The sequence below is a fragment of the Prionailurus bengalensis genome, chromosome C1 (genome assembly GCF_016509475.1).
Source record: "Prionailurus bengalensis isolate Pbe53 chromosome C1, Fcat_Pben_1.1_paternal_pri, whole genome shotgun sequence".
Taxonomy (NCBI): domain Eukaryota; kingdom Metazoa; phylum Chordata; class Mammalia; order Carnivora; family Felidae; genus Prionailurus; species Prionailurus bengalensis.
This window is the reverse complement of record NC_057345.1, coordinates 18,763,372-18,833,422: the sequence shown is the minus strand read 5'-3', so window position 1 is coordinate 18,833,422 and position 70,051 is coordinate 18,763,372. Positions and strand designations below refer to the sequence as shown.

The following is a 70,051-nucleotide window of genomic DNA, read 5'->3' as shown; positions in this document are numbered from 1 at the left end:
TGTGTTCCCATGTAAGGCCAGATCCTCCACTTGTTCACCAGACCTATCCTCACTCCTTCTCAATGATGTCCCCACAACTGTCCAGTCTCTCTCCCACATCATCCATTTTCTCCTTTCTACTAGATTATTTCCATCAGTATATGAATACACTATAATATGGCCCCTCTTAAAACAAATGAACAAACAAACAAACAAAAGCTTGATTCAACCACCTTCCCTAGCCACCACCCCAATTCTTTTTTTCTCTTTACAGTAAAACTCCTCTAAATTCATACCCCCTGTAATTAAAAAGAGAAAATATAAGGTGTTGGCAAGGATGTAGAGAAATTGGAACCCTCATACAATACTGGTGGGAATGTAAAATGGAGCAGCCATTGTAGAAAACAGTCTGACAATCCCACAAAAAGGTAAACATAGCATTCTCAAGTGACCCAGCAATTCCACTCCTAGGTATTTACCCAAGAGAACTGTAGACATATGTTCATACAAAAATTTGTACATGGATGCTCATAGCAGCTTTATTCAAAATAGCCCCAAAGTAGAAACAACCCAATGTCCATCAACTGATGAATGGATAAACAAAATGTGAAAAAAATATAATAAAAACCCTCCACAAAATGTGGTATATCCCTACAATGGAATATTAGTCAGCCATAATAGGGAATGGAGTATGGACACATGCTACAACATGCTAAACTGAAAGAAGCCAGACACAAAAGACCACACGTCACGTGATTCCTTTTATATGAAATGTCCATAATAGGTAAATCCATACAAACAGAAAGTAAATTAGTGGTTGCAGGGGACTGGGGAAGGAGGGGGATGAGGTACAATTACCAATGGGTAGGGGATTTCTTTTGGGGGTGACAAAAAGTTTCTTGAATTAGTGGTGATGATTGCACAACATTGTAGATATACTAAAAGCCACTGGATTGTATACTTTAAAAGGATGAGTGTTCTGGTAAGTACATTGCATTTCAATTTCAAGAGTTGTCTAATTTATCTAAAGCTATCTTGACACCTCTTTTCCCACATTTTTATTGAGCCTACTGGTTTTCATTACCACTATGCCATAGAAATTACTATCGTCAGTGTCCTCTATGCCCTGTTGTTTCCTGTAGTGTGTGTGTGTGTGTGTGTGTGTGTGTGTGTGTGTGTGTGTGTGTGTTTAAAGTAGGCTCCACACCCAGCGTGGAGCCCAATGCAGGGCTCGAACTCATGACCCCGAGATCAAGACCTGAGTCAACATCAAGAGTTGGACACCTAACCTACTGAGCCATGCAGGCGCCCCTCATGTAGTTTTAATCAAGATCTTTTCAGAATGTCAAGGAAAAATAAAGAGTTTAACATTCCTCTAGTAAATTAATTTGTCATGACAGAGGATTCTGGAAGTTGTAGAAAGGAAGCTAAATGTGTTCATTAAAGACAGTATTTTATCGTTGTATTCTATAGTGCATAATAAGATGTGGGATTATGCTTTTTGTAGTATAGCTGACTGTTTTAGGTATTTGTTTAAGGAGAGCATATGTAACTAAAAGCCTTTTGATTTTTATTCCTCAAATCCTGCAAGAATTTCTTCTTTCCAATCCAATTAAGTACAGCTATTTACCTATTTACTCTCCAGTTTTATCTTCTCAAAACTCCCCACCACAAACTCTGTGCTCTAGCCAAGGTCACTTACTTTGTCCCCAAATAATGGACATTTCCATTTCTGAGATTTTGCTAAGACCTTTGTTCTTCTCTAGAATAGTCCCTTTCTTTCCCTCTGCATATCCTTCAAGACTTACTTGAGATTCTGTTTCATTTGTGTATTCAGTAAACACTGAGCGCCTACTATATGCAGTGCACTGTCTGGAATGCTGGAGTTCAATAAAAACAAGCCTGTCCTTATGTAATTTATGTTCTAGCAGGAAAATGATACAAAATGAATTAAAACTAATTATTACAACTGTGATAAATCCTAATAATAACGAGGCACAGGAAAATAGGATAACCTCTAATGGGGAAAATGAACTTGGTCTGAGGTGTCAGAATGGCTTTCTCTCCTACGTTGTTGTGACAACTTCTTGGGAAATTATATGGCAATATATTAAATCACATAGACCCTTTAACCCCAAAATTCATTCTTTTTGCTTATTCGAGTATAATTAACATACAGTGTGATATTCGTTTCAGGTATACAATATAATGACCCAGCAATTCTATACACTGAAGAGTCAGCAATTCCACTTTTGGGATTTTATCATATAACGGTAAAAGTGCCAGTACTTAAAGTGGCATGTGACTTTGGTTTAAAATCCTACCCAGCCAAGCTGCCCATGAGGTCAATTTCCCAAGCCAGGCTTGTGGACAGAAGAAAGGAAATTAAGGTAATCTAATGTGCCAAAAAGTACTATTGAAGTGGGTGCACTGATCATGAGATGCATGGAATATTCCAGAGAAATCGGCTTTAGGTCCAATTGCATAATACAATGGATCCAGCACGTGAGACCTTACTATAAGATCCTGATGGATGTCTCCCAGTAAAAACTTACCCATTAATGTGCTTTGATGAAATGGTTGTTGAAGACGGGGACAATGGCTGGGGTGACTACCCCAAGAACATGTGTTTTATTGGCCAGACTGCTTGATATGTGTCATCCTTTGTCTCTGGAAGGCAAAGCGCTGTAAAAGATCCTGTTCCACTGGTAAAGCATCATGGCTTCACTGCATTGTACCTTGAAGTAAAGGTCAGTTGTTGTTGGGTTGAAGACAGAATAGTTCATCTTTACACAGGGCCAGACAAGTGCTGAGTCTCCTGAGACAGTAGCTGGGATTGGTTGTTGAGCCAAGGTCGCAAAAATCGAGCATGGTCACGTAAAGGCTGTGAAAGGACTTGGGGGAGCAGGCATACAGTAGACTGCGTGATATGTAACCTTTGAAAAGGAAGTCTTTTACAGCATGGATAGTGTAGCCTTGTGCAGTACTTTGCCTCTTTCCATTCTGGACCAGTTGACATTCTCTAGTTAATTTGCCTCCCATGATGTGCCATTATTGAAGTCAAATTCCTTGTGAAGGTCATGTAACATAATCCACATATGGTTAATTATGGTTCCTCTGACATTCAGGGCAGAATGGCTGAGACAGCTTGTCTGATTAAGTAGCAGCACCCTGGTGAGCAAGGTGTGCACTGAAGAGTTACATTGCCGTGTGGAATGGAGTCATTCTCAAACGAGTGATATCGGCGGCCATTAGGCATGGACACAAATGTTACATTCTTAGCTAGGCAGAGGCACCCATCAGTCCTTATACTGTAATAACACCACCAGTAATTGCACCTTTGTGGGTTATCGGGAATGATATTGGCAGATACACATCTGGATCTGTGTGCTGTTCACTTGCTTTCCTGGCTTCTTCAAAGCCAAATGACAGTACAGAATCCCTAACACCTCTCTATGGCGGCTGCCATGGGGACAGAGGCAGAAGCTTCCGTGGTGATGTCACAGATAACATCCTCGTGTGGTAAGTCTTCGTGGCAGGAAACAGATATAAGCTGGATATATCGAGGGGTGCCTCTTAAACAGCATTATAAGTGTGATATTTCCAGGCCAGAGCTACCAACCTGAGACATGTCATCAGGAGGAGCTGTAGGAGTAACAGCTCAGCCATAGCGCGGCTCAGTAATTGTAGGCAGTGGAGGCATGAGCCCACATGGGTGATGGCTGAACCAATGGCAGGAGTTCCTTGGGACATACTAGAAGACAGGAATGTCACATCAGACTGGAGTTTATTGATCTTCATGTTACTTACCTTGAATACTGCACTGGTGACTTTTCGCAACCATTCTACAGCAGCTCTAGCAACAGAGATGTCTGATGTCAACTCGTCTGTGATGTAAGGTCAATGGATAGGTCTTCTTCTGTGTCACAATCACTCTGCACTTTTTCCTCTTTGCAGCTCACTCTTTAGATGAGCCTCCTTGGTTGAAAGCTCCTCTGATCCTCTCGGTCGGAGAGAGCTGAGTTTACACCTGAGCTACGATGTCATGTATCTCGGAAGTGACTCCTCAGATAGGGCTGGGGTCTTCATTGCAATCAGCTGCTCCAGGCTGTATCCTGAACATAGCTCTCTTGACCTTAAAAGCATGGAGTAGGAGCATTCAGAGGAGCTCTGCTACCACCGCTGTTTTCAGAATCCAACATTGGTTCCAAGGCGTAGTGTTCAGTGGTGGAGAAACTGGATACCACATGGCGGTCCGTGAATAAGCAAGAGGGGATAGAATATTAATTTCTGGTATTTCCAGACTCTGGAATATTATACAGCTGATAAATAGAAAAAAATTAGACCTATATGATTTATCTTAAAGACTATTGGTTATAAAAGCAAGTTTTAAATAAATTTGTTTAGAATGAGCCCAGACTCCTAAAAATCCACAAGGGTGCTTGCTGTTAACATTGGTTACCTCTAATTTATGGGCCAAATAATGGGGACCTCTTTTGGAGGATTCCATATCTCCAAGGAATGGATTATTAGCTTTTATTTTGTATATCTTTGGATTTTCTCATTTGTTACAAAATTAGCCGTCATGAAAATTCATGAAAGGGGCACCTGGGTGGCTCACTTGGTCAAGCGTCCGACTGTGGCTCAGGTCATGATCTCACGTTGTGACTTCAAGCCCCGTGTCGTGTCTGTGCTGCCAGCTGAGAGCCTGGAGCCTGCTTCAGATTCTGTGTCTCCTCCTCTCTCTGCCCCTCCCAGCTGGTGCTCTCTCTCTCTCAAAAGTAAATACACATTAAAAAAAAATTTTTTTTAAATAATGAAAAAAATTTAATTTTAGTAGGAGAAAGAGCCACTAAATTTTTCTTAACCTACCTAACTGCATCTAATACAATAAACATTCTATAAATATTTGTGGAAGGAGACAGGAGGGGAGGAGGAACAGGTTTAAATGTTTGGTAGAGATTAAAAAAAAAAAAAAAGGTAGCCAGGAAACCAGTAATGGCATGGTAAAGCATTGCAGAACCTCTAAATGAATAGTGGGAGGGAGGAAAAAGAAGAAATTTGATCAGGCTGGCAAAATAAAATGGGAAAAAGTGAGAAAAAAAAAGCAAAGTAAAATAAATAAGATACACTACTGAAGTGATAAGGTCATATTGCAGCTACTCTAATAAGTGTAAATGAGTGGAATTTACCTATCAAGTGAAAAAAATCTTTCATATTGGGTGTAAAAATTTGGTTAGGGGTTATGTACATGAAACAAAATGAACCTGTAAAAAAGGGATCCTATTCACAATCTGCAAATACCATTAAAATATTCCAGAATACACCTAGCAAGACAAGAGCAAGATGTGGATGAAAAAAGCTATAAAATTTCAGTGGAAGTATTAGTTTTCTATTGCTTCAGTAACAAATAACCACAGGCTCAGTGGCTTAGATCAAACCAAGTTTATTATCTTACAGTTCTGGAGGCGAGAAGTCTCACCGGGCAAAAGTCAAGATGTCAGCAGGGCTATGTTCCTTTTGGAGACCAGGGGAAAATCTCCAACACCCTGCTCATTCAGGTGTTGGCAGAATTCAATTCCATGAGGTTGTGGGACTGAGACCTCTGTTACCTTGGTGACAGTCAGCTAGGAGCCGACCTTAGCTCCTAGAGGCTTCTCAGGACCTTGCAGATAGCCCTCAACATTTCAGATGCAGCAAAAGGGTGTGGCATCCTCAGGCTTTGAATCTTTCCTGTGATTGGATTGGGCTGACTTCACCCAGCCCTGTATGTAATTCAGGATAATGTCATCACCAGGTCCTTAGTTTTAATCACATCTGCAAAAATCCTTTTGTAAGGTAACCAATTCACAAGTTCTGGGAAACAGGGTGTGGACATCTCTGGGGGCTATTCATCTGCCTACCACAGGGAAGGACCTAAAAATTTTTAAACAAATGTATTAAAGTGTCACATTCTTGGATGGCAAGATGTGCTATTGTCAAGAGATGTCATTTCTGCCTGCATTAGCCTACAAAGTCTCTGCAAGATTCTTTACTGATAACCAAAACTGGATTTTGAATCACGTGAGGGGATAGATGATCAGAAAAGACTATATTGCTTAGAAAAATAAACACTGACATTCTTTGCAGACTTTAACTCAGGTAGACTACACATGTCCTAGATACAAATATACCAGTATTATGCTCAAGGGCAAGGTAATGCTTTCCATTGTGTTTCCAATATTCTTACTGTTAACATCTAGGATTTTTCTGGTCCCCTTATTTTGGGCACACATTTGACTGATATTTTGAATCGTTTACAGAGACTCCTACACCCCTGTCCTTTTCAATAACCAAAAGCTTAAGATGCCATCATCTTATATGTAAGGTTTCACATTATTTCCCCGAACACATCCTTTTTACACTTGTCAAATCTGAAACTCATTTAATTTTTCCATCCACTCACACAGCTTCATGACAACTTTCAGCAAAAGTTCCTGGCAGATGGGCACTGTGTCTTCTCAGTTTACTTGTGATGCCATTTAGAAAAATGTTTCTAAACATTTCCTTAAGAATGATTTCCATCGTGATGCTGCCTTGGAGATGTTTATGATACTGTGGACAGTGCCAAGGCAGATCGCGTGGGTGGGTGCAGATTCTGTAATAAGGTTTTTATTCCCTCCATTTCTTTGCCTGTTTGGGAATGTGGGGTGAAGATGAACAAGGGAAAAGTGAATTTGTATCTCCCTCCAAAGAAAGTAACTTTTGTAAAACTGCCACTCTTTTAACTTGCAAAGAAACTCATAGAATGACTCTATTTACAGATGTGATTAGTTTATTCAATGAAAAGTTATTTTAAGGCAATTGTCATGCTTTATTAACCTTAAGTATGTTTGGATGTATCCTGGAAATAAATGTCACAGTTGTTTAATCCCCAACACCAAGCCTCGGAACTGACTTCTCGGACGTCATTCAGACTTCTCAGGTTTTAGGTCAACTGTGGGTGTCTCCCATTGTCTGTCTCCATCTTTCTTAAACTCTAGTAGGGAAAACGTGGGCGCGAGCAACCTTTTCTAAGTTAATACTGCATTGACAGAGATCACGCGACGTCCGCTGAAGGGCGCTGTCCCGAAGCCTGGCGGAACCCCACGCGGTCGCCCTCTCCAGCCTCTGGACACAGGTCAGGAAGGAGTCGCGAAGGGTCCAGGAAGGTTCAGCCCGAGTCTACAACTTCCCAGGGGGTGGAGGCAATGACCCTGACCCTGCCTGCACCGGCCCGGCATGAGGCCCGAGACAGTTGCCCCGCCGCGAGAAGATCCCTCATCTTACTGCTTTCAATGAAGAGAACATAAGCCTCCTCACCGCGCAGCATAGGCTCCCGAGTACCCGGATGCAGCAGTTCCGCCTCCCGGGCCACGGTAACGCATGCGCGTCTAAGACTTTGCGCTAGTGGGCGGGGCGCGGGAAGAGAGGCGGAAGGGCGGCGGTTGGGCCAGAGGGGAACCACACCCACCGCGCCAACGTCCTTGCGCATGCTCAGCGCGTAGGCTTCTGGTACTTCTGTTGCGTCTGCCGACACCCACCTTAGTTCGCGTCCGGAGGTCGGAGGTGGAGGTCTTGGGTTCGGCTTTCGAGCGTGCTTTGGAAAAACCTCTTTTCGTGTTCAGCTTCGAAAGGAAGGCTTCCGCTGGTCCTTTCTTTTCGTCTTCGGTGAGGCGTCGACTTCCTGGGGTGGTAAGTTTCCTGGTGGCGGGGGTCGGTCTCGGATGCCTGGGGCGCGGGGGCGCAGAGTGGGGGCCGCTGGTGGGGCGGGCAAGCCAGACTTTGGGGTCACCACCGCCTGTAGTCGGAGTTTTTTGCTTTGCGGCCCGGCCGCCCGCGCGACTGACTTCCGTTCCCCACCTCTCCCCCCCAGTTTCCAGGAGCCGAGTTGCCGGGCGGGGAAACTTGTAGTCTTGGGTCGTCACGTCCCACTACGTGAACGCCATGTGGCCCGGCTCGCAGCAGGACGAGTCCCCCTCGACGTCCCGGTCGGGGCAGTCCAGCCGCCTGTCTTCGGCGTCCAGGAGCCGATCTTCTTCCCGAAGCTCTCAGTCCGGCTCCAGCGTCTCGAGCCGGGCGTCGTCGCGGAGTCGGCCCCGGCCGAGGAGCAGGTCCCGGTCCCGGAGGCGCCACCAGAGGAAGTACAGGCGCTACTCGCGCTCCTACTCGCGCAGCCGGTCGCGCTCTCGCGGCCGCCGCTACCGGGACAGGCGCTACGGAGCGCCCGGGAGGTCCCGCCGCTCGCCGTCGCGGCCCCGCTCCCGCAGCCGGTCCCGCTCGCGGGGACGCTCGTATTACCGACGGGCCTACGCGCTGACGCCGGGGCGGCGCTACTACGGCTTCGGCCGCACCTTGTACCCGGAGGATCGCCGCAGTCGGAGGGGCTGGTCCAGGTCCAGGTCCAGGTCGCGGAGCCCCACCCCTTTTCGCCTGAGCGAGAAAGGTGAGTCATCTGCCGGGAACTTGGCCTTCGCACGCGTCTATGTGGCTGGCCACCGCTCGCGCCCGGAGCCGCGGTGGCTGTGTACTTTGGATACTTTTATTGCTTTCGGTGGCTGTAATCCTAGTTGCTTTGGGAGGAAAGAGTGAGGTTAGCAGCTTAGTGGTTAAAACCGCTCTATTTGGCACCCAGTTTTCAATTTTTAATGTTTATTTTTGAGAGGGACCGAGCGTGAGCGGTGGAGGGGTCGGGAGAGAGACAGACAGACACACAGAATCCGAAGCAGGCTCCAGGCTCCGAGCTGTCAGCACAGAGCCCGCCGCGGGGCTCGAACTCAGGATCCAGCGAGATCCTGATCTGGACCTGAGCCACCTAGCCCGCCCCAGGCTCCCGGTTTTGAAGTGAACGCTCTTTGCTCCTTGAGATTAGAAGTCAGCAGTGGTGTCCAGTGGGTCGGGGTGGAGGAAATCCTTTTTCCTAGGGGCTGGCCCTTAGTGAGGCCTTTTAAATGTTAAGGGTGACTCAGTAGTTTATCCGTTTTAAGCTTTTGTTACCTATTGAGCGGAAGAAGAGTTCAAAACTTTTTTTTTTTTTAAACAAAACCGGATTTTGTCCCAGTATTTTAAAACAAATGATTTGTTTTGCTGTTAGATAGGATCACAGAAAAAGACACAGAAACAAAAACTTACAGATAGGAGTCTGAAAATGGATTTAAGCAATGTATCTGTCTGTATTGACTCATTAGCTGTCACAATTGTGGTATCTGTAAAATGTACAAAGGAACTTGTTCAGGATACACAGTTGAAGAGAAAGCAAAAACAACCATGAAATAAAGGCCTTTAGTAGTTGAAATTATTTAGGACTTTTTTGCTTTTCTCAGCAAAAAATGAGGTAGAGAATTTTGTTTTAGTGCTCAGAGCTGCATTTTATGCTCTAAAATAAAAGATTTAAACCTCTTTCTATTCATCTAAATAAAACACAACTTTATTTTGCGATTCGAAGTTCTTCAGGGAAATGTACTACAGATTAATGAATGTCTTGTTTTGTTTTTGTAGATCGAATGGAGCTGTTAGAAATAGCAAAAGCCAATGCAGCAAAAGCTTTAGGAACAGTCAACTTTGACTTACCGGCCAGTCTCAGAACTGTCCTTGCACCTAAAGAAACAAACCGCAGAACAGCCGTACCAAACAATGGTGCAAAGTCTGAGGTGAGTATTCTAGGCTTAGCCAAACAAGATCTTCAGAAAGCTGCTGCTAGAAAGATCTAATGAGCCGTTTTTTACTTTTTACTTGACAAAGCCTAAATACAATTTGTTAGCATAATAGCAGCTCTAGACAGGGTTTCTCCCCCATGAAAATGGGAGATTAGTGAACTTTATTTTCATGTGACACAGCAGTAATTACTTTTATAGTTGCAGGCGGTATTTTTGGCAGTTTTTATGCAGCTATCGAATTTTTCTATCCAGGTTTTGCAGAGAATTTTATCTGTAGCTTTCTTTCATTTGCAGCGCTGTGTTCCCGCAAATTCTATATTCAACATACAGTATAGTTTATCTGCTTTATTTCTGTCTTATAGAAATCATGAATGTGGTCTCCAGACATTGATGAAGAAAATCTGTTGGTAATTGATACATGGGCAAAAGCATCAGAGGTTTAACTAATTTGAAGTTTATGTTCACAGACTGAAAGTTTAGTTTTTTGTTGGTAGATCCATTATGCATGCTAGAATTTGGGACAGGTAACTGTTTTGATAAGATACCGAAGACAATTTTTTAAAAGTAAACACTTTGTCATGGTGGGGCATCTGTCCCTTTCATAATGTATGCAATATATTCCAGATGGTTTGAGAGATTACAGAAGAAGAGGCCTGCTTCACTTGCAGATAAGTTTATTATAATTCTCCAGAAATGTGCAGGATGTGCATTGGCAAATTGCACTGTGGTCTTAAGTTAATGATATGAGATCCAAAGTAGAAAACTCATAGCCTTTGCGGTTTAAGGTAGTTAGGAGTTTGATAGAATCATTTAACACAGGAGAGATGTTCTCTAGGTGAACCTATCATTCAGACCCAGATGTGGGTTTGCTTAAGTGTTTAGTAGTGAACAAGATGTTAGGTGAGTTGCTTTTTCAAATGATTAGGTAACCAACGGCAAATGCCTTGGTTCTTTGAAACTAGGTATTTTCTGGTATGACTTTACTTGCAGAGTTAACTTGAATTTGCACTAGGGGAAATATAATCCTGCTTTATGGGGAAGAGTATCTTAAGCTGATTATTAATTGATTTTGTTATGGGGAAAGCTGGAGTACTATGTCGTTTCTACTGTTAACTGTATGATTAGATCCAGCTCCATTTGTGTCTCTATAACTAAATTTATATACAGTTGGGCTGCATTTTATGTGGTATCATAAACCAAGGGTATGGTTTTTTAAAAATAACACTTTCTCTTACATGTCAAGCTGTCGGAAAAGCTAACAGAAGATGGAACTAAAAATCTCAATGAAAAGTATTGCCAGCAAAAGAGCATAGCTTTTAGCTCTAATGTAAGTATATCTAAGCATTGACCCCTCAAAAATTGGATTCAGAATATAATTATATGGGCTTTTATTTTTGTTGGAAGGCTCATTGTTTTTGTCCACATGGTAATAATTTGGGATCTACTAAGCCACTTTCGATAGAACTTTTCATAATTTTTTGTACCATTACAAATGGCTAATATAATGGCTGCTTCTGTATCTGATATTCACATTTTTTTTGAGAGCGTGTGCGCTTATGTGCAGGCAGGGAGGGGCAGAGAGGGAGAGAGAGAATCCCAAGCAGGCCCTTTGCATTGTCAATGCAGAGCCCAATGCAGGGCTCAGTCCCACACACTGAGATCACGACCTGAGCTGAAATTAAGAGTTAACCAACTGAGCCACCCAGGTGCCCCAGTATTCACATTTTTGATATCAGTATTTACTTTTCAAATACTCCTCTTACACTTGTTGAACAATTTAAAAAGTAAATCTCAGAAAACCCTGTAATCAGAATATTTTAAAAATCAGCTAAGAGCTTAAAAAAACTAAGAACTATTTTAACATTATTTTGTAATATACTTTGTATCAATGTCTGATTTTCCCCAGTAGTTTTCTTGGCTTTACAGTTTGAATTGAGTGATGAATATGGGGTCTTTGCTTTGCGTTTTAATTTTTAATGAAATTATTGTGTGTTTTGTAAAATGCAAGTCTTTTGAATACAATGTATGTGTTTGCATAACTGACTTAAGAATTTGTTTTCTTCCAGAATTCTGTAGCAAAGCCAATGCTTCAGAAATCAGCTAAAGCTACTGAAGAGACCTCTACAGGATCTCCCAAAATAAATGAGAAAAAAAGTCCATATGGACTGTGGGTACCTGTCTAAGAAAACTGATTTATAAGGTTGGCTGAAATACACTTTGTTGCAAGTTTTTTTCCAAGCATTATTCCATCTCTGAGAGTCATTTATGGTTGTTGCAATTACAGTGATACAGTAATATGTAAATCCCTAATATTTAAATATTAACATTTGAGATTTCTCTTGTAGATAAGAGATAACACACATGGACCAGAGGATTCGTACAGGTGGGAGTTTTGTACATAATACTTGTAAATGTTTTGTATAATACCAATGTAATGTAAAAGTGAAATTTATAAGAGAAACAGTAATTGAACTGTTTATATTTGTTAATAAATTTTTTGTTTTTTTAATTATTTGTGTCACTTTGTTTTGTATGTATATATTACATAATGAGTGTTTATTTAAAGAAGTGGAACGTGTCTTTTGTTTAAAGCCTTGCTAATCCCAAATCCAAATCCATGGACTGACAGCATAGGGTTCACTGACCCTTACCTGGTGTTTGTGAGAAATGGTGAATCTGTCTCCACCCTAGACCTGAATTTGAACCTGAATCTTAATACTACCAGTTGGTATGGGTCTTCATTAAAATTTGAGAAGTTAGGCCTAATATTTATGGAATTCTGGCACAGTGTTGTGCTGGACAAGTTAAAATGCAGTCTTTAGGGCAGGAAACTCAGCAGGAGAGGGAGAAGTGGAAATGCCTCATTGAGCTCTAAAATCTGAGGTTTTGTTTATAATGCTTTTCTAGTTAAAAAATAAAGTTTTTTAGTATTCGTTTGAGAGCAAGGGGGGAGGGGCAAAGAGAGAATCCCAAGCAGGCTCTGTGCTGACAGCTCATCTAGTTTCTTTTTTCTTTTTTTTTTTTTTTTAAATGCCTTATTTATTTTTGAGAGAGAGTACAAATGGAGGAGGGCAGAGGGAGAGAGGGAGACACAGAATCCAAAGCAGGCTTCTAGCCTCTGGGCTGTCTGCACATAGCCTGACGTGGGGTTCAAACCCATGAACCATGAGATCATGACCTGACCCGAAGTCGGATGCTTAACGGACTGAGCACCCGATTGCTCCTAGTTTCTCAGTCATACTAACCACTTCTGAAGTTAAGGCTAGTGGCTGTATTATTGGAGAGAACAGATAGAATGCTTCTGTCATAGAACGTTGTATAGGAAAGAGCTGCTCTAAAATTTTTTTAAGTGTGTTTATTTTGAGAGAGAGAATAACTCAGCAGGGGAGGTAGAGGGAGAGATCAGATCTCAGGCAGGCTCCCTGTGCTGTCGGTGTGGAGCCTGACTAGGGCTCAATCCGTCAAACCAAGAGCTCATGATGAGCTGAAATCCAGAGTTGGACATGAGCCACCCAGGCGCACCCCTGACCTTACGAAAAATTTAAACAGTGACCTAGATACATTCCTAGACATGTAATTCCTATTATTTATGATGCCTTAGTTGCATTCTCATCCTTAAAGCCAATAGCACTCTTGTGTGTGTGAACACATCCAGTTTATATCTAGGTTAACCATAGTTATTGGGAGGGTGACCTGTGTTCATAAAGGAGTAAGAGTTTGTGGTGGGTTTGTTATTCTAAGGAAACTCGAGAGAGAATATCGGTAGACTGGCCTCGTTATAGCAAAGTCCAGTAAAACATTAGGATTTGAGTTGTAACTGAAAATGTTAACATGATCACCTGGTTAGTGTATTTAGTTGGTATCCTTAGCCCAGTTGCAGAACTCAAAAGGATTTCTTTGCGAGGGAGACTTTGGGAAAGAATGATGTGGTAACGACATTTTTTACCTTCATTTCACTGGTAGCCACACTTACCGTGATTATGACCTGTATTCAAATATACTAGCCCTTATGAGCTAAGTCACTGGACATGTCCTATAATTCTTCAGCCAAACCCCTTCACATATAAGAAAGATCTGCACCTACACCTTCTGACATTTGCTTCTACAGTGATCCTTCCTCCTTAACCATTAGCTTTTCCTTCAACCTTGTTAGCATGCTTGAATGGCTTTGCTATTTCCTCTTTGATTTCTTAGTCTGTTGGCTCATTTTCTCTTTATTTCTAATGCCCTGAAGAGAGTATAGTTTATATCCTTTTTTCTTTTTCTTTTTTATAATTGTCAGGTGTACTATTACTATTGTCTAAATTGACCTTGTCTGTTGGGCATGGTCAGGTCTATGGTGGTGTCAGTTTTTGGGCTTTGTAACACAGAAGATAACAATGTGTGTGTGTGTGTGTGTGTAAACCGACTGGCCATCATTAGTGGGATGCAGTTGCCCAGGTGTGATAGATACCCTATCACTGTATAACTGGTGGGCAGCATAGATGGTCCTGATGGTGAAAAATTGTACCAAGAGACAAATTCAGTGCTATCCAGGGGAAATAAGAACCACGTTGCAAAAGGTAAAACGGGGGCTTGGGTGGCTCAACTGGTTAAATGTCCAACTTCAGCTCAGGTTCGTGGGTTTGAGTCCTGCATCGGGTTCTGTGTTGACAGCTCAGAGCCCCGGAGCCTGCTTCAGATTCTGTGTCTCCCTCTCTCTGCCCCTCCCCTGCTCACACTCTGTCTCTCTCTCAAAAATAAACATTAAAAAAAAGGTAAAAAAAAGTGTAATTTTTTTACCCTGGTGTATCTAAGATAGCATTTCAATGTTACAATAAATAGTGCTCTTTTGCTTTTTTTTGTACCAAGTATCGGGATCCGGCATGTACTTTAGACCTAAAGCACACCTGAATTTGTCCTGGCCACTTTTTCAGGGGATCAGTAGATGATCATATGGTGGGTGACCACCATTTTGGAAAGCACATCCCTGTGTATAGGTTCAGGTGTTAACGCTTTGTTTTTTTCTTAAGGCGTAAACTAGAGAAATCGTGTTAACTCACAGTAGCATGCTGTTCTTTCGCCTTGTTTGCCGTAAACCTCTATTAAGTTTAGTAAAATGTCATCTTTAAGAGTGCTTACTTTTAATGCTTTCTTTATAAAAGTCCTCAAAATTTCCTTCAGGGATTTACACGCATTTGTTATTTTGACCTCTTCCATTTTCTACACTGGCCCTTTGTCCTTCGCCCTGCCCGTTGTTAGGATTCATCCTTGGCCTGCTTCTCCCTCTACAGGCTCTCTTGGCAACTTCCTCCACTGTCTGCCTTTAACTACCATCTACTAACCGAAGATCAATTTCCTGAGCTCTTTTCCAGTGCCTACCCCATCAGCTCTTCAAGATGAACTTTTCTTACTCTGAACTTATTACTGTGTATATTAATTGTTATGATTGCTATTGCCTGTTAGAATGGGTGACTTTGAACATCCAGTCACCTTCAGAGTAGTCCTCAAATCACACATCTCTTGCTTAAAGCAGCAGTGGCTGTTGGGAGTGCTTTTCTCCTTTAGAGAAATCTATTTTTCCTTTAAATCCAGGTTATTAAGACTTCTCTGAAACCTATCCCGACTAATCTTTCCTTCCTCTTTTCCCCTTAGTACTATGGTGTATGTTTTCTTTGAAAATACTGGAGAACCTCATACAACTGGCAGATTATTACCTTTTTGAGAAGATTGGGCCGCATGAGTATTTGTCTTGAATTGTTTTGAAAAGGAAGTCAAAGTTACTGTTCCTGTTTGCATTCTGCAGAGGCAAGTGTAAATAGTATGTACATGCTGGATTTTTTTCTCTGCCTTCTACAAGCCTCTCTAGATGGGAACATCTTTTCATGTTCATAAATACTGGTTCACTAAATACTGGTGTGCCCAACTTACTGATCCCAGTCCTAGTCTTTTTAGTCACGTAAACTGACATGATCTCTACTTTTATGGGATACTCCAGACGTTCAGGTTTTCTGTCCCATATTTCCCATAATTACTACTGAAACTACATGTCCTAATTAACAGTTGAAATAAGGTTAACGTTTCAACTAGGCTTTAAAAAAAGATTGTATTGGGGCGCCTGGGTGGCGCAGTCGGTTAAGCATCCGACTTCAGCCAGGTCACGATCTCGCGGTCCATGAGTTCGAGCCCTGCGTCGGACTCTGGGCTGATGGCTCAGAGCCTGGAGCCTGTTTCCGATTCTGTGTCTCCCTCTCTCTCTGCCCCTCCCCCGTTCATGCTCTGTCTCTCTCTGTCCCAAAAATAAATAAAAAACGTTGAAAAAAAAAATTTAAAAAAAAAAAAAAAGATTGTATTATGTAAGTTTTACTAATACTTTGACCAAATGTTTTAATTTACCTTCTTCCAAGGAAATTTGCTTTTTGAAAATGGTGTATTTACAAAATGTCATTAGAGAATCAGGTTCCTACCTTCTGTGCTTGCCCTATAAATGTACGTGGGCCATGGGGTAGAGCATGGGATAGGCAAGCACCTGTTAAATGTGACTGCTGCTGGGTAGGGGGGCTGAAGGTGAATTTCCAGGAGCCACTGTCCCTTTCCTTTCACCGCCTACCATAGCTTACAAGAAGAGTTAGTACCAATTTAACATTCTATCTCTGAAGCTCCCAAGTTCAAGTGTAGGTCAAGTCCAACAAGATGAATCTAAGGATGATGATTCTATTCACGTTTGTAACTAGGAATAAAGCCCAGCAGGATGCACACACGAAGCACACACTTTGAATACAGAAAACACAAGACATATTTTTTTCTGAAACAAGTGAATAATAAATATATATATGAGTGAAAATGAATAGTCATAGCACACATCTTCACAAATTATAAAAAGAGAGCTAACAGAGCCCTGATTTACTGTTATAATTTGACAGTCAAAACAGTTCCTGAAGGAGATTAGACTGCTGTTCCTCTTTCCAAATTCTGTTTAATTTCAGCTGTATATTTCCCATAGAATCTTTCTGCTTTCTTGTTGAATTTAGCGTTCCTTTCATTAATGTAGTCGATGTCTGCATCGTCGTTATAAGGACGTCTCCGGCTGTATTTGTCTCGTTTTTCAATTCTAGAGGAAGAAAAATTTATAACATTCAAAATTACTTTCTTTTTTGATATTAATAAAACCTGCTCAAATAGTTAATATAAAATTCAGTAATGGAAACAGATATACAAAATCCCAAGCTGCTTTTTTTTGTTCTCATAGTTAAGATGGAAGGCAGTATTGTTAGGAAATTCTATATAAAGAAATGGGTTCAGTGAGCTTTCCTGAATTTGTAAGTCAATAGTACTTTACTTCAGATCTAGTCTTCAGATTGGGAAATAACCCAGGGTCATGTTGAAATACAAGGGCAGTGATATATTACACTGCTTTCAGAGTTTATAGTATACTGCTGGTTCTGCCTAATAATTATCCTATTCAAAACAAGTGATGGTCAATGGGACCACTCTTCAAACTAGTAATTCAAGTCCTCCTTACTCTCTACCCCATTGCTACGCTTGAAGACCATGAAGTTATTTTTGTCACGAGGCATGAAATCAGTACAAAGCTGAAGGCTGCATTATAGTACTTACTGCTTTTCCAAGTCTATGACCATCCTATCAATTTCTTCTGTGGAAGGCACGTGTGTTCCATGAAGAAGACTGTTGGATGTTGGGTAGAACTCCTCTCCACTGAGAAAGAGCGGGGTGTAAGTAACACCATAGATTCTATGCCATCAGAACTGGACAATGTTTAGTGGGCAAAAATGGAAATCTTTGTGATCAGAGTTGATTTCAAAGAACTAGAAATCAGACCTAAAAGAAGATATTTAAGAAATTATATATTCCAGTACCCAAATGAGGTGCCAGCTGAGGACCAGAGGCTAATGGACACAAAGGGAGGCTGAGTTCATACAAATGAAAGAGCTTGAATGAAAACACGGTGTCCTCTGCCCAACTTAGTGCTCTCTCCACACTGAAACAGTCTTGACCTTAAGCACACTACCTGTCTTAGGGAAAGAAAGTAAAGCTTAGCAATGCTTACTGCACTAGTGCACAGGTAAGGGACATAGAATAGCAACAATAATAATCATGAGGATGATGACACAGTACTATGTGTCAAACATTAAGTACGTCATATGAATATATTTCATCTTCACAATAATCCTAGGAGATAAACACTACTATTATTTCCTGTATACAGATGAGGAAACAAGGAGAAAAACTGTATGACAGGTCTAGTAAGTGGAACCAGAACTCAAGGCCAGGAAGCAAAGCTCCAGAATCAGCACTCTTAAATTCAAGCCCTTCCAGTAGCATATAACGAATACGCTATTGGGGTGCTTGGGTGACTCAGTCGGTTGAGCATCCAACTCTTGATTTTGGCTCAGGTCATGATCTCAGGGTCGTGGGGATCCCAGGGTGATGGGATTGAGCCCCATGTTGGGCTCCGTGCTGGGCATGGAGACTACTTAAGAAAATTTCTCTCTTGGGGTGCCTGGGTGGCGCAGTCGGTTAAGCGTCCGACTTCAGCCAGGTCACGATCTCGCGGTCTGTGAGTTCGAGCCCCGCGTCGGGCTCTGGGCTGATGGCTCGGAGCCTGGAGCCTGTTTCCGATTCTGTGTCTCCCTCTCTCTCTGCCCCTCCCCCATTCATGCTCTGTCTCTCTCTGTCCCAAAAAATAAATAAATGTTAAAAAAAAAAATTAAAAAAAAAAAAAAAAAAGAAAATTTCTCTCTCTCTGCCCTGCTCACACTCTTTCTAAAAAAAACCAAAAAAACAAAACAACAACAAAAAACACTATTAAGTCACACTGACTTACTGTTTTTCTCTCAGTCTTTCATATGTCTCCATGTCAGGTTTGATCTGCTTGGTCAGCCGATGATACTGGCGTAACTGGGCAGCAGCATAATCTAAAATGAGAGCCCAGACTGTTTTAGATGGGGCATTAGTAGCCCTGTTATTAAGAGGCACATTCAATGAAATAAAAGCCAGCTTTACCTGAGAATCCCAGGTCAGGGTTTTTCCTCTTCTTTTTCCTCTCCCATCTTTCCGCATCTTCCGCACTGATCTCCAGCAGCTTCACTTTCTCATAGTCTTCCCCTCTTGCGGCACATTCCTAAAAAGGGGGAAAAACATGACTGCTATCAAGACTGTAAGTTGATTAGCCTGAAAAGAAAACTGTGGAATTGGCTACGATCTCTAAAAAGTAATACATCTGTAACGACACCAAAAACAGCTGTGGTGGACACATTAGGTGTCTACTGAAATGCTTTCTCCCCTCCTTCCTGGGCTCAGGGCTGCCCATTTCCCAACCTCCCCTGCAGCTGGATCAGGCCAGGTCACTTGGGCTGCTCAACCAGGAACTGACACAGGGGAGATGCATGAGCTTTATGGTTTCTTAAAAATTTTTTTTTTCTTAACGTTTATTTATTATTGAGAGACAGAGAGAGACAGAGCATGAGCATGGGAGGGGCAGAGAGAGGGGGAGACACAGAATCCGAAACAGACTCCAGGCTCTGAGCTGTCAGCACAGAGCCCGACGTGGGGCTCGAATTCACAAACCTCGAGATCATGACCTGAGCCGAAGTCGGACGCTCAACCGACTGAGCCCCCCAGGCGCCCCTACAGTTTCTTATTGTTGGAGCTTTTGTTACTGTAGCTCACAGACACGTTAAGTGTTCCACGTATTTTGTTCTCACAGCTCTCTAAGGGGCAGCTGAGGAGACCGGAGCCAGAATGCTTACCTCCCGTGCCCTACGCTGTCGTGACAAAACACAACACGCCCTGGAATCCACAGCTTGTTGAGGATCGGATTGTACTTACTTTTTTCTTTTCTTCTTCCTGTAACTCCCATTCGAGACGAGCTTTTTTAGCTTCCCAGTTTGCAGGCAATTTAAGTCTTTTGTCTTCCTCCACAACTTCTTGGTGGTTTAACTTTCGAGCTTCATTCTGCCACCAGGACACAAAACTTGTCAGCCCAGGTACGGAAACAAATCTAAATAGACATGACCTGTCTCCTAGTATGGCAGGCGTCCAAAGCAAACTTTCTGGATTTTATCCTGAAAGGAAGAGAGTCACTAGAGAATTTTACGCGGGGATCCGTGGTGGGGAATTTTAGGGAGCGGGAGATTAGGAGGTAAACACCTCTATCTATAGCTTTAAATATTCTTTTCCTACCTTCAAGGAACCGTGTGGTAGGGATGGAAAGAAAGACGGTTTGGGAGTAAGAAGCCTGAGGGACATACCGACTTGACTCTCTCTGGCCGTGAGACGTAAGCAAGTTTTTTAGGACCGGATGAAACTGGGCTTCCCACAGTATTGAGTTCCATGGTACAGAGTTACTCGAGAGGATGCTACGTGCTACTGAATGCCACCAAATCACATACTGAGAGTCACATGCTGTTTTCATCTCTTTAGTTCAAACTGGGTCCAAGACAAATTCTCAGTGACTAATGAGTTTAACACCTCTGAAAACACTTAAAACATATTTTTTATTTAAATGTTTATTTCTGAGAGAGAGAGAGAGAGAGAGTGAGGTGGGGAGGGGCAAGGAGAGAGGGGACAGAATCTCAAGCAGGCTCCGCGCTGTCGGCACAGAGCCCGACGCAAAGCTCGAACGCATGAACTGTAAGATCGTGACCTGAGCCGAAACCAAGAGTCAGATGTTTAACCAACTGAGCCACCCAGGTGCCCCACGAAAACACCTTTCTTAACACCTTTTAAAAACAAGTGGGGCAGGAGACACCATCAGAATGCAACCACAAAATCTTGACTGGAAAACTACAAAAAAGCCCATCTTTTTACCAACCAAATTAAACAGAATGACTTCCCAGAACTCAAAACAAACAAAACACAAAACTCGAAGACAAAACAAAACCTAGAAACAGAAAAGCTGAAAAGCAAACCTACAGATTAAAAAGACATCAAAATTTTAAATTACCATTGAAATAGTAATATTAAATTTAAATAGCAATTTAAAGAAAAACACTGGACAAGCAGACAGGTGGTCACATGTATAAACCATGAAGGTGATATGAGGACTCCAACCTAATTCCCCTATTGTTTACGAAGCTGAGAAAGTTTTTAGCTCAGAGTTAGTGGCAGAGTTAGGCCAAGACTCAAATTTCTTGATTTCTGACGCTTTCCCCTCCCCCTCCCCCACCTATAAGTATTTTAATACCTCTTTAACAACAATACCATCATCACATTCCCCAAATCATTAATACCTTAATATCAAATATCCTGTAAAGTTCATATTTCCCTGATGGTCTCAAGGCTTCATTATTTTGACAGTTTGAATTCAGACAAGTTCCATATATTGGGATTAGTCAATACATCTCCTAACGTTTATTTTTTTTATTTTTTATTTATTTTTTTTTTTCAACGTTTATTTATTTTTGGGACAGAGAGACAGAGCATGAACGGGGGAGGGACAGAGAGAGAGGGAGACACAGAATCGGAAACAGGCTCCAGGCTCTGAGCCATCAGCCCAGAGCCCGACGCGGGGCTCGAACTCACGGACCGCGAGATCGTGACCTGGCTGAAGTCGGCCGCTTAACCGACTGCGCCACCCAGGCGCCCCTCCTAACGTTTATTTTATCTATACTTTCCTTCTCCATCTTTTTTTGCCCCCTGCTTTTTTGGGGACTGTGAAACTGATCAGGTTGACCGTCCTGTTTCTCAAAGTGCTAGTTGCCTTCCTATGATGTCCTTTCGCATTCTCCGTGGACCCCTGTATTGACTGTAAATTTTAGGTCTGGTGCTTTCATTCAATTCAGGTTATTTTTAACAACTCTATTATATGGAACTAGTGTTCTATACTTCTATCAAGACACAAGCAATCTCTGATTTGCTCCCTTTTTGTGATGTTTGCAGTTACTGATTACCTAGATCCAGTGATTCGTGAAAGACTGCAAAAGGGTGAGGTTCAAATTGTATTATTCTTCACGCGTCATCCACCCTATTCTCTACAGAGGGTTTCAAATGAAGTATGTGTGTTTGACTAGTTTTCAGATGGAGTTCTTCTGGACAAATACGGGTAACTACGTTCCTGACACATACCCTGTCTCCAGCTGCCCAATGAGGACTCTGCCTTTCCACTAGTTGCTACTGCTTGGATACCTCTCCCTCCCATCTCCTTGTCTGATAATATCCTACTCATCTTTCAAGCAGCTTAGTTGTCCCATCAGTCTTTAGTTGTTTTTTTTCCTTCTCTGTATTTGAGACACTTTGTTCCTCCCTCTAAAATGGCATTTACAAGTCGTGGAGTCATTATTGGTTATGGACCTGCCTCCATAACCAGGCAGAAGACTTCTCCTATTTGCCAAAGTACCCGCACTATCTTGTTGGCTATGGCACATTAGAAGCTGGGGGGACGGTGGGGGTGGTGGGCACTTTTTGTACAAATGAATGAGTAGCCAACTTGCTGTGTGACAACAAACTCCTTGGACCATTTCTGGTCCGCGGTATCCCCCCTCCATAAAAAGAAGGGTTTGACAGAATCACGGGCTGAGAGGAGGCTCCAGGGAGAGGTCGATTAAAAAGAAGAATACCAGGGGCACCTGGGCGGCTCAGTCAGTTGAGCATCTGACTTCGGCTGAGGTCATGATCTCATGGTTTGTGAGTTCGAGCCCCGCGTCGGGCTCTGTGCTGACCGCTCAGAGCCTGGAGCTTCAGATTCTGTCTCCCTCTCTCTCTGCCCCTCCCCCGCTCATGCTCTGTCTCTCTGTCTCTCTCTCTGTCAAAAGTAAGCAAACATTAAAAAAAATTAAAAAGAAGAATACCAATGTCTGGGTCAAGAAACTGATTAAATAGGACACTGGAAGTGAGGCCTAAGCATGAACATTTTTTAAAAGTTCTCCAAGTGATTCCAGTGTGCTCCCGGGGTTGCGGTCCGCCGGGAAAGATCTTCCTCTGCCCTGCGGGTCTGTCAGGCGCGCTGGTGCGGCTTCCCCGTCCCTCCGCAAACGCGCACAGGCCTGCCTGGGTGACAGGTCTCGGATGCCTCCGGGGCCACTCACCCGCTTCAGGTGCAGCTCCCGGAATTTGCGCAGCCTCTGTTCGCGCTTCTGGGCGGCCAGCTCCGTGGCCGCAGCTGGCGGCAGCTCCCCTTCTTCCGCGCAGTCCACCGGCACCTGCGGCGAGGAGGACCCGCTGGAGCCGGGGCGGCCCAGGCCGATTCCCCCCGCCGGCCCCACGGTGTGTGCGCCTCCCTCTCTGGCATCGCCTCGATGTCTAGGCCAAACCTCTACCCGCAGACGCTCCTATCCCAGACCCCCGGACAAAGCCTGCCACCCACCTTATCCTCAGCCTCCGCAGCCATCACCCGACAGCGCCTTATCCTCCACACTTCCGGCGACAACAAACAACTTTTCAGACTCTCTGGCTCACTTCCGGCGGCCAGGCGCCACAGGTTTCCGGAGAAACCCCGCCCCTTTCTGCTGCTTTGGGACATGAGGAACCAATCCCCGCCCGCCGCAGCCCTGGGTGGTGTCCGATTGGGCCAGGCCTGTGCGCAGGCGCCTTGAGTGGAGCCACCAGGTCGACGTGGGTAAAACCGGAGACTGGGCGTCAACGGCGTTGGGGAGGTAAAGAGGAGGAAGAGGGGAAAAAAGGGAATAAGCCACCAAATGTATGAGAAAGCGACCCAGAGCACGGGTTGTGCCCGTCAACTGGCCAGCCTTGTAGTTCAAATTTCTGAGTAACGAATCGAAAAGAAGGAACAAATTGGGGGTTATTTGGGATCTCGAGCATCTTCATGATGCGGTAAGATTTCCTGGATTAATTTGAGGCTTTGACTTTCTTCGGAAAATTCTGCACAGAACGCCGTTCTTTGTACATCTGTCCATTCATTCAATAATGAACTGTATAATCGCTCTTATTTATTGACAAATTAGTCTATTCTTTGGTTCATCATCTATGAAAAATAATACAGCAATACCCATGTCAACATAGCAGCTTGAGGACAAATTAGATAATATGGATGAAGTATCTGTGACTAGTCACCTGACCCGCAGCCAATGATGAGAACTGCTGATTTTTAATCCGTTGGCATTAGATGTGTCCCCTCCTGTCTGAGATTTTCTTAAGTGTCTTTCTTCAGGAAAGCCCTAACCACCACCACCTGAAGGGTCAGTGTCCCTCTTGTAGCTCTTCATACTTTCTGCTTTGTTGCGTTTACTTAAGTGTAATTAAATAAGTGTGGAATTACTTGTTTGATGCTGTTGATTTAAATGAGACAGGTTTCTTAACTAGTTATAAAGCAGCAAATGTAGGCCTTTGTTTTTTTCTGTATCATGAATGAATTGACAGAGGAGTCTTACAAGTATTTCTATTCTTTAGGAACACAGAAATGTCAGTGGCAAAATTATTTTCAGTAAGATCACATCAGAATTACAGGTTTTGCAGAATATTTTGTCAGAGCCCTAGAAACCAAAACCAAGTACTTAAGGAGAGTTTAATGAAAGGGCTGTTGGCAAAGCTGTAGACTGGGTTAAGAGAAACCAGCGAAAGAAAGTGAAGCATTCTGGGGCTAGAAGCAGAGGGAAGCCATTCCTACCCCTAATCCTAAAGAGGCAAGGGAAGGACGGGATGGGGGAGGGTCTCCAGACAGAGGCTGTGAGTAAAGAAATGCAACCATAGGGGCACCTGGGTGGCTCAGTCGGTTAAGCGTCCGACTTCAGCTCAGGTCACGATCTCACGGTCTGTGGGTTCGAGCCCCACATCGGGCTCTGGGCTGATGGCTCAGAGCCTGGAGCCTGCTTCCGATTCTGTGTCTCCTTCTCTCTCTGCCCCTCCCCCGTTCATGCTCTGTCCCTCTCTGTCTCAAAAATAAATAAAAATGTTAAAAAAGAAAAAAAAGTTTTAAAAAGAAATGCAACCATAATCCAGGCAGGGAATAAGTATCCTGACCTCATTTCTCCCAGACTTCTCTTCTGTAGATGCCACTCATTGGCAAGACCCAATGAGAAGAGAGCAATAAACAAGAGGGCTTATTGATGTAGTCCATTCAGGCCAGCATTTGTGGGTGCAGAACACCCACAAATGGGTGGGTGGACACTGGAGGAGGGTGGTTGTAAAGGAGCAAACAAAATACCCAGCACAGTTCTTTTCACGGGCCATGGTAACAATTTCATAGTGTTTTGAAGTCTTCAAAAAAAAATTTTTTTTTTAACATTTACTTATTTTTGAGAGACAGAGACAGAGCATGAGCGGGGGAGGGGCAGAGAGAGAGGGAGACACAGAATCCAAAGCAGGCTCTGGGCTCTGACCTGTCAGCCCAGAGCTGATGTGGGGCTCGAACCCACAAACTGTGAGATCATGACCTGAAGTCAGATGCTCAACCGACTGAGCCACCCAGGTGCCCCTATAGTGTTTTGAAGTCTTAAAGAATTCTTTGTCCAAGTTGTATTTACATGGATTTAGTAAAAAGAACAGAAAGAGTTGCGTGGGCAATTGAAAATTTCCAGGATGGGGGTGCCTGGGTGGCTCAGTCGGTGAAGCGGCCGACTTCGCTCAGGTCATGATCTTGCAGTCCGTGAGTTTGAGCCCGCGTCGGGCTCTGTGCTGACAGCTCAGAGCCTGGAGCCTGTTTCAGATTCTGTGTCTCCCTCTCTCTGAGCCTCCCCCGTTCATGCTCTGTCTCTGTCTCAAAAGTAAATAATAATAAAAAAAAAAAAGTGAAAATTTCCAGGATGATAGAAGATCTTCCACTCTATGTGCTATTCTTACAATGTGACATTGACACGCCTCAAGAAAAGGCATGATCTATGTCCCTATCCTTGAATATGTGACTATGGAGGAAATGACACTATGTGACTTCTGAGGCAAAGTCATAAAAGGTGAAACAGATTCCACCTGGTTCTCTTGGGATCCATTTTTTCCCCCTGAGTTTCTATTTATTTCTTTAGTGATCTCTACACCCAACATGGGGCTCAAGCTCACAACCCTGAGATCAAGAATTGCAGGCCCTTCCAACCGAGCCAGCCAAGTGCCCTGAGATGCTTGTTTCTTTGAACCCAGCCACCATTCTTTGAGGAAGCCCAGGCCAAATGGAGAGGTCATGTAGGACTGGGGTAACTCTTAGGGAGTGCAATTTGGCAACATCTATACAAATTACAATGGCATTTACTCTTTGGCCCAGCTATTACATTATTGCAGTTGTCGTACAGACCCGTGTTGGTCTCCGTGTCTCTATGTCAGAATTCCTAAAGCGTTACCTTCACGTTGGTGAACAAAGAGGAAGAAGGACAGTGGATCATTGGGGTGCCCCAGAGCAGGGATGGAGTGAGCTGTTTCACCTCCTCAAAAGCCTGTGGTTGGTTTTTGAGGAAACCAGTGGAAGGGCTCTAGGTTGGAGTGCCTTAAGCAAGACATTTAAAGATTGAGCAATAGCAGAGAAATTAGGAATCCCACTTCAGCAATATCCAGCTGGTCCCAGGAATCCCCACAACTGTTGTTTGGTTTGAGGAAGGGGAAAGGAGCTAATGCTTCCTATTTCAGGACTGAAGAGAAAATCCTTGTCTGCTAATGACATATCCCAAATGTTTAACTTGGGGCATTTTATTTATTTATTTTTACATTTTTTCCCAGTGTTTATTCTTTTTTGAGAGAGAGAGAGAGAGAGAGAGAGAGAGAGAGAGAGAGAGAATGAGCAGGGGGAGGGGCAGAGAGAGAAGGAGACCCAGCATCCAAAGCAGACTCCAGGCTCTTAGCTGTCAGCCCAGAGCCTGATGCGGGGCTCGAGCTCACGATCCGTGAGATAGTGACCTGAGCTGAAGTCGGATGCTTAACCGGCTCAGCCACCCAGGCGCCCCTATTTTTGTTTTTAATTTATTTTTTTCTCCACCTCCACCCCATCCGCCGGTTTGGGGCATTTAAAATTTTTATTTTTGAGAGAGAGAGAGACAGAGTGCAAGCTGGGGAGGGAATTTAGGGCATTTTAACTTGTAATTTTTTCTTTTGGTACCTTCGTCCTTTTTTAGCTATTTTAACAGGTGGATACTGTCAATTGGACCCACTCTTTATGGAGGGGAGCAAAGAAGAGGTGCACATCTTAGAATAAGTAGAATTTTGCGGGAAGGTTACATCAGTGACATCTGCTTTTAAGATTTGGGGAAAATAAGTAGGGCTCTCAGTGTAACCTCGAGATCCGACTGTCCAGGTATAGTTTTTTTCCTTCCCAGCTGATGGCAAACAAAAATTGGCTCTCTGCGTCCATAGGTGTACTGAAGAGGGCACTACACCAATCCACTTCTGTGATTTGCTGTCTGGGGGGATAGCGGAGAGTAAAGGGTGAGGGCGAGGCACGAGTGCGTGGTGTGAACAACAATGTTATTTAGTGCTCCGAGGTCCTGTACAAACCTCCATCCTCCACCACGAGGTTTTGGTATGGGAAGAATTGGCATTTTATAAGGACTCGTGCATGGAATAATCAAACCTATATATATATTCCTGAATTATAGGCTTAATCCCTTCAATGGCTTCAGACTGTGTAATGTCAGGGAGTGGTTTGGGATGATCAATCTGATCATCCAGATGGAAGGGGCAGAGTGTATATGCGTCTGATGTCAGCAGGACTTGGACCAAAGGGTGTCAGGGACAGTGTCCGGGGGGGGGGGGAGGGGAGGGTGGTGCTATAGGTTTTGAATTACAGAAAAGCAAGGTATTGATGGAGGCTCCTTTTGTGTAGAATTTTTTGTGTGCTGTTTTGCTATTTCCAAAAACACCCTCCGTCCCCCTCTCCCCAACTTTTTAAGAAATCTCTACACCCAACATGGGCCTTGAATTCATGACCTTGAGATCAAGAGTTGGGTGCTCCACTAAGCCAACCAGGCACCCACTTTTGATTTATTTATTTTGATTTATTTATTTATTTATTTATTTATTTATTTATTTATTTATTTATTCATTCATTCATTCATTCATTTATTTCACTTTAAAAAAGTATATTTTGAGAGAGAGAGAGAGAGAGAGGAAGAGAATCCCAAGCAGGCTCTGCCCTGATGCAAGGCTCCTTCTCACAAATGGTGAGGTCATGACCTGAGCTGAAATCAAGAGTCAGGAGCTCAACATACTGGGCCACCCAGGCTCCCCAAACTTTTTTTTAAAAAGGATTTACCCTTTTTGAGAGAAGGAAATGTGTGCCTGATAAGTCTCAAGAAAATTGTGGCCTAACAGGTGAATTCCTATTCAGGGACCAGAAGGAACCCATGAGTGCCTTGTAAAGGCCCCAGCTGAAAAAGGGATAGGTTAGGATTTAAAAACTGTCCCGGGGTATTAGCCACTCCCACCATTTGTAGTGTTTCTGTACTCCGAGGAAGCAGGACAGAGAGGCTGGTGGGTTTGAAAACTGATGGTGTTGCTCCCATGACCATAAGAGCTCCTGTCACCTCATTCCCAGTAATAAGATTTATTTCCCCTAAGGTGTGAGTTTGAAGTCATGGGAAGACCCCCCTCCTGTCTTCAGAGCCACCCTGTTCTGCCATATGATCATTCTTCCCCAGCTGCTAGTATCCTTAGAGGGGAAAGTGCTCTGAGGCTCTTGCCACTGACTTTGTCTTGACGTTTTGCAGCAAGCCTCTTCCAACAGCCAGGTTCTTCTGCAGTAATTGCAAATACCTTTGACATGACAAAGACCCTGAAGACTTTGGGAATTTCTGGGGATTGTTCATTGTTGTAATTGGAGACACATGATCTGAGAAGCTTGGACTTGTGTGTCCTTTCTTTTTCGCTGCTCATTCTGTGGTGCGAGATAACTGATCAGCCAAATTAACCAGATCATGAGGCTCCATAGTGGCCCGGCTGAGTTGCTGTCATTTAACTAAAGTACTGAGTTCACCTTCTAACCTGTTAGCAATGATGGAGTTAAATTAAAAGGAGATTTCATGGTTAATTTTGTCAATATCAGAGTATTGTTTAAAAGTGTTTTCCTGTCTATCATAACAATCAAAATCAGGTTCATCTGTCCGTGGAGTACATTGCTGAATTTTTCTCTAATCTGTATCTCTAATCTGTATCTCTAATCTAATCTGGGTTTTGGAAAAACCCAGGAATAGTTTTATTTAATTCTTCAGTTGGCTTAAAAGCTTCTGTGTTTTTTTTTTTCCTGTAGCCTTTTCACTTAGAAAAATCATCCAAATACTATGTGTAGCCTAGTTTTCCCATCCACTCTCTTGCATGGCCACCATTCACAAGCATATAGATAAATCAATAAAGGTTAGAATAACCAGGTTCACAGATCTAAATAACTAAGTTGAATTCCTTAGCAAATCCTGGAGGGTCTTCAAAGGCATTGGCAAGCCCTTGGAAATGGCTTGTAATTCTGCCTTAGTCCAAGGAGAGTAACTAACTGATGACGTTTCAGAGCCTCCTTCATTAGGTTTAACTTTAGAAGGAGTTTTGGATGACAGGAGGATCTAGGGGAACCCCTGGGATGTCATTATAGAATGGGAGTTCAGCTAGGCTGGGATTTCGTATGGGTGGAGAGCGGAGGGAGAAGGTTGAAGACGAGCAACAAGGGTTAGCTCAGAAGACTCCACAAGCCTTCCTAGTTTAGATCCTCTTTGGAAGCGGTTACAGTTAGCTTTAGAAAGTTTAGCTTATTATAAGGAAGGAAGTTTAGAATTATTTAATTCTTGGACACTCCAAATACCAATTTAAATAATGCTTCCCACCCTAGATGCTTGGTTTTGCTTTCATTTTCCAGTTGTGCAGGCAAATACATTAATTTTGGAATCTCCAAAGATGCCCAAAGTGGCCATTGTAACAAGTCATTTTCAGTCAGATTGGGCGAACGAGCCAGAAACTTACAAGAAATGGACCCACAAGACTTGAACATAAACAGCTGGGCTTCCAGACAGGGGCTGCTCTCCAGCAGTCATCTTTGAAACCAAACACCCCATTGAGTAATGAATCACCAGAGAAGAGAGCGCATCTCTGTAAATCAAAGAGATAGAAACTGGCACCAGAAAGACACCTTAACCAAAAATGGGAGGTTGGGAGCCAAGAAGATTTGCCACCAGAACTCAGAGCCGGTTGGGGAGAAGGCAGAGCACAATTTGCTCAGGAGGGTACCCTTCCTGAAATCCAACTGCGGCGGTGGTGCAGGAGTCAGAGTGGTTTGTTGCTTCCATCCCACACCATTCTGACACCAGAAATGTTAACCGAGAGGGGCGCCTGGGTGGCTCAGTGGGTTAAGTGTCTGACTTCAGCTCAGGTCATGATCACGGCTCCTGAGTTCAGGCTCTGTGCTGACAGCTCAGGACCTGGATCCTGCTTCAGATTCTGTGTCTCCCTCTCTGCCCTCCCGGGTGCTTACATACAAAAAAAAAAAAAAAAAAGTTGACCGAGGAAAATGAGGCAAAATTAAAAAGTACAAAGGCCTTTATTTGGGGTCTCAGAATTGCAATTCGGGCAGCACAGAAAAATGTGTCCCTTGTGTGGGGAAAGCAAGGGATTTTTATGAGAAAGGGGAAGGGGGACAATCACATGACTTGGATAAAAGAAAAAAAAAGTCAATTGGTACTAACAGGCTGAACGGCTTTTGGTTACATTTTGATGGACTGATTTATTGCTGTTCATGAACGAAAACTACTCCTAGTATGCGTTAATTACTCTGTCTTCGTAAAGTCCACACTGACAGTTTTATGGGGCAGACGCCAGTACCCCTGTTGTCTTTAGGAACGACTTGCTCCTAAGACAGTTGCTGTTTCTGGCCCAGTCCAAGGGTCTTTCTGCTCAGTTCCAGAGTTCATTAGCTGTTTGTTTTATAAAGGAAAATGGAACTTCTCTCAAAATGGAGTCTCTCATGTCCAGAAACATTATACAATTCTACAGTGGGGGAAAAGGAGAAGGCACAGAAGAGAAAAATATCTCACACTACCCAAGAGAATTAAAATGCTGCCACGTGACAGTACCAAGGGCCTACGTGAGCCAAGGTAGTCAGGGGACGCCTGCCTCGCAGGAGGTGACACTGAGGCTAAGCGCCGAATGGTTAACACGTTTCATTCGAGGGAGTAGCACGCAATCGGCGCGACCTTCTACCAGGAACCCTTCGCAGCCACTCGCTTCTGAGAGCTTCCGGGCCTCTTCTTCCCGCCTCACCCCTCCCCGCCCTTGCCTCTGCGGCCTTTTGCGGCTGCGCAAGCCCCTACCCAATCGAAAGCTTCCTACTGCTAAAAGGGGCAGGGATTGGTCCCAAGTTCCAGAGACGGCCAGGAAGGGGCGGGGCTAATGGTTGATTTTAATATGTATCGGCGGGGCGGGACAAAGGCAGACGGAAGTGTTGTGTGTTGTTGCCGGAAGTGGCGAGGGAAAGTTTGTGATGGCGGCTGCAATTTTAGCCGAAAAGGTAAGTTCCGCCGGCTCTGCCCAAGGATTTTTGTGTGGGGAGGCTCTGGGGGACGGCAAAGGCCAGAGGCTGAGGAGATGTCTGGGTGCCGGGCCAGGGAGGCGCAAACACCGAGGTCGGGGTTGGAGTGAGGGCCTGGCCCGGCCGCTCGGGACCGGCGGGGAATCGGCCAGGGTAGTACGGGAAAAGCCGAGCCGACCCCTCCCGCAGCGGGTCTTTCTTGCCGCAGGTGCCGGTGGACAGCGCGGAGGAGGGGGAGCAGCCCCTGGCGACGGCGGCGGAGCTGGCCGCGCAGAAGCGCGAACAGAGGCTTCGCAAATTCCGGGAGCTGCACCTGAAGCGGGTGAGTAGCCCGGGAGGCAGCTGAGGCTGGTCACCCCGTGCCCGTTCGTGGACGTACCGGGAAGCTGCAAAAGCGTGCTTGGCAGATCGTCTGAGTGGAATGAAATATCTATCCCGGTGCTTCTCAACCCTGGCAACAGATTGAAGTCACTTTTGAAAATACACACAACCCTCCTCCCACCCGCTTCTGATTTAACTCATCTGGGCTGGGTTTGGGAGTCTCTATTACTAACGGCCTCCCTGCTGTGTAACAAACAATTCGTTTTACCTGGGGGATATGTAGAGCTGGGGACCGGAAGAAAAACTCCTCCAGTGTTAGTAAGAGAGCTGGTTGCCTGTTCCTTCAAAGATAATCAGCAAATCTCTGCAAGCCTGTGATGTCAGTGGCTCACCTAGTTGGTGGGGAACTAGATGATTCAGAGACGGCTTTTGCTCTTAAGGAGAGGAGACAGCTTTATAGCCAGGGCATGCTAACGTGAGGAGCAGAGTGCCCTGGGAGTGCAGAGGAGAGATGGATACAGTTTGAGGGGTTCCTGGGAGTGCCTCCCATAAGAGGTGACACCTAAACTGCCGTTGGAAAGATGTGTAAGGTATTACCAGACAAAGAAGCTGCAGGAACAAATGCAAATAAGGCGATTCATAGCAGAGCTAAGAGTCCAGCAAACAACTGGCTGCAGTGGGAGCTGAGGAAGGAAAAAGCAGCTCCAGCCTATTTCGACTTAGGGAGCCTGACTGCCAGCTTGGCTGTGGTCTCACAAACCTCCCACATCACTCTGACTGGTGGCGTGAGACAGAAGCAAGACCGGTCAAACCACAGAAATGACCCCACATTCCCCTCTTCTGCTCACACCAGTGACTGTTAGGACCAGTGACAGCGTTAGTCACCCCCCCCCCCCCCCCCCCCCCCCCCCGTTAATCCTGTAGAAGAACCTACGACACCTGGTGGTCGAATGCCCTGCCTTTCTGACGGTGTCTAATCCAGAGCACAACCACACTCTCCTGAGCCTTATGCCCCCGCCCCAGTCACCTGACACAAACCTAAATCCTGTAGCTAGCCCCTCTTTAACACCCCTCACTGGAATACCCACAGCGCCCGTGGTTTGCCGTCTCCTTCAGTGCAGCGCACACAGCTTTGGCTGCAGGGTGTGCTCTTGGTGTCTTCAACCGGAGGGCGTTGCCAGAGCCAAGGGTACGAGGATGTAAGAGGGATGGTAGTTCCGAGCAGTGCCTCTCTTTGTCCAGAGAACATTAATAAAGGATTAAACGCACTGAAGTGTTTACTCGGAGGGACTATGTAAAATATATGTGGTTGGAAATTAGGAGACCTGGCTTCCTGGACTAACGGCCACCAACCTGTGACCTGAGAAACATCTAGCTTACGTTGTCCTTAAGATGATATGCTTATTATGCCTTGTGCAGTTAGGTTCATTTTTTTTTTCTAAGTCTGTTTTTTAAGAGCGCACACGCATGGGCGAGGTGGGGAGGGGCCGAGAGGGAACGCCAAGCAGGCTCCATACTGTGAGTGCAGAGTCTCACGCCGGGCTCGATCCTACGAACCTTGAGATCGAAACTAAGAGTCAGCTGCTCAACTGACTAAGCCACCCAGGGACCCCAGTTAAGTTCATTTTAAATCACACTCTTCATACAGTAATTAAAATGGAAAATACCTTTCCTTTGCCATAATGTAAACTATTAAAATATTTAAAAAAGAGGAGGGGCTTGGAAAAGGTTAGAGATATTAAGATCGGTGCTAAAGCCCTCAGCCCCAAATTGAGGCTTTTTCCTTGAGTTAATCAGGATTAAAAGAGAATTGAAAGTAGAATATCTTTCTCCTCATATGATGTAATATTATTTCTTGCCATCTAACGTCTCCTTAAGTACGCCTTCTTCACGTTTTGAACCTTGTCCGATCCAACCCTACGTGCAAAGGGGTCACGTGGCTAAATGGAGGCACAGCTGACCTTAAACTCCAGGCCTCTGGAAAAGCAAACCCAGTGCAGCCCAACACATTTCTTGACTGCACATACAGACCTAATTAGGCTGTCCCCTTGCTTAAAATCCTTTGGCCGTCTCTTGCTTTTAGGATAACACGGCGTCCCCTTGTTAATGTGACTTACTTGACCTTCTCAAAGTGCGCAAGATTTTGTTTGGATTTATTTTTGTGTCTCAGCTGACGGACTTTTTGTGTCGCGGTTTTAGAATGAGGCTCGCAAATTGAATCACCAAGAAGTTGTTGAAGAAGATAAAAGACTCAAGTTACCTGCTAACTGGGAAGCCAGAAAGGCCCGTCTGGAATGGGAACTGCAGGAAGAAGAAAAGAAGAAGGTTAGGATCTACTCTGCTGTCTCCATAAGTTGTTCCTTCAGTTATTCTGTTGAATCAAGACAGTAAGAGCCAGCCTGCTGGAGTCCACGTGGTGGTTCTGCTTTTTACTAGTAGCAACACTTTGGGGAGTTGTTGAACCTCTCTGTGCCTCTGTTTTCTGAACTATAAAATGGGGACTGTAATAATTATTTGAGTTAATTACGAATTAAATGAGTCAGTAGGGGCGCCTGGTGGCTCCATCGGTTCAGTGTCCCACTTCGACTCAGGTCACGATCTTGGGGTCTGTGAGTTCGAGCCCCACGTCGGGCTATGTGCTAACAGCTCAGAGCCTGGAGCCTGATTCGGATTCTGTGTCTCCCTCTCTCTCTGCCCCTCCCCCACTCATGCGCGCGCGCTCTCTCTCTCTCTCTCTCTCTCTCTCAAAAGTAAATAAAGATTAAAAATAAAAATTAAAAAAATGATTCAGTGCGTGTAAAACATTTAAAAGGGGGTCTGACACCTGAGAAACATTGAATATGTATTTTAAATTGATGCACTCACTTCTTACATACCATAGTAGATGCCCAGATTTGTTTCAAGTATTAATCATTATTTTTTGCTTGATATCTTTATTCCATGTTGATTTAAAGTTGATCAAATAATTGCTTTTGTCATAATTGCAGGAATTAACGTTTTCTTTCTTTTTAGGAATGTGCCGCAAGAGGGGAAGACTATGAGAAAGTGAAGCTGCTGGAGATCAGTGCGGAAGACGCGGAAAGATGGGAGAGGAAAAAGAAGAGGAAAAACCCTGACCTGGGATTCTCAGGTAAAGCTGTTACTTTCTTGAATGGCCCTGTCAGGTAAGCATTACCTTTAGTGTTTCTGGTTTTAAGAAAGGATACTCCCCTTCACGGAATATTCTCCAAGAGGCTTGAACCCGAGAAAAATACAAACAGGTCTCATTAGGGCAGAAGTAAAAAAGGCTGTACTTTAATCACCTGAATTTTTTTTTTATTCTTTGTGGTAAGATAAAAGCCTGTATTATCAGCACCTTCAGGACAGAAGCTCTGCTTAGTGTCTTGTGCAAATATTACTAATAATTTTGATATTCTCTGGATCGTAATGACGAAACAGGGAAATAGATTTCTCTGACTCTCCTTTTATCTTTAGATTATGCTGCTGCCCAGTTACGTCAATATCATCGGCTGACCAAACAGATCAAACCTGACATGGAATCGTATGAGAGACTGAGAGAAAAACAGTAAGTTGACAGGAACAATGCAAGCCCTGTTTTCATTCTGAAGGGACATAGGGGGTGTGTGTGTGTGTGTGTGTGTGTTGTGTATACATACACAGACGCATAAAGACAAACACACGTGAATGTTTGGGTACCGGTTATCAACATCTGCCTCAGAATGCTTTCTGGCCTTCACAGTACCATTTATTGCTCACTCCACAGCAGGTAAACTTACCACCTTGTTATTTTTCCAGCCGGGCGTTGAGTTTAACAACCAGATTATCATAGTTACTCAGATATTTTAGGAGGCCGAATGCCCGGCTGGGTGAACTTTTTCTGCAGATACTTTAGGCTTTGTGGACACTCCGGTCTCTGTCACAACCACTCCGCCCCGCTGGTGTGATGTGAAGGCAGCCGTGGAGGAGTCATGAACAAATGGGCGTGGCTGGGGCCCAGTGAAATGTGTGGCAGACCAGGTGGTATAGTTTGCTGAACCCTTCCCATTAGTGGGAAGAGAAATAACCTGAACCGAGAAGCGAGTCCTTTAACCTCTGGCCCTTGGCTCTTTCATCTGTAGAATGAAGGTGTTGGAGGAGGTGGGTGATGTCTTAGGTCCCTTCCAATTCTAAATTTTCTTTAAAAAAAAAAAAAAAAAAGTTGGGATCCCACAGTAAATATATGTATGCATTGTATCGCTCGCCATGAATGGTGGCTCAGTTTGAAATTTGAAAATGTGGAACCGTGTAGTGTCACTCTAAAACTATTCTGTCTTTTCAGTGGAGAAGAGTTTTTCCCAACATCCAACAGTCTTCTTCACGGAACACACGTGCCTTCCACAGAGGAGGTTGATAGGATGGTCACAGATCTGGAAAAGCAGTGAGTACTCAGTACAGCGGCCGGAAGTTTTAAACGTTTAATGACCAAATGGACAGAGGGTGCAGAGAGAGAATTGAAAGGGCGGATACCGTGCTTGCTCGTTCTGACTCAGCATCTGTAGTGATTTTGGGGACAGACGGCAAGTGTGAGTTGAGTCCGTGCGATTTGGGATGGAGATGCCAACTGTTGCTGAAATTGAGTTGTTATAATCAGGAAAGCAGGAAAAGGTCCAAAGAAAATTATTCTTCTTTAAGGGCTTTTATCTTCATAACCAGTTCATTATTCGAAGAAGTACAAATGTTCTAGTAAATGTACCTTTGTTATATTTGTGTTTCTTAATACTGATATGGGTGAATATTAGGCAGAGCAGAATGAATTTATATTTTAGGAGTTAATACATGTAACATATGTTACATATGTGATATATATATTAAAATTCGGGGCACCTGGGTGGCTCGGTTGGTTAAGCGTCTGGCTTTGGCTCAGGTCGTGATCTCATAGTTAGTGAGTTCGAGCCCCGCATCGAGCTCTGTGCCGACAGCTCGGAGCCTGGAGCCTGCTTCGAATTCTGTGTCTCCCTCTCTCTCTGCCTCTCCCCTACTCACACTGTGTCTCTGTGTCTTGCTCGCAAAAATAAACGTTAAAAAGAATAGTACATAGTACATATGTATAGTATCTGGTACATTTGTGCTCCATGTTAGCTGTGGTTATTAGTAATATAAATACTGTAATTATTTTTTAAAGTAGAATTTCATGTGTCCCGTTGCTGACAATGTATCGCTGCTCTTTTAGAAGAATTCCGAAGACGAGTTTGTATTTCTTGAATTTCAGGGTTCATACCCAGGGCTGTGCCGTCAACTAGCAATTTCAGCCTGATGTTGACGAAAACTGCCCCCAACCCCAAGTGGGCTATTCTAAGTGTACTGGTTCTCTTTATAACTATCTGGCCGTGTTTTATTAGGATAAAAAAAGAAGGCAATTTTGAATCCTGTAAATTTTCTTCTTCCACCAGAATCGAAAAACGAGACAAATACAGCCGGAGACGTCCTTATAACGACGATGCAGACATCGACTACATTAATGAAAGGAACGCTAAATTCAACAAGAAAGCAGAAAGATTCTATGGGAAGTATACGGCTGAAATTAAACAGAATTTGGAAAGAGGAACAGCGGTCTAATCCCTTCAGGAACTGTTAGGAACTGTTTTTAAAAGCTTGACAATGCTGGCAAATTGAAGTTCTCTTCAAAGTTTTATCAGGAAACCAGCAGTCATTCTACGATGCCTTCCTCATCAGCATTTGGAAATAAATGTTTTTCTTAAACATATACTTCCACGTATATTCCCCTATTTCTGTGCTTGGATAGAAGATGCATTTTAAGATGTAGTGTACTTGGTCTGTAAAAATCTACTTTGTATAAATACTAATTATTTTTCTATGTATTTTAAACGTATATGACTAATCTTTGAAGCGTTTGGGCCTCAGATGATCGGCAGCATACGTAAATGCAGTCATTGTTGCTTTGAATATTGTTAAGAATTTGACAAAATCTAGAGCTGGACTCGGCAACCTTTTGAGCTTGTAGACTCCGAAGCTAAGTACAGCGAGGAGGAAGGAAGGTGGCCATGGCTACTGGAGGGCTCTGTCTACCCACGGCTGCTTAGGACCAAGTTCGGGAAGCAGCAGAACTGTCTTCTATGAATATTGACATATACAGTTCCTTTTATAAAAAGCAAATATCCTATGGAATAGAATCCCTACTAAACACTAAAACATTTAAAACAAGAAAGTGTATATATATATATATGTATATATATACACACATATACATACTCGTGTGTACGTATATATATATATACATATATATATATATATGCTGAAGTCTGTGCTTTCGCTGTATAAACATTAAAAAATTTTTCATTTATGGGGAATTCAAGACAGTCAATAGAAGACAGAATAATACAATGAATCCCGTATACCCAGTGTCTCTCTTCAGGAATCCTCAACTAGCCAGCCTGTTTCCTCTTCACTTCTATCTACTTTCTCCTCCATGAGTCCCATGTGACTTTGAAGCAAATATTAGATGTATAATTTTGTCTGTAAATATTTTAGTACCTGAAAGATAAAGACTGTTATTATCACAACAATAGTTTTAAGAAAAGTCCAGAGAGACAGGTTGGTATGGCTTTTTCTATGTGTTGAATAAAATGCTGAATACCTAATGAGGGGCATTCCAAATCTGAAAGAGAAAATTTCATAAATATATCAGCATTTGTTTTTAAAGACAATTTAATACCACTGGTGATCATTCCCTTCTAACATGTATGTAGCCGTTGGGATCCCTGGGTGGCTCAGTTGGTTAAGCGTTCAACTCTTTTGATTTTGGCTCAGGTCATGATCTCATGGTCATGGGATCAAGTCCTGCATCCGGCCCTGGGCTAAGCCTGCCTAAGATTCTCTGCCCTCCCCTGTGCGTGGGGGGCGCACATATGCTCTCTTAAAAAAAAAAAAAATCATGTAGCACATTCTATTTTTGTACTCGTTTCTGCTTCTAGCATTTGTGCAGTTAATCAGGTCTGATCACAGGGCCTTGATACTGCCTCTGGGAATATATTGAATATGTTTCTACTTCCATTTAAACTATCTTGTTTAAGTTTTTGGTCCTGAATATTACAATAGCCAAAAAAAAAAAAAAAAAAAAGTCAAAACATTGTCAAATGTATTTAAAAGCATAGTTCACTATAAGCCAGCAAAGTTTATTCTAAGAATGCAAGAATAGCTTTGTAGACCTATTAGTTGCCTTTCCAATATCAATTACCTGTTCTTTGTTACCGACCAGAACCCTGGTTTTTTTGGTGAATTTGTGGTGAAATTTCTAGCTAACCGTTAGCTTCTCCAGATGGAACTACTGACGGTCAAATGTTAGAGTTCTGGCTAATAAGACGTCATCTAACTTATTCTGAGAAACCTTTTGCTTTCTTGGTAAGGGAGTTGCCACTCCCTGCTTCCTCCTCCTTTCTTCCTGCTTGGAACGGAGACATGAGGCCTGGAGTTGTAGCAGCCATCTTGTGCCATGAGGTAACCCGCAGGAGCACAAAAGTGCTGGAATGTGGAGCAGAGCTTGAGTCCCTGGTGGCATTGCCGAGTAGCCCTAGGTGCCTACATCTCGTCTTCCTGTTTCTCACCACTGAATAAATTGATGACCGATGCGTGGTTCAATTTCCGGACACCTGTTGATGGATATTACATATACAAAAGTCAATATGCATATATAAACATATAAATACCTAGGGATGGAGATGAGAGGCAATAGAATAACCATAAAAATTAGATATTCAGACAGGAACTTAATGAGAAGGAACAAGACCTACTGAAGAAAATAAAATCCAATTGAAGGAGTGAACAGGAGACTTCTCCTTGCAACCCAGATGGAGTGACAAGAAACGGATTTACCTTGCCACTTGAAACAAATAAAAGGATAGTGGGTATGAAACAAGTTTTCAAAGTAGTGGGAATCAGGCAAGGAAGGCCAGTGGTCCCTAAGAGAGGACATAAGGGTAGCCTTATGATCACCCCAGCCCTACTGTCTTTAGATACTTCCAGGCTGTGGTGTGGGAAGGGAGAACCCCGGTGGAGCCCAGAGACTCCCTTGGTTGAGGAGATTGAGCTGGAAGTCTGGGGAGACCTCAGTGGCGAGAGCTCACAGTACCGAGTACGGGAGAGGAGGGAGCCACACACAGAACTCTGCCCCCTCAAGTGTGAGGCTGAGCACGATCCGCATGTGTGTGAGCTGATGATGGGGGAGAAAAAAGAACCACCTGAAAGGAGTGGTGGGAATGGTAACTGGCACTCACGTGTGGCCAGGAACAGTGTTTATCCACCAGCTGGAATGGAAAATTTCATAATTCAGGGAGTAGGAGACTAAGGAGGTTTTGTGTCCGTAGCGGAGAATAATTAGCTGTAGACTGCTGCTTGGGTCTTGTCTAAAAAACAATCTTAAAAATCAAGACATGAAGGGATCAAATGGTTTCCAAATAATTTAAATGCGTTCAGAACAAGGATCAAGAACAACCAGTTATAGGGGTGCCTGGATGGCTCAGTTGGTTGAGTGTCTGACTCTTGATTTTGGCTCAGGATTGAGCCCCCCATGGGCTCCATACTGAGTGTGGAGGCTGCTTAAGATTCTCTCTCTCCCTCTGCCTCTCTCCTGCTTGTGCTCTCTCTCTCTCTAAAATAAATAAAAATGAAAAAATATTAAAAAAGAATAACTTGTTATAAAAAACATAGAAACTCCCAGTACCCAAAAATATCAAATTCACAATGTTTAGCATCTAATCAGAGAAACTAGAAAATTTGACTCAATGAATGAGGTGATATAGACGTTTGGATTAGAACACAGATCAAAGCAGTTATTATAACTACTACCGCACATGATAAAAAAAATTAAGTAGAGACATGAATAAAGATGAAAAGTACATGTCCAAGGTGAAAAATACACTGCGGGTTTTACCACAGATCAGACATCGCAGAAGAAGAGATTTGTGAACTTGAAGACAAAGCAGCAGGAACTGTCAAAAATGTGACGTAGAGTGCAAAGGTATTAAAAAGCATGAACGGGGCGCCTGGGTGGCTCAGACGGTTGAGCATCTGACTTCGGCTCAGACCATGATCTCGTGGTTCAAGAGTTCGAGCCCCACATCGGGCTCACTGCCATCAACCTGTCAGCGCAGAGCCCGCTTCAGATCCTCTGTCCCCCTCTCTCTGCCTCTCCCCTATTGTGTTCTCCCAGAAGAAAAAAAAAACATTGAAAAGCGTGAACAGGGCATCAGTGAGTTGTGTGCCCTGTACATGGAATTTGGAGTTTCCAAAAGGTGGAAACACTGCCACCCATGAAGACTCTGGATCTGAAGTTTCAGTCTCTCTTTGTTCAAATCTGAGTGAACACGAAAGGCGTTCTAAAAGACATGTTAGCACCGTGCTGAGGCTTTCCCCTCAACGTGGTCACCAGGTTGCAAAAGGATTGAAAAGGGCCCGTGTCACCCGTGCTCACCTGTGGGACACATCTCCCCCTTTGGGGAATGCTCTGCCAGCAGACAGAGCCATGAGAAACTGGGAGATACTGGCAACATCTCACCTGGCTGAAACCTGTGTGTACAAGTGTGTGTATATATGTGTGTGTGATAGGTTGGGAGGGGCAGGTGTGTGTTTCTTCAGCTGGAAGTGGCCCCTTGGGGAGAGATGCGTCAAATACCCAACAATCTCAGAAATACAGTCTGGAATGTACGGAATCTTTCATACATCATTTATCACATACGTGTGATGGTTAAATGTAAAACCTGTAATCTGTGCCAGAAGTTTTACAAACTCCTGTCTTGACATTTCTCATTCTTTTAATACGACAGAGGCTCTGGAATAAGGGCTGGTCTAGACCTCTCTGGTTGCTTAGAGGCCGGTGTGCATAGGGACAGCCTGAAAGTCTAAAGGGGGTGGGGACGGAAAGCAGGGACAGTTAAACAGAGCCTCTGAGATCACAGCGGCTGTTTAGTGCGCCCCCTTGTGAGGTTTGAGGAGCATAGCTTCGAGTCAGTTGTGTATTAAAAAAAAACTTTTTAAAAAGTTTATTTATTTATTTTGATCTGTTTCAGATTCTCTCTCTGACCCTCCCCCGTTCATGCCTTGTCTCTCTCGGTCTCAAAAATAAATAAACGTTAAAAAAAAAAAAGGGGGCGCCTGGGTGGCTCAGTCGGTTAAGTGTCCGACTTCGGCTCAGGTCATGATCTCACGGTTTGTGAGTTCGAGCCCCGCGTCCGGCTCTGTGCTGACAGCTCAGAGCCTGGAGCCTGTTTCAGATTCTGTGTCTCCCTCTCTCTCTGACCCTCCCCCATTCATGCTTTGTCTATCTCTGTCTCAAAAATAAATAAATGTTTAAAAAAATAAAAAATAAATAAAAAGTTTATTTATTTATTTTGAGAGAGACAGAGACAGTGCAAGTGGGGGAGGGGCAGAGAGAGAGAGAGGGAGAGAAAGAGAATCCCAAGCAGGCTCCGAACTGCCAGCGCAGAGGCCGATGCCAGGTTTGGACCCACGAAGCTGGGAGATCATGACCTGAGCTGAAACCAAGAACCGACAGCCACCCGGGCACCCCCAGTTGTGTGTTTTTTTAAACCCAAGAAGCAAGCGTTCTGTTTCTTCCTAGTTACGTCAATCCATAGTCACTGTAGAAAATTACTTCTTCTGATTGAGGGGTGTGTGTGTGTGAGTGTGTGTGTGTGTGTGATTTGATTGGTTCATTAAATCCCTAAGTATGGGAACCACAGGACAATCTTCAACTTCTTTTTAAAAAACTGATGTATAATTTACATACAGCAAAGTGCACAATCTTAAGTGCATATATATACACGAGGCTTTTTATATTTACAAACGTTGTGCAGCCACCAACCATGTCGAGCCATAGAGGGGTCCCTCATTCATCATACATCCCCCAAGGGTAACAATTATTCTGACTCTCTCACGTCGGATTAGTTTTCCAGCTTTGGATCTTCCTATAAATGGCATCATACAGCAGCTACTCTTTTAGGTCTGACTTTCCTCAGCCAGCAGCGTGTCTAGAGCAAGATCTCTCCAGATTGTGTGCGGGGCCTAGCTTCAACTTTACCTTGCTTTCCAACTTCAACATCATCTAATGCTATGAGGGAGGGGATGAGGGGAGAATAAGTTCGAAAGAGATCCTCTGCCGTAATCAAGTAGGCACACTGAGGGGCTTAAACAACACTTACCGTCTCACTGTTCTGGAGGCTGGATGCCTGCGATCAAAGGGCCGGCCGGGTTGGCTCCTGCCGAAGGCTCTGAAGGAGAATCTGTTCCAGGCCTCTTCTCTAGCTTTGGGCGCCTTCCTGGCAATCTTTGACATTTCTTGGCATGTAGAAGCGTCACCCCCGATCTCTGCCTTCCTAGTCACGTGGTGTTTTCCTGCTTAACATTTCTGTCTCCAAATTTCCCCATTTTATGAGGATACCACTTATGTTGAATTAGAGTCTACCCTAATGACCTCATTTTAACTTGATTAGCTCTGTAAACGCCCTGTTTCCAAATGAGGTTCCCCGTCCGAGGGGTAGCGGTTAGGACTTCAACACATGAACACGTATTAGAGAAAAGGAACCAACATACACGCTTTATGTATGTATGTATGTATGTATATATGTATGTATGTATGTGTGTGTATATAATCTACATATATATGTGCGTGTATGTGATCTACATATAAATCTTTTGCTTGCAAGCTGGAGACACAGGACAGCCAGTGGTGTAATTCAGTCTGAGTCCGTAGGCCTGAGAACTAGGGGAGCCGTGGTGTAAATCCCAGTTCAAGGGCAGGGAAGACTAATGTGCAGGTTCAATAGGCAGGGAGGAAGAGGATGAATCCTCCCTTTCTGTACTTTGGGTTCTATTCAGGCCCTCAGTGGATTGCAAGATGCCTCCCACAAGGGGGCGGGCAATGTACTTCACTGAGCCCACTGATCCAAACGCTAATCTCATCTAGAAACACCCTCCCAGACACGCCCAGAGATAATGTTTGATCTGGGCCTCCTGTGGCCCAGTCAAATTCACCATACAATTAACCATCCCAGTGCATAATGCAATCCATGGCAGGGAGGGCCCATGTTTTCTTTCCTTGAACTTGGGTGGGCCTCTGTAACTGTGATGAAAGGGATCCTGGCTCTTCCTTAGATGTTTGGTATGGAATCCAGCCGCCATGTTGTGAAGAACATGAAATAGGCCGTATGAAGGTCTCAGTCACTAGCCAGAATCAACTGCCAGATGTTTGAGTGATATTTGATATTTCATTCCTCACCTTTGAGTCTTGCCATGGAGGCACCAAATTTGTGTAGCAGAGTCAAACCATCCCTCCTGTGTCTTACCCAAATTTTTGACCCACAGAAGCTATGTGGGGTAATGAATTACGGTTATTGTTTTAAGCCGCTAAATTTTGGGATGATTTGTTACACAGCATAGATAACTAATATATGCCGCATACCTCACAGGGTTCTTGTGAAGTTTAAATGAATTCATAGTTGGAATTAACCTAGTATAATGCTTGGCACATAGCAACTCAAGAGAACTAACATTAGTAGATACATAAAAAAGTTGTAATTTTTTTTTTTTAAGTAATCTCTACACCCAATGTGGGGCTTGAACTCACAACCCTGAGATCAAAAGTCACCTGCTCCATTGACTGAGCCAGTCAGATGCCCTGAAAAGTTGTAATTTTAAAGTATGCAGTAAGCTGTTCTACGTACTATGTGTAATTAGAAGAAAAAGGGATTCCTTTTTTTAACATTTTTAAAAATCTTTATTTATTTTTGAGAGAGAAAGAGACAGAGCATGAGCAGGGGAGAAACAGAGAGAGAAGGAGACACAGAATCCGAAACAGGCTCCAGGCTCTGAGCTGTCAGCACAGAGCCCGACGCAGGGCTCGAACCCACGAACTGCGAGATCATGACCTGAGCTGAAGTTGGACGCTCAACCGACTGAGCCACCCAGGCGCCCCGAAAAAGGGATTCTAAAAGCCATTTAGAATTTAAACTTTTCATTAATTCTATTTGCACTTTTGCTCAAGTAGACCTATTTTTTTTTTCCTGCCAGACATATGTAGTGATGGGACCTTAGTGGCTGAGAAAATAGAATCATCTTTTCACTTATCGTGGATACAGGCAATCAGTAGCGTGTGAGTTAATCTGGTTTTAATTATCCTTTGTAAGAAGAATTTCGGTTTCATAATGTAGCCTCACAAAAGTTTTCAGAAAAATTAGCCTATACAAATATGCTTAAATTTATGACTCTCTCTCTGTGTATAAATATATATGTGTATATATGCGTATATATATATATGTGTGTGTGTGTATAGACATATATATATGTTTATTTATTTATTTTTAGAGAGAGTGTGGGCAAGGGAGGGGCAGAGAGAGAGGAAGAGAGAATTTTTAAGCAGGTTCCACATTGCCAGCACAGAGCTCAGTGCGGGGCTCAAACTCATGAACCGCAAGATCATGACCTGAGCTGAAATTAAGAGCTGGATGCTCAACTGACTGAGCCACCCTGACACCCCTATGTCTCTCTCTCTTTTTTAAAGAAGATATACAAAGAGCCAGAAAGCACATGAAAAGATGCTTAAGACCATTAGCCCTCAGGGAAACGCAAAGTGAAAGGATAACCAGATATCACTTCACACTCACTAGGATAGCTCTAACCAGAGAGACAGATAATAACAAACGTAGGCGAGGATGGGGAGAAATTGTAACCCTTCACACACTGCTGGTGAGAATATGAAATGATGCAGTCGGTGGCTTTGGGAACCGGTCTGGCAGTTCCTCAAAACGTTAGGAAAAAAAGCTACCGTATGACCCCGCAATTCCACTGGTGGGTAGATACCCAGGAGAAATGAAGGCACATCGCCACACAAAAGCTTTAAGAAAACGTTCATAGCGGCGTTCTTTGTAAGAGCCAGAGAGTGGGAGCAATTCACACGTTCATCAACACAATGAATGGACAAATAAAATGTGGTATATCCATATAATAGAGTATTAGTCAGCAGTGAAAAAGGGAGAGGGGCTACACGAATGCCACAATATGGATGAACCTTGACAACATTTTGTTGAGTGACAGAAGTTAGATGCGGAAGACCACAACGTTGTATGATCCCATTTAGATGATATGTCCAGAGGAGGCAAATCCATAGCGACAGAAAGTGGATTAGTGGTTGTCAGGGCTGAGTGGGATGGGGGAGGGAGTGATGGAGAATGACTCTTAATGGGTATGAGGTTTCCTTTTGGGGTGATGAAAATGTTCTAAAGTTATATTGTGGTGATGGCTGCCCAACCCTGTGAATACGCTAAAAACCACTGAACTGTGCAGTGTAAAAAGCGAATTTTGTGGTATGAGAATTATATCTCAGTAAAGCTGTTACGGTTTCTGTTTGTAACCATCTCATGAGAAGGCTGCCATACCTGTTTGAGAGGCAGGCTTCACAAACTTCACTTGGGTGCGACTTCCAGGAGTCCCCTTGAGAAGACAAACAGCCAAAACAGATTCCCATGAGGCATGTGTGATTATCCATTGAGAGAAATATCAATCACACTGTCCACTAGGCAAGGTATATTGAGCACCTATTATATGCTAGGAAATGTTCTGGAAATGTGATCACATCAATGAACAAAAATCAAGGGTTGATTTTAGTTAAGCTAAAGTTTGTTTCTCAAATCGATAGCTAAACTAATAGCTCCAGGGTGAGTAGAAACAGGTATTGGTTGACTGATATTAGCAAGGATTTGTGACTTCCCCTCCGACTATTCTGGAAAGACCAGCCAACTTAAAGAAAAAAGAAGAGGGAGATGTGAAGATACAGCCTTTTTTTTCTTTTCTAGAATAAGAGAAAAGGAGAGAGATTGAGAATGAGTGGGGGAGAGGAGCAGAGGGGGAGAGAGAGAGAATCTCAAGCAGGCTCCGTGATTAGCATGGAGCCTGATGTGGGGCTCGATCCCACAACCCTGGCATCATGACCTGAGCCAAAATCAAGAATCAGATACTCCACTGACTGAGCCACCAGGTACCCTAGATGATAGAGCTTTTGTAAGTTTTTTGGCCATACTTTAGAAAATCAATAGACTTAGGAGTGGCTTTGGCTGTGAATAATAGAAATCCCAGCTACTACTGGCTTGAACAAAGAGGAGATTGCTTTTCTCACAAAAATGTGGAGGCGGGCGATTGCTCAATGGCTTGATATGCTCATCAAGGACCTAGGATTAATCCTTCTTTCTGCTTAGGCATCCTCAGCATATTGGCCTTTTGTCTTTGTGCTTGTTGCCTGTGGTCCCCAGACGATCCCCAGCACAATGTCCCCATTCCAGTGTCCAGGGAGGGGGAGGGAGGCAAGGTCAAAGAATGTTTCTTTTCTGGAGGCTTCATTTATTCTGGAAAGCTTTCCCGGTGTATCGTTGACTAGGGCACGATCATGATCAATATCGGCACCCTGGGTTGGCAGGAGCTTGCTGATTAAGGCTGGATTCAGTTTTGTCTGGCTTTGGGCTGGCTCCGTGAACCTCATTCTGGGGCCCATTAGGACAAGGGACTATGCCAACGGCACAAGCACATCACAAGCCCCTGCTTGAATCACACGACGAAACGTCCCATTGGTCAAAGCAAGTCACGTGGCCAAGCCCAAAGTCAGAGCGCAGGGAAATCCACTCAGTCCACTACGGAATCGTGGTGAGGGTTGAGGTGTAATTCTACCACAGGGGAGGGAAGGCCACACGTGTTTTTCCCTAGACCACTCAGTAGGGTGTGGATGGCCATGGGTGACTTCGAGCAAGCCCGATGCACGAAGTCTTCTGGGGTAGTGGTGGAGAGCATGATCTTTGCAGAAGAACTTCTAGGATCAAATGCCAGCTTGTCTCCCTACTGTTTGACCCCGGGGCAATCAGTTTCCTGCCTCAGATTCCTGGTCCCCACAATAAGGGTCCTAATCGCACTTGCCTCGTTGGGTTGTTGTGTTGATTACAGGTCCTTCTTTTTTTTTTTAAAAAAATTTTTTTTTCAACATTTATTTATTTTTGGGGGGACAGAGAGAGACAGAGCATGAATGGGGGAGGGGCAGAGAGAGAGGGAGACACAGAATCGGAAACAGGCTCCAGGCTCCGAGCCATCAGCCCAGAGCCCGACGCGGGGCTCGAACTCACGGACCGCGAGATCGTGACCTGGCTGAAGTCGGACGCTTAACTGACTGCGCCACCCAGGCGCCCCTACAGGTCCTTCTAAGGCTGCCTAGCACCCAGGAGGACCCCATTAGCGTTGGCTCTGGTCCTCTGGGGCCAGAGGAGTGGAGGGACTCGATGCCCCTGCTGTCCCCGGCAGCTGCGACCTTCGAGTCTGGTCCCAAAGAAGGCAGGGACTGCGTCCGTGTTGTTACCTCTGTGTCAGCCAGGGCGTCCGTCTCGCTCTGCGCCTTTCGCATTCTTCCCGAACAGCTCACCCGCTCAAGTACGACAATTGCTTTTTCATTAGTAGCCACAGAATTCACATCAGTAGCTCTTGACCACGGAGCCTTGCAGTTAACGGTGGCCTCGTTCAAAGGAACACGAAGCCGAACCATTTGCTCCAGCCTGTGAGGCTGCAACCAGCCACTCGAGTAAAGAATGCCACCGCAGTACCTGCTGTCCGGCCAGGCGGCAGGGAAAAAGCCTGTCTCGCCAGATGCTCCACGTGCGGGGCTCCAGCGTTCTCAGGGGTTCCGAGTGTGCACATTCCAGAGAATTCTCAATCAAAGCGCAACCCCAGGCAGACACATTTTCACACTCGCATGCCCACAGCATGTGTGGAAAAAGAAGGGGAGATCCGTGTAGATCTAAGTCAAACTAATTAGCTGTCAGCTGCATCACATCTGGAGATCAAATGTAAACTGTTGGCACCAAAAACTGTTCTGGTCCCTGTCATTTCCGTACTCCTGGTGCCACGCCATCCTTTGTAGCACAGCCCTAATATGTTTCTCCACGCTGACAAGACCCCAGCAGCTCGCCAAGCCTGGAATCCCAAGTCATCTGCCGTTGGCGACCGCGGTTCCCTTTATTTTGTGCCCGGTGGGGTCAGAGACGCAGGTCTTTTGCTCGCATGGCTGGGTGGGAGTGGGTCACTGCCTTTTGGGTATGTTGGCGTGCAAATATCTACACAGTTGTCCATTACCAGGGCCCTTTACCATCGCTACTGTTCTGTGCGTGCGAAGATCACCAAGTCCAGGGTCGGAAACAGGCTCATTTTGGCCCATCTCCTGCCGAGTTTTATCACTTGCACCGGGTCGACGTGGTTCATCAAGTAGCGGATTGGAAGGCTGGGGTGTGGATTGTGCCCTTCAGGAAAAGTGTGTGCATCTGGAAATGAGAGAGTGGCCAGAGAACAGAGCCAGCGGCGGCTTTATTCTATTTAGATATTTAAAGTGTTTTTCCCTGGTGGAAAATAATCTGTTTCTGGTTTAAGGTGATTTAAAATTGCCGCCATGTTGCTTTAAGTAATGTGACACCTTATGTCTTTAAAGGAGCTTGGAATATGGCTGTGGAATGCCAGTATACAAATGACAGATTGACTTCATGAATCTGACTCTTCTCCACAACAAAAGATTAATTTTTAGTACACTTCGAAATCAAAGGAAGAGATGGCATGGGGTGCTTCTAATAACTATCCACTAGGTGGCAGTATGCCTTCAGGATTTTGACACCTAGCGCAGCATTGCCTTGGGAGGTTTGTTAGACCCGTGAATTCTTTGGTTCCGCCCCAGAGCTTCTGCATCAGAAACTCTGGGACTGGAGCTTAGTAATCTGCGTTTTAACAAAGCCCTCTGGGTGATTATGTTGCACTCTCAAGCTTGAGATCTTTCTGCAATCTGAAAATGCCAGCGTTATAGGCAACAAGGTGTGGTGGGCTTTAGACTCATGTGCTGTTACTGAAAGGCACTAAAAGGTACCGTGTCTTAGGGATCTTTTGTACTGCACTTTGCCAGTGTCTAAAATGTCTCCCGCTGATCATGACTTAAAGTATGAAAAGCCCCAACCAGGAAGTAAGTAAGCCCCTAGATCCAACGTATTAACCATTATAATCCATAAACACCTAAGAACTTTTAGATTCTTGGGCCAAATTCGGCCCCTCAACTGTTCTTGTAAGTAAAGTTTTATTGGGACACAGCCACACTCATTGGCATATGGTCTGTGGCTGCTTTCACACCGCAAAGGTAGAGTTGAGTAGTTGTGATGCAGACTATACGGCCTGCAAAGGCGAAAATATTTACTATCTGGTCTTTACATGAGGAGTTGTCTAGCAAGACCTTGAGGGACTGGGTCTCCAGCCCCAGGACAGTTAAGGGACCCAAGGTGGGAGACCTTGAGTAGTGATATGGCCAAGAGTGTGGGGGATGGGGGGAGGGCAGAAAGGACAGTATGGGTAAGGCACCGAGAGAGGCACTGAGATGTTTCTGGACCACTCCGTAATATGCTAATGCCCACAAATGCAATACTAACCACCAAATCTACTAGCTAGAATAACCTTTACTCAACTGTAAGTAACAAGTGTTTATTCATCTGTAATCAACTAAGATGCTTCTTAAAAATTAAAAAAAAAAATCTTTAGTTGTTTTTGAGAGAAAGAGAGAGAGAGAGCTAGCAGGGGAGGAAGAGAGAGAGAGAGAGACAGACAGACAGACAGACAGAATCCAAAGCAGGCTCCAGGCTCTGAGCTGTCAGCACAGAGCCCAACACGAGTCTTGAACTCATGAACCGCGAGATCAGGACCTGAGCTGAAGTTGGACGCTTACCCCCACTGAGCTACCCAGGCTCCCCCAACTAAGCTGCTTCTTGTTGGGACTTTTCATCCACTTACTTTCTAAGGCCTAGAGGTGAATGTGCAGGTTAAAAGGGCGATGAAAAAGAAGATGCTTGCTGATAAAGCAGGAAGGACCATATTTGACAGACCTCGTTCCACGTATTTCCATCCTTCGTACCAGCTAGCTATTGTGCCGGAATTTCCTGAGCGATATTTTCCATGTATTTTAAGCCTGTTTCATCCTGGGCAATTTTCATAACAATTTTCATTCATCCATTGGATTTCCGCAGCAGCCCTGACAAATATACCTCAATCCTTCCATTCATCTGACGGAGGAAACAGCTCGGAGAAGGCCGGCAACTCTTAGGTTGAACGCTGGACCCTGAGTTTGATCCCCCCTGAACTAAGCCCGGCATGAGTCAGAGCTGGGTCCACTGCTTCATGCTCCCTTTTCTTGAATGTCTTTGTAATCGTGCTATTCTGGGGATTCTTTTTATAAACCGGCCGCTAGGCCTTGCAGTCTTATTTAAGTTATTATATTATTATCCTTCCTAGTAGGACCCTAATTAATTAATCATCTAGAAATGGTTCCCTGTTTAGTCCATTAAGTGATATCGAGGTCTTTACCAAGAGGAGCCAGAAGCCTTGTCTGAGGCGTGGCGGTCCCGGGCCGTGGCTCTGACTGAACATCTGAGAGACACAGGGCAGACGATCAAAGGCGAGAGGCCGATATTCAGAACAGATGTACCTGCGACTTGCCATCTTTGGGAGACGGGAAGGAAATCAGACAAAAACAAGCTTCGTGGGTCAGGGTAATTTGTTAGAGCCTGCTCTGAGTCTTAACCTTTAATGTTTGCCTGTGGAAGAACGAATTACCCCAGCCCAGGAGTGGGCTCAAAATCCCCATCCCGAGACTGATTTGGGCAGCTGGAAAAGGTCCCTTTGGTGAACAGAGGATTGTACAAGGGCATCTGGAAATAAATGAGCAGGGAGCACATGGCTGTTTTATTCCTTGGAATTTTGTTTGTTGTCTCGCGAAGTGTTGACAGGTGTACAAATTAGAAATAATAGGAAAAGTGTGAGTGAATGTTCTCGGGGAAGAAACACTTTCCCTGAAGGTCTCAACACCCCCCAGCCTCATTTTGTGCAGGAGGTGCTGAAGGCAGAGTAGGGTCCTTGAGTAGGTGGCTTAAGATGTTGACTTTTGGACCCTTTTTATGGCCTAAAATCTTCCCCTCTCCTTCCCAATCAAGGGTGGAAAACAGAGCGTTTAAAACCACGTTGCCTGGAGGGAAGGCAGGTTCAAAGGACACATTCTCCGGGGATTTGTTTACCTGTTGAATTGACCTCTTGGAAGGGTCTGGAAAACTTGTCCCCAACAGGTGACCTCCAGCTTGTGTGGCGAAGGGTGAACACGGAAGCTGATGGCCTTGAGTGGCTGCGAGCTGCGGGGTTCTCTACCGGATGGGCAGGTTCCTGGATGAGGGAGGCACGAGAGAGCAGCAGGCCCGAAGCAGGTGTAACAGAGGGTGGAAAAAAAGGGAGGGGGGCGAAGGAAGATGGCAAAACTTAAAAAAGATAGAGAGGGTGTAAGAAGGGCCCAAAGGTCCATGATCCGGACACAGAGAGAACTTCCCATGCAGGGGCCCCGCGAGTGGGTGGTGTGGGTGAGTGCTCGACCACACGTCTTCTCCACTTGGCCTGCAGCTGACGCTTCTCTTACCCTGTATCTGCGCTCCCGTCATCTGTCCCGAGCCCGTCAGAGCGAGGGTCCCTCACGGCACTGCCTTCGAACGGGCAGGACTTTGCTGCCCGCCTGGGCCCCGCCCCGGGAGAGCTCGGACTTGCCGCATCCTGTGTGCGTGCTGCTCCTTGGCACCGTTCTGGAAGCCTCTGGAACATGCAGAGAGCCGGCCGGGGTCCTTGGGGGCTCAGACTGGAGCTGAGGCCCTCGCATTCCTGCCGCCTGCCAGAGCCGTCTCCAAATGCCTGTCAGATCGTGAAGGCGAGGCGTTGCATGTAACAGCTGCAGAAATCAGGCTGGGTCAGAAGAGCTTAGCTCGCAGATAGGAGAAGATTGCTTCGGAAAGAAACAAGCTGCAAATAACCTGTCATGGCCAGAGCCGGGCCCTGCTGGCTTCGCTCTGAGTTTGGTGAAATGTCTCAAGATATATTTCCAAAGGCCCGGATCTGGCCAAACCTGAAATGTCCCTTGCCAAACGCTTTCCTTTCCTCCGTTTTTAAAGTCAAGCGTGTTTTGAAGCAATCTCCTTTGCTGTCTCCGAGTCATTTACTCTTGACACATCACGAGGCTGTCTGGTGAGCGAGGGCTGTTTACATGAGCAGCTATTAGGAATCAGAGGCCAAAGCAGGAAAGATGTGGTCCATCCTATTAGCATGTCCCCTCTGTAGAAAGAAATACATATTCCCCCCTAAGATATATTCCTCCAGAAATACATATTCCTCCATACTCCTCCACTGAGGAAGAACGTTCTGGAAACAAGCCATTCGGTTTGGGCCCCCTCATGGATGAGTATTCCTTAGTCCGTCCTGGGGCACCTTAGTGACCCAAAAGACCCTCTCTGGTGCCCCAAAGCTTTCTCACTTGGCTCTTCTCTTGGTTTCTAGAAATGTCCCAGAACCCAAACCACAGATTCCCAGAAGCCTATCATGCAGTGAGCAGCTGGATCCCGGTTTCACATCAGCCGGGGTCTCTCCCTCCTCCCAGAAATTCTTTCAACGTGGCCCCTCAGGGCTTGGGGTGGGGGGAGCTTTGTGAGTGGCTTCCACTGGGCTGACCCAAAGCCCCAAGTTCTGTAGTTACCTCCGGAGCCCCGGGTCCACCAGGACCCAGAAATAGGATCCTGAAGCCTTCGGCTCCTGGTTTCCGGCGTGCCTCCTGGGATCCCTGCCTTGCTTTCCCCCTCATTCCGAATCTGTGGCGGAGGAAGTGTTCGCTGCTCTGCTCACCGGGATGGCTTGGAGTCTGGGCTGCACTTGGGGTCAGTGCTGCCCGGTTTGCTCCTTAATAGCAAGGCAGAGCTGGAGACGGTGAAAAGCAGCATTTCCGACACCCCTCTCCCCCGCCCCCCTGCTTCCTTTTGGCCTCACACTGGGAAAATCTGCAACAATGCCTTCTGAGTCAGGTCCACTGGGTGCTGGTGACAAACCACTTTGGCCGTGTCTGGTGGGTTACGGTCACCAGAGCCCTTTGATAGGATTATAGTGGTGGCTCTGTGCTGTCGCTGTCTCCCTGCCTCTGTCCCTCTCGGCCCCTGCTTTTTCCTCTCAACACAGAAAGAGCTGGAACCAAGCTGGAATGGGCAGCCTCTATCCTCAGTGCCCATGTGCTGGTGTTTCTTGGCAACGGGGACACAGAGGTGCCCCGGCCGGTGCCAAACAGATGAATGGGTAATTAAACGGAGTGTTTCTTTACTGATGCTCAGTTCTCTGGTTCCAAATTTATTACTTAATTAAAGGGCATTCACAGCCTGCCAAGAGATGCTAGATCTTTCTTTCCTTGTGCCAACGGATCGTTCGTATAACACTCCCTTTTGCCCTTAATTTCTCTGTCTCTCACACACACACACACACACACACACGCACGCACACGCACACACACACACACACACACACACACACACAGAGTCAGATCAAATAAGACCTTTTGCTTCTGGTAATATGAGATTACTCCCTGGTTAAGAGTGCAATAGTTTTTGCCTCAGCGCAAGGCAAGAGGACTGGTGTAGCAATTGCTTTCAGTGGCCATTTGATGGGCTTGAGGTTGGGGTCCAGGGGGAGAGGAATCAAGGGTCTGTGGCTCAGACCACACTGTGGTTGGCAGGGCCGGTGGAGATAAGAAGAACCCCACCTTCCTGGTGGTGGCCTCCTGATGGGCACTGCCCCCTGGCTCGCCTCCTGTGGCTGCCTCAGCTGTCCCCCTCCTCGCCCCCTCCTTCCTCACGCGTTGCCCCATCGGAGATGAGTCCCAGTGCTTTGGAACACAGCAAGCTATTGTTCCAAAGACAGTTTTGAAAAAGATTGGGAAATGCAGGGGCTGTCACTTCCCTGCGTCCCCAAGTTAGAATTCAGTGCGTGTGTTGAGGGTGCCGTGGCCATCTTGCAGACCGAGGTAGAACCGACAAGAAGGAACAAGACAGAAAAATGAAAAGGCTGGGATCAGGCACCCCGAAAAGAAGATGAACAGAGGCGGCTCCTTCCTTAAACCTCCTGTGACAGATTTAGAGCTTCAGTAGTGGCCCACCCGGGGTTCTCAAACAGCGACTGCCTCATCATTGTGGCCATTAAGCAGAGCGCAAATGACCCGCCAGGGCCTTCGACCCGTCACGCGGCTGTCACCAGCGTGGTTTATGGCTTCTGAGCACCAGGTCCCTGATGGGCAACACTATCCCTTTCTTCCCTCGCCAGTGAAGCTGGACTTTGGAGCTCGTAAATTCAGCAGCGTTTCCCAGGGGCTGGCTGACGGCCTGGAGGTGCGGGTGACGATTTACGGCCGAGTTCCCGGGAGCCACAGGTCACCGGTGGAGGCCCCGGAGGATGCCGAGTTGGCCAACACGGCAGGAGGTGCCCACACTGGTGGCTCAGAAAGAGTGGCACTTTGTCGGCATGAGTGGGGACGTGTGATTCCCTAACGAGCCCAGGGGCAGCTGACTTCTGCCGAGGCGCTGGGCTTTTGATGCACTGTCTGCTTTCCTGCCCTCAACGCTTCCACTCAGGGGCCCGGAGCAGGCTTCAGATCTCAGCCTGGCCCCCTGGCCCATTCTCCCCAGGAGCGTGGAGCAGGCTCTGCTCACGCCGGGCCCTTTCCCTGTTGTTCCAGCCCCTGGCGTGCCTCCACTCTCCCATGGGCTGGCTTTGGCCAGCTAGAGTCACCAGTTAGATGAGTCGTATCCACAAAGAGAGGGGTACTTAGCGTTCCTGAAGGGTGGGTCACAGGGCAGGGGCAGAGCCACGGTCTCCTGTCCACCCAGATTCCCCCTGCTCTGTACGGACATCTCCAGTGACCCCTGACTGGTCCCTGCCTCAGTCCTCTGAATCTTCAACCTTGACCATATTCATCTTCGATAACCAGGCAATTGGGCTCAAAGCCTTGTTCTGTCACTCACCGGCTGTGTGATCTTGGACATGTTAGTTAACCGCGCTGGGCCTCAGTTTCTCATCTGTAAAGTGGGGGCTTTTACCGATTGCCTGTATCATAGGGTTGTTGGGAGGATGACAGGAGATAACCCACGTATGTGTCTGGCCACAGTAAATGGTCGCTAAATGTTACCTTTTATTGGTATTAGTGTCATCATCATGCTTACTCATCAAACACACACCTTCTGGGCTCCGTCGCACTTTGTGTGTGTGTGTGTGTGTGTGTGTGTGTGTGTGTGTGGCTCATTCCCGGAAGCCCCTTGCAGACTGGCTCCCACCTCTGTATCCTCTCGACAGGTATCCCATCAGGGGGAGCCTACGGCTGAGAGGCACAGGCTGGGTTTCAGGGTGGGTTGATCTGGGTTTCTCGGGGGATTTAAGGCCCCCTAGCAAATGTTTTTTCTGATCGTCTTTCAGGTCGTTCACAGGCGGGAGGGGCGTGGTGACCTAAAAGGCTTCCCTCCAGCCCTGGTGTCCTCCCCAGTGCCTCCCCAGTGCCAGCCGCCCACAGTTGTCACGCTGCCCGCTCCCCACCTCCATGACTTTGCCCGCGGGACCCTGCCCTGCCTCCGCCCCCTGTTTGCTCCCCAGGCCAGGGGGTGCCCGCTGGGCCGGGTGCACCAAGCTCTCCTGCCAGGGCGGGGTGGCTGGCCTGTGCTTCCTGCCCGCCTTGCACCCATGCTGTTTGTGCAGACAAAGGAGGATCGAGTTTTGGTTTCAAGGTGTGACCCAGCCGGGCACATCCATCAGGCTCTGCTGTCATCGTCTTTTCTTTTTGTCCCCTTCTCATTTCTGCTTCAGGCTCTGGAGGGGAAATTGCAATTGTGAAAGGGCCACCTGTCAAGATAAAAATCACACCGCTCAATAATGCTGTTGTGCCACCCCGGGATAGCCCAGGGATGTGCCGGGAGGGGGGTGCAGCACCAAGGCCACTGCCCAGGGAGAGGAGGAGCTGCCTTAGCCCCACCCCCTGCGGCGGTGCTACCTCGTCGCTCTGTGCCTCGATTTCCTCCTCCGTCTAATGGGCTGCAAGGGAGGGTTCAGCGAGTCCATTTGTGCAAAGTGTCTGGAACAGTGCGAGTGCCTGGCCCAGAGTCAGCTTTCCACACGTGATGGCTATTTTATCAGGAATCAGGAAGGGGGTAGATTTGGGGGGGGGGGGAATCCAGCGTCCACTGGAATTTTGGGTGGGAACACTGGCCATCTGGGATGGATATATTCAAATCCAGCTGTCCACCAGAATCACTCAGGGAACTTTAAAAATTCACCGCACCCACGCCGAGTGTCCACCATTTCATTCATCGGCTTGGCCTTGGGGGTCGGCTTGTCTGGGTTCCACTCTGGGCGCCACCACTTAGAGGCTGATCACTGGATAAGTCATCTGACCTCACCTCACCGGCCACAGCTCTGTTCCCTGCTAACTTCGCTTTGTTCCCCAGCCAGGCCAGACGCTGGCGAATGATTACAAGCATCAGATCGTCCTCCGGGTTCGTGTTCCTCAAGCCGGGTCTGTCCCTGAGTGACAGGAGGGCCAGCCCCCCAGTCCGGAGTAGGCGGGGGCGCGGTGGGCCGGGGCCCGGCCTGCGTCGCGCGGTGTGTGGCCCGATGCAGGGAAGGTGGTTCCCGGGGCCCCACCTGTGGGGTGGGATGTGAGAGTGTGTGTGAGTGTGCACGTGTGAGGGTGTGAGAGGAAGGTTGGGGATTCAGCCAGGGCCTGAAGTCAGGGGAGACAAAAAGGCCCCTGTGTGGATTTTGTCTGCGATTTCCACAGGCCCCGGTGTTGTCCCCTCGGCCCCTTGCCGGGTCACACCCGGGGTTCTGGCGGCAGGGCTCCCTTTCGTCCCTTCCCCTGCCCCTTGTCCCGAGCGCTGGGCATAGAGGCTCCCAGGCCGAGCTCTCAGGGTCACCCCCGTCTTGCCTCCTTCCAGGGCTGAAGGCTTATATCTGCTCTCAGAGGCAGGGGCCCCTCCCGGCCAGCCCGTCCCCTCTGCCCTTACCCTACGCCTGAGGAGCAAGGGTTCGTCCTGGCGAGTGGGTGAAGGGCCCAGATCATTTTTGCAAGTGGACCGGGAGGTGGCTGGGGTGAGGGTGGTTCTTTCTGGAACTCTTGGGGAAGCCGCTCCGAAGTCAATCCAGGAAAGGCAGGTGTCCTCCATGAGGTCAGCCCGCTGGGGTGGAGCCGGGAGAGAAGGGGGGGGGCCTCAGGACTCGAGGGGCCTGCAGGGAGGGTCTGGCCGAAGGGGGACAGCCAAGTCCCCCCGCCTTCGGGCTTTCAACGACTGGCGAAGTCTACCTGTCTCAATCTTGGGACCACCTGGTGGGGGGGCAAAAGTTTTATTTTGTCCGTTGAGGATATTAAAACTAGGGCCCCAAATAGACCGCCACTGTATATCACACAAGGAAGGACAGTTAAGAAAAGGGAAGTGACATAGTCTCAGTGTTTTCCAAGAAAAGATACTTAGTAACTTTACTAGAACATGGTTTGCCTTGGACCAGAGGGAGCCCAAGAGGATGGAGAGTGGGAAGGCAGCGTTCTGGGGTCCTGGGGTTGGGAGCCGCTGGTGGGGTGAGTGTGGAGACGGGCCAGGACCACCAGCCCTGGGTGGTGGGACCTGGTGGGGAGCAGGGAGTCCAGTTCTGGGGAGGGCTCTGGGGGTGGGGGGAAGCCAGGGGGCATGATACCTGAAACCACCTCAGAAGATGCTTCCTCCGCTCCAGTCCTGGTGCCATGACTTACTAGCTGTGTGACTCAGAGAAGTTACTCAACTTCTCTGGGCCTCCCTTTTGCACTTTACATAGTGACAGTATCCTCAGAATAATCCCCGAGGCACAAAATTCGGTCTGTGGTATCACCATCATCATCATTATCATTAAGAGGCCTGCTCCCATTTTGGGGGAAGAATCTCATGCGCAGAAGACATCGGACTTTCTCTCTCCGAGGCTTTGGAGGTCAGAGCCAAGCTCACCCGAGCGCTTGCTGTGAGCCAGGCCCCGTCGCAGATGATTTTCAATATCACCTCGCAGGGGGGGTTATCAGGCCCATTTTACAGGTGAGGAAACTGAGGCTCAGAGGTCGCATGGCTAGGGTGACGCAGAGCTGAGAGAAGGCCTGGGTTGGTCCGGCTCCAAGGCCCTGGTGTCATTTTGTCACAGGTGGAGTGGACTTTAATCTTCCCGATCACTGCCGTCCTGTGCGGTGTTCTCTGGGCAGCACCCCCCACAGTGCCTGGCATCGGGTGGGCACTCGGCGAGTCTGCGGTGGGTGAACGACCGGGGGTAATGGGCTAGCTGCCAAGGCTGCTATGCGTGTGTTAGGGACCTTTTGGGCTTCTGCCCCCGAGCTCTGTGAGTCTGTGGCCAGCCACCCAGGGGATGAGGGCGCTTCTGAGAGTGTGTGCACAGCTCGAAGCCCACGCACTTAGTACTCAGAGGTGCTGGTGTGTCCCTCCCTGAGGCCTCCCGGGAGCCACCGACTGGTTCCTCATCACTGCAAAGGCGGGGGACCCCTGCCTTGCTGCTGCCCGCGTTGTCACCCACATCTGTGCCTGACAGGTGGCTTCAGTCACTGCCTCCCGCCACCGCTTCCAACCACAGGATTTGGGGACACTGGGGACTTTGGTTTCAGCCACGCCCCCTAGCTGCGGCCCCGTGGCCGTGCCGGTGGATCCCGACATCTAATTCTAGAGGAATTTTATGGGCAAGCCATCAGTAAAAATTAAATTGTATCAGCCAACAATGACATCGCATCAAAAACAAGCACATTCTGTCTCAAGACTCGCCGCTTCCTGACTATTCTCCTCCTGTCGGCTGTTTTCTGCGCTTTCGAGGCGATTGACGAGGGTCGTGGGGGGGGCAGCGCCCCGATGCTGCTCTCCCCAGCGTCTCCTCTCGGGTCTGCGCTCCTCGACTCGACTCGGGTAGCCTGACATCGGCTGCGGCGGGGAGTGTTTATACCACAGACATCGGGGAGCGTTACACACCGGGCCTGCCCTCCCCAAGCGGCGGTTGTGAAACACGCAACAGCACACGGCCGACTTTGAGGAATCTCAGCACTAATGTGCGTGCATAGGTACGTTTCAGGGAAGTCGTGAGCCCGGCCGCCGCACGCGCTCAGGACTGGGAAACTGCCGGGCTTTTCCCCAACAGTGGCTTCGTGGATATTGTTTTATTGTGTGCAAATCATTTCCTCCCTTTTTTTTTTTCTTTCACTCCTAGCGATCGAAAACTTAAGAAATAAATTCGGGGCGTGCCTCACATCGGACGTTCTGCACGCTAACTTTATTTCTAGCACCTCATTTTCCGACTTCTGTTTCCTCTTTGCCTGGTCCCCCCTTCTCCTTTGTACATTAATTTTTTTTTTTTACAGCTTTATGGACGCACAACTGGCCTAGGATAAGCGACACATATTTAAAGTGTCCAGTTTGATGAGTTTGGCCGTATGAGTACATCCGTTAAGCGGTCCCCACAGCGGAGATTCCCATCCCCTTTGAAAGTTTCTTCCTGCCCTCTGGAATCCGTCCCTCTTCTCCCTGGGCCACCTCTGATTTGCTTTCTAGCCCTGTTGATTAGTTTGCATTTTCTAGAATTTTGTATAAATGGAGACTCTAGTATGTACTGTTTTTTTTTTTTTTTTTTCTTTCTGAGTCTGGCTTCTTTCACTTAGTATAATGTTTTTGAGATTCATCCACGTTGCTCATGGATCAGTAGTTTGTTTCTTTTTATTGCGAAGCAGTATTCCACTGTAGGCACGCACCACGATTTGTTTATCCGTTCACCTGCTGATGGGCGTTTGAGTTGTTTCTAGTGTTCGGCTGTTACGAATAAAGTCGTTCTAAATATTTAGGCTCAAGGCTTGACGCTTTCATCTTTCTTGGATAAATACCTAGGAGCGGAATGGCTGGGTTGCATGTTAGATACCTGTTTAACTTTTAAGAAATTGTCAATTTCAGTTTGTTTGTTTACCGTGCTGTGTGATCTTGGACCAATGACTTAACCTCTCTGGGCCTCAACTTTGTTATAAAACTCAATGACACAATTCCTATCGATTTCTACCTTTATAGAACTGTTTAGGAGAGGACAGGCTTTGTGAAGATGTTTAGGGCTCTCAGGGAGAAAAGTGACCTTGGAAGAGCCTGGATAGTATTATTACCACCGTAATCAAACCTTCAGAACTCTTTGAGTAGATTGCTTATCTCCCCTGTAGACCTGAGGAGGATGCTGGGGTGGGGTGGGGGGCACTTTAGATTCCCACCAGCTTTTACTCCCCTCCACCCTCCCCCCAGCCTCTGAACGGTGCTGATGCTGTCACAGATGACAGGTCCGTGAACTGCCAACTGACCAGGCCCTGGTCAACGGGATGAGTTTCTCTTATGTGTGAAATATCCTAATCAAGTTTCTTTCTTTCTTTTCTTTTCTTTTTTTTTTTAATGTTTATTTGTTCTTAAGAGAGAGAGGGAGAGACAGTGCCAGCAGGGGAGAGGTGGAGAGAGAGAGAGGGAGTCACAGAATCCCAAGCAGGCTCCAGGCTCCCAGCTGTCAGCACAGAGCCCAACGTGGGGCTTGAACCCATGAACCGCGAGATCATGACCTGAGCCGAAGTCAGATGCTTAACCGACTGAGCCCCCCAGGCACCCCTCCTAATCAGGTTTCTATACCCCTCAAGTCAGTTGACGACCCTGTCCCCAGACGCAAAAGCAGTGTTAAGCTACCAAATACCTCCTTCCCGCCGGCCCCCCCCCCCCCCCCCCCCCCGCCAAACTCCAACATCCAAAAATTTGGTTAGAGGGAGAACACTTTCGCCAAGGATCTGGTAGGCTTCTGTGGCCCTCTGAGGCCTGAGGTCTTGCTGTGCCGTGGATGGAGGTGGCATTGTCCTCAGCAGGTCTGTGTGAACAGGAGGGGAGGTGGTCAGGGAGACTCTCCTACCTGGTGTGACCAAACGTGTCTGACTTGGTCCGGTGGGGTTTCGGGAGAATGGGGCAGGGAGGAACCGGGAGGAGGGAGGGAATCAGCCGGCAGACTGGTTAAAAGAGACACCCCTGTACGACTCCAGCCCCTCAGGATGATGGGTACAGAGGCTATGGATTCCCCAGTCTGGCCAAACCTTACAGTGGGCGGTCCCTCTGGGTCCCCAGCAAAGACAAATCAGGGGCCAGGGAATGCCTCCTCCTGGCCCTGACACATGATAACAGATGTGCGCTCCCGAGACGATGCAGATTCAGAAGGAAAATGATTTTCTGGATGAGTCATTTTGTCCGATCTCCCTGCCTCCTCATTTATCTGCAGCCTTTCATTTTATGTACGAGTGACTGGGGCGGAGGTGGGAGGTGAGGGAGGGCACTGGGGAGGGAGGAATAATGGAAAAAAAAGAAAAACAGACAGAAAAAGATTCGTGTCAGCAAACGAAATTGCCAAGTTTTTCATGTGTTTCTGGGGAAATAAAATAGAATTCGCAGTGCTTACGCTTGACTGTAAATCAAGGCGGCTGCTTTGGGCGGCTTTTGGCCCGGTGTTTGCTCTGGGGGGTGGGGATGTGGGTGGGGTGCAGAGCCAGGCAGGGTGCGTCCTGGCACTGGGCTGTCGATGTGAAAGCGGCCTCAGGTATGGGGTCTGAGAGAAGACAGAAGCTGGAGAAGAAAATCAGTGGGCAGTGGCGGGGGGGGGGGGGGGTGAGGGGCAAGGACGTCTGCTAACCCAAGGTGGTTCCCTATTTATTCCCTCTCCCACGACGTCCAAGCCGAACTTCAAGTTCTTTGCTGTAGGCAGCCGATGCTTGAGCCTTCATTCTGCCAGGTGATGTGGGAAGAGGTTGGGGAGATCCTGGGGGATGGATGGAATGAAAGAGGGAACCATTTTAGAGAGCGCTGGTAGGGCCAGGGGGAAATTTTGCAAGCCAAATTGGACTTCTGCGGGGCTAATGAGTTTGGAAAAGGTTTTGCAGAGCTGCTCCAGCTTGAAAGGCTCTCCCGGAGGTGCTGAGCATCTTGCTGAGTGTTCCAATTTGCTGAGTTATTTTGTAAAGTGGAACTGGCTGGAACCGGCAGCCTCCTCCCACCTGGAGAACCTCCTCTTGCCTGATCAAACCCCGGCCCACTCTACCCTTCCATGTGCCCCCGCCCCCCCCCCCCCATCTCGAGGATGTTTGGGGACTGTGTTAGTACCTGCTTACTCGTGTTTCTCTTTGGCTCTCTTATCTGGGTTGGAAGCACTCTGGGAAGAGCCCAAGCCCTCACTTAACCTGCATGAAGTCAATGGTCCGCTTCCCTCTCCCCTGCTTGCTTTGCGGGGGGGAGGGGGGGGAAGCAGGTGGTTTCAGCTTTGGGGTCTCTCTGGTGCTTCTGGACCCTTCCAGCCACAATATGGAGAAGGAGGAACCCCTGCTCGTCCCCCCTTCATCTCAAATTCCTGAGCGCAGCACCAGGAGGCCTCGGGAAAGACAAATACACACTCACATATACTCACACCTGCCCTCACACACTCTGTATACTCACACGCATTCACTCACACACATTCTCTCACAAACTCGAATTCACATTACACACATTCCCATACACTCACGTATTCACCACACACACACACACACACACAACTTCCCCCCCCCTTCCCGGTCTCCGCGAAACACATCTCCACCAGCGTGGTCGGCCGATGGGAGTGGTTCCTGCCTGCCTCTCTGTAAGTGAACCTGACAGGTGAGGGAAGGCCGCTCGTCCACCTTCCCCGTGGCTGAGAGGCCCAGAGAGGCTGATTGAGAGATAGCTTTTCATTTGCTGGTCAGTTCTGAGACGACGGCGGCATGTTTGGGGGGGGAATAATTAGTAGTCGTGTTATGGGAGAGGAGAGGCCCAGAGAGAGAGGCGGAACCCTGCATGGGCCGGGGCAGGAGGCCGGGGGGCCGACGGGCAGGGGGCTGGCCTGGGGACCAGGCCGTGGCTGAGGCCCACACCAAGACCCCTCATGGAGGGCCCCGGATAGAGCTGCTTTCGTGTTAAGGTAAATGAGACTGATCTCAGGAGACGACCACCCTCTGTGGAAAGAAGGTGATGGAGAAAAGAAAGGGGGCTGGGCGGGTGGGGGGGGGGGAAGGGCTTTGCATGTCGGTGGGGGCAGGAGGATGGCGGGGGGGTGCATCGTGCCCGCGGGTGGTGACCCTTAGGGGCTGCAGAACTGTGGCCGAAGCCACATCACCTCATGGGCCTTCAGTTTCTTCCCCTATAAAACGGGAAAAAGCCCCCACCTCATGTGGTATTGTGAGCGTTTGATGAAACGGTGAAGGCAAGACCCGGCATCGTGCCCGGATCAGGTGAATATACTAGAGATGAATCTTGTGTGGACCCTTCGGCAGGCTCCCGGCACCCCCACGGGGAACCCAAGCTGGGTAACCGGGTTAGGTCCTCACAAGCGCCCAGGGTGCAAGGTGCAATGATCATCACCTGGGTTTTACACGTGAGGAAAGTGAGGCCCAGGTAGCTCGCCCAGGGTCGTCCGAGGCCAGAGCACGCCCTCCTGACCGTCGCGCTGAGTCACCGAGCAATTTCCGCCTTCCTCGGAAGAGGTGAGGGGTGAAAACAATTACTGTTGTTTTTAGGAAGGCAGAGATGGAGAATCAGCTGGAATTGGCTCTTTGGCTTAAGTAGGTGTTCATATATCTTCCTCGTGTCACATTCTCATTAGATGGCGTATTCTACCGCCTTCCGGAAATGCGGTGAGGGCCTGAGGGCCTGCTTCCTTTTGCCAGTGAGCTCGGCTCGCGGAGGGAGGGATGGGCAGCCGACCGTATTTTGCACCAAGAGATTGTGGGTTGATCTCACTTGTGCTTAAAAATTTATAATGTTTCCATCCAGACCTTTCCACACATGGCACATTCCCTCAATAGATGCTCCACTGTGGTTCATAAAAATGACTCATCTTTAGACTGCTTTCATGTCACAGATGGGGGGAAAAAAAATCTTTCCTAGAACTTCCCAAGACCAGTAAGGAAGCTGCTGGAATGCCGCGGTGGGTCCAGATCCGAACAGCCCAGAATTCATGCCGCTGAGGGTGACTCAGCTCCCAGGAACAGGCTCCCAACTTGTACCAAGTTTGTATCATGCTATTGGGAGCCCGTGGTCCCTGCAGATATCAGTGATACGTCACCACCTTCTTCCTGCACACTGACCAAAGGGCAGAAGTGACACAGTACAGTCTTTCTTTCCTTTCCCTTTTTAATTTTCTTAATGTTTATTTTTGAGAGAGACACAGACAGAGCATGAGTGGGGGAGGAGCAGAGAGAGAGACACACAGAATCCAAAGCAGGCTCCGAGCTGTCAGCACAGGCCCCGACGCGGGGCTCGAACCCACGAACCTTGAGATCATGACCTGAGCCGAAGTCGCACACTTAACCGACTAAGCAACCCAGGCGCCCCTACAGTCTTTCTTTTCTAAAATGATATTGTGGGGGTCAAGTGGGACCCTCAAATGATTTGATGTTATATGCTAAATATAATTTAGAGAGCTAGGTTTTCTAAATATTTCTAAAATTTGTTTCTAAGGCTTCTAAATATTTCCAAAAAGTCTAAATTCCCTTTCCAAAGTCAGTCAGGATATCCCAGGCTGAATAGGACCGATTCTTGATGTTTGAGTATTGTTTTGATTCCTGATTCAGATGGAACCCTTGGTGACGGCAGCATGCACCCGGGTGGGTCTTATGTCATGCCAGTGATTAGCCTTGGAAGTTGCTTTCATAAAGCGAGTGATTAGTAACATTGTTCTCCTGAAAGCAGAGAGAAGGATTACTGTTTGAGCCACAAAACATTATCACCTTTTGGTGGATGGCACCACTAAGCCCGAAGAAAAGCTACACCTTGCTTGGCTGTTTGGCCATCCTCCTGAAAATCTCATTTCTCCCTATTAGAGACTTTTTTTAAAGATTATTTATTTTGAGAGAGAGGGAAAGAGTGAGAGAGAGCGAGCGCAGAAGGGGCAGAGAGAGAATCCCAAGAAGGCTCCGCACCATCAGCACAGAGCCTGATGCGGGGCTCGAACCCACAAACCGCGAGATCATGACCTGAGCCGAAGTCAGTTGCTTAACTGACTGAGCCACCCAGGAGCCCCCGCATTAGAGCCTTTTGATTTTCCTGACTTTCCATAGGTCCCCATTATCGTCCTATCACCAGCCCCCCCAAACCCCTTCATCTTCCTTTGTCGACCCCAGCCGTCTTCTTTATGTTTCTGGAAGGGTGGGGGGGGGGGTACAGAGCGGAGAAGTAAGTCTCACCGCAGTGTCCATCAGGGACCAGCTTCCCAGCAGACACAAAGCCAGACCACCATTTCCCCTGGGTTGGGAACAGATTTTGACTCTCAGCTGAATTTAGAGATTAAAAAATCCCGTCTGGTGAAGACTGGAGGTGACGTACATAAATCACACCTGGCACCTAACAGTGGAGCTATCATCGATATTATTCCTAGGCACATAGATGTTCAGGACAGATTTCCACCCCCCCCCCCCGCCCCCGCACTTCTATTGAGATGGAATTGGTACACAGCACTGTGTAAGTTCAAGGCATACAGCACAACGACTTGACTTCCATGTGTTGCCAAATGATCACCAGAGTTTGGGTAACCTCCATCATCTCATGTGGATACCCATAATAGCATTTATGTGTCTATATTAGTGCAACTGAAAGTCCTAGAAAGTGCCTGCATGACAGAATCGCTTTTCTTGAAAGATCCAAGAGCTTCTGTTAAAAAAAAAAAAAAAGTTTTTACTTGGAGACAATTACAGACTTAGGCAGAGTTGTAGGAAATAATGCAGAAGGAATCCATATGGCCCTCACCCAGTTTCCCCCAAGGTCACATCACGCGTAATTGTAGCACCGTATCGCGGCCACGAAACTCACGTGGACACAATCCACTGACAGTTAACGTGAATTCGGTTCATCCACCTTACTCAGATGCCACTGGGTTTACATGCCCTCATTTGTGTATGTGCCTATTTAATTGGAATAGCATTTTATATCGTAAAGGATGCCGAGACCTTGTAGTTTGGTCAGGCAGGCACTTTCTCATTTTCGAAAGAATGAGTGGGTTGTGATGGTTGATCGGTCTCTCCTGCGAGCCAGCAGGCTCCTTCGGGGAACGTCTGTCTTCTGGAGCTTTCCGTTCCCAACGCCCATCCAGGGCCTGCTTCACATGGACGACCATACAATAAGCACTCACCGAGCCCCTATTGTGTGCCGGGCTGTGTTCCATGAGCCTTATCCCGCAAGACACGTCCTAGTGTTACTATTCTCACTTTGCAGACGAGGAAACAGAGTGTTAGGGGCTCGGTACATACTTGACAAATGAATGACAGAGTCTGCGAGGGGTTTGCCAGCCCAGCCATACCAGCCCCGGTTATCTGGCATGGCCCCTTTTTCTCATGATGGGCTCCCAAACGCCACAGTGTCAGAAAAGAAATGCTACACGTGAATTCCACGTTTCCCCCTCTTCTGGAAGCATCATGTAGGAATTAAGCGCACAGTTTCCAGAGTCACACTGTGTGAGTCCAATCCCGTCTCTGTGACTTCGCTGGGCGCTTACTGACACACCTCTGGGCCTCAGTCCTCTCATCTCTAAAATGGGGTGAATAGTAGAACCTGCCTCAGAATAGTAGAACCTGCAAGCTAAGGTCTGAGACGGGGGGCTGGGGGCGTTCAGGGTCGCACCCTTCAGCGGTTACGCTTTCTGTGATTTGGACACCACCTAAGCCGCTAAACTCCAGGAGGCCGAAACAGAGCCATGTGGTACCAATGTGTGGGTCATTCCCCTTATCATAGTTAAAATTCTTATTTCTCCCCAGTGCCTCCAGACCCAGGACCTGAAGACTCTGGGTTTAGGGTGTAACAATAACATTTATCTTGGGAGGGCTGTTCTGGCCCACGCCAGTGGTTCCTTCCTCCTTCCCTCCCTCTCCTCGTCCCTCTTCTTTTCTTTCGTTCGTAAATATTTATTGAGAGCTGGTGAGGCCCTGTGCCAGGCAGATGGGGACGCGGTGGTAAGCAGAAACGGGCCCGGTCCTGCCCCGATGGAGCTCGCGTTCCAGTGGAGGGAGAGCCATGGCTTCAATAATCACACAGCGGCAATGACCTCACGGATTCAGGAAGTGTGGCGGCAAAGGACAGGTGTGGGAGTGTGCAGAGAGGCCCCACCCTGTTCTCCACTGACCAGGGGGTGCGGTGCCCGGCCTGGAAGCCGGCAGAAGCAGCCATGCTGTCAACCACCAGGCCGCTCGCAAGGCCAAGCCGGGGAGAAGGCCCCGGTCTGCATCGTAAGGATCATGGCTGACATTTGGGTGATTTCCACCTTGGCTGCTGTGAACGTTCACGTCCGACTTTTGTGTCAACAGACATTTTGATTTCTCCCGGGCACGTATGCCAGGAGGGGACCCGCTAGGTCACCGTGTTGAACCTCTGTGTTGAACTTGCTGAGGACATGCCAAATTGTGGCAGGGTCCAGCCTTTCCTGTCTCTTCTGTAAACACTTCTACTGAGGCATCATTTATAGTCCATAAAGCATACCCATTCTAAGTACACGGTTTGATGCTTTTTAGTAAATTTACGGAGTCGTGCAATCGTCACCACAATCAAGCTTCAGAACACTTTCACCACCTCAGTAAGATCCCCAGTGCCCACTTACAGTTAATGCCTGTTCCCATTTGAGCCCCAGGCAACCACTAATCTAATTTCTGTCTCTATAGATTTTCCTTTTCTGGACATTTCAGACACGTGGAGTTTTACACTTAACTCCTGTCAGCCGGCATGACGGTGTTGCAAATCATCCATGTGGCGGTCGCTGTCAGTAATGCATTCCTTTTTCTTGCTAAATAATATTCCATCACGCGGCTATGCCATACCTGATTTATCCATTCCCCTGTTGATGGACATCTGCGTTGTTTCCGGTTTGCAGGCATTGCGAACAAATCTGCTCTGAACATTCGTGTCCAAGTCTCTGTGTGGACACATGCTTTCGTTTCTCTTGGGTAAATCCCCGGGACTGGGGCTCAGAGATGTGAGGTGAAGTGCTCAGGCCGCCCGGGGAGGGGACCGCACGGCAGGATGGAAACCCCGGGAGGCAGGTCGGGCCCAAGGAGAGCAAAACGGAGAGACGGTGGGGAAAAGAAAGTGGGGTCTGAGTTGGGGGCACCAGGCCCTATCCCTGTGGGGCCCGAGGTCCGGAAAAGCCTGGATCGTAAGGCTGGGAATGTTCCCTGCACAGCAGTGTGGAGAGTCGCCCTCCCCCAGGGAACAGGCACGACCTGGATGTCCAGCAGCACTGAGGCCGGTTCCAGAAGCCCAGCCCTCCTGAGTTCCAGTTCCACGGAACGAAGAGACCCTCGTCCCCTGTGCCCCCACCCCCCAGGCTTGGGGCAACCACGGAGTGGGTGTCCGAAAGAAGCAGCATCCTGTTCTCCCCGGGGTTTGGCCCTTCCCTTCCCCCCCCCCCCCGCCCCGCCCCCCGCCACCGTTAATCAGGACAAGATTCAGGGAAGAAAGTTCCCGTCCAGCGGGCAGCAGGTAGGAGGCCCGCCTGGGCCCCACGGCCCTCAGTAAATCACCCTGTTCCGTTGGCGTCTCGCTGGATTGCAATTACAATCCTTCAGGCCCGACACAAAATCATTGGGCTGGAGAGAGGAGAGAACCTGGCTAATGTGTTTAACAAAAACTAACCTGGTTAAGCCCTGACTCTCTTGAAAATGAGAAAGTGCGGATGGGCCTAATGGATTTGGCCACAGCCCCATTTGCTCCACAGCTGGCTTTGGGTTTCAGTTAAGTGGGCCGATCCGAAAACAGGGATACTCATTCTATTCAATTACCCCTTTGATCACCGGGTTCAGATGATGCAGAGTAGTTTTGTGTGGGGGCTGGTGGATGGAGGGGACAGGACTGTGGGACACGCGTGTGCCTCCGTGCACTTGTCCCTGTGCACACCGCCCCCCCCCCCCCCCGCCTTGCCCACACACGTGGGCACACAAGCCTGCAGAGGGAGAAGGGTCAGCAAATATTTACCGCCCCTCCCCCCCCGCCCCCACCCAGGGACTTGAAAATATGGGTTTGATCAAATACTCATTTATTTCCCACCCACTATCACTCCCCACCCCCTTGGCCTCTTGACAGATAAATGATGTTATTTGAAGGTATTCTTGAAATTTCTGACGGAGACTGTTTCTTAAGTGCTTTTAGAGCAGGCCTATACTTTGCAATACTTGTCATATTCTGGCTAGTAAACTCCTGGCCTTTAAAAGCCGGAACCTTACTCTGTTTCCTGAATACGAGGGAATAGGTCATTAACTGTGAATTTCAAATGAAGCAGATTTACAGTATATATCACAGAAATACGTTTATGAGAGACAGTGAATACCAAGGAATCCATGGGACAGAAAAAACCAAGAACCCAGAGAAAGATCAGCTGATCTGGGGAGCAGGCTTTCCCCCCAGCCCAGGTTTTTGTGGCTGATTTAGCCAGGTCTGGGTCTCTTCTTCCAGGTTCCTGATAGAAACACCTTTCTGGTTCCATTCCACTCCCACCCCAGAGTGGAACCCTACTGTGTGAGGCCCCTGGAGATCTTAATTGTGGCAGTGCTGTTGTCTGGAGATTAATTCTGGGTCTATATGAGCTCCAATAAGGATGGGGAGCTGAGGGGCGCCTGGGTGGCTCAGTCGGTTAAGCGGCCGACTTCGGCTCAGGTCATGATCTCACCGTTTGTGAGTTCGAGCCCCGCATCAGGCCCTGTGCTGACAGCTGAGTCTGAAGC

General features: G+C 46.8%; 3 protein-coding genes across 4 annotated transcripts; 2 read left to right on the top strand and 1 right to left on the bottom strand.

Annotated features, from left to right (window-relative positions):
* The first annotated feature begins 7,504 nt into the window (after positions 1-7,504).
* On the top strand, positions 7,505-12,162 carry RSRP1 (arginine and serine rich protein 1). Its single transcript, XM_043574088.1, has 5 exons — positions 7,505-7,692; positions 7,874-8,443; positions 9,496-9,647; positions 10,897-10,980; positions 11,720-12,162. The coding sequence occupies exons 2-5, from the start codon at positions 7,945-7,947 to the stop codon at positions 11,834-11,836; spliced, it is 852 nt and encodes a 283-aa protein (XP_043430023.1). The 5' UTR covers positions 7,505-7,692; positions 7,874-7,944; the 3' UTR covers positions 11,837-12,162.
* Positions 12,163-16,500: 4,338 nt separating this feature from the next.
* On the bottom strand, positions 16,501-23,060 carry LOC122480090 (pre-mRNA-splicing factor SYF2). 2 transcript variants are annotated; one of them, XM_043574086.1, is made up of 7 exons: positions 22,957-23,060; positions 22,679-22,792; positions 19,482-19,607; positions 18,657-18,774; positions 18,478-18,568; positions 17,250-17,348; positions 16,501-16,743 (listed from the first exon to the last, which is right to left on the bottom strand). In XM_043574086.1, exons 1-7 carry the CDS (start codon positions 22,978-22,980, stop codon positions 16,578-16,580), a joined length of 738 nt encoding a protein of 245 aa, XP_043430021.1. In that variant the 5' UTR covers positions 22,981-23,060; the 3' UTR covers positions 16,501-16,577. The 2 variants fall into 2 exon arrangements, with proteins under 2 accessions (XP_043430021.1, XP_043430022.1); XM_043574087.1 differs by having other exon boundaries at positions 16,627-16,743; positions 17,250-17,398.
* Positions 23,061-30,897: 7,837 nt separating this feature from the next.
* On the top strand, positions 30,898-37,988 carry SYF2 (SYF2 pre-mRNA splicing factor). Its single transcript, XM_043574085.1, has 7 exons — positions 30,898-31,008; positions 31,238-31,351; positions 33,550-33,675; positions 34,363-34,480; positions 34,825-34,915; positions 35,669-35,767; positions 36,780-37,988. Exons 1-7 carry the CDS (start codon positions 30,982-30,984, stop codon positions 36,943-36,945), a joined length of 741 nt encoding a protein of 246 aa, XP_043430020.1. The 5' UTR covers positions 30,898-30,981; the 3' UTR covers positions 36,946-37,988.
* Positions 37,989-70,051: the final 32,063 nt, after the last annotated feature.

Excerpts from the sequence above, each read along its gene's own strand:
- LOC122480090 (XM_043574086.1), bottom strand. The coding sequence starts at position 22,980 with ATGGCTGCGGAGGCTGAGGATAAG. Across the intron at positions 18,569-18,656 it reads CCCTGACCTGGGATTCTCAG|ATTATGCTGCTGCCCAGTTA; the intron begins GTAAAGCTGGCT and ends CTCTCATTTTAG. Across the intron at positions 17,349-18,477 it reads GAAAGACTGAGAGAAAAACA|TGGAGAGGAGTTCTACCCAA; the intron begins GTAAGTCAGTGT and ends GCTCTTTCTCAG.
- RSRP1 (XM_043574088.1), top strand. The coding sequence starts at position 7,945 with ATGTGGCCCGGCTCGCAGCAGGACGAGTCCCCCTCGACGTCCCGGTCG. Across the intron at positions 8,444-9,495 it reads TTTTCGCCTGAGCGAGAAAG|ATCGAATGGAGCTGTTAGAA; the intron begins GTGAGTCATCTG and ends TTGTTTTTGTAG. Across the intron at positions 10,981-11,719 it reads GCATAGCTTTTAGCTCTAAT|AATTCTGTAGCAAAGCCAAT; the intron begins GTAAGTATATCT and ends GTTTTCTTCCAG.
- SYF2 (XM_043574085.1), top strand. The coding sequence starts at position 30,982 with ATGGCGGCTGCAATTTTAGCCGAAAAG. Across the intron at positions 33,676-34,362 it reads AGGAAGAAGAAAAGAAGAAG|GAATGTGCCGCAAGAGGGGA; the intron begins GTTAGGATCTAC and ends CTTTCTTTTTAG. Across the intron at positions 34,916-35,668 it reads GAGAGACTGAGAGAAAAACA|TGGAGAAGAGTTTTTCCCAA; the intron begins GTAAGTTGACAG and ends CTGTCTTTTCAG.